Below are 72,089 nucleotides of genomic sequence, written 5' to 3'. Positions count from 1 at the left end.
TTGATGTTGTCAATGAATTTAAGTATTTAGGAGCTGTATATGACTCCACCTTAACATTCAAATATCATGTAAAAAAGATGGCAAATAAAGTTAAATTCAGTTTGCAGAATTTTAAACAAGTCAGGCCATTTCTTAACACCAAAGCAGCCAAGTTGTTCTTATATACTATGATTTTTTCACATATCGAGTATTGTTTCATAAATTGGTCATTAACTAGCATATCGAGTCTTAAAACTATTGAATCTCTATTCAAGAAAGCCATTAAATCTTTTGATAAAAAGGCATTGTCATTTCACCATTGCAATATTCTAGAGAGACATAATTTTTTAAGTTTTGACAATTTCAAACGTTTCAAGTACATTTGTCTAGTTTACAAGGTGTGAAATAATCTTGCTCCCCCTCCACTGCATGCCTTTTTTCAAAGGCTTGCAAGTGGAGGTGGTACACGGGCCTCTATAAAAGGGGACTGTATGATACCATTTAGACGTACCACCTTTGGACAAAATGTATTATCAATAATAGGTGGTAAATTTTGGAATAGCTTGCCCCTTGTGATACGCGAGTGTCCTTCATTCACCTCCTTTAAAACTCAATTGAAACAGTGGCTCTTAGATAATCAGACATGTACTCACTTTTAACTGTAACATTAGTCATGAATGCTGGGGGGGAATTGGTCGCGATTGATCGCGTCTGGAGTGGAGGTTTGTGTTTGCATGGTGTATGTGTGTGTGCTTTGTGTAGTTGTTTTGTGTATACGAATGCACACATATGCATTTATTTATTTAAGAAATTTTACATGTATATACTGTATGTACATTTATACATGGTTTTTGTTGTATATACATGTGAATAATTTATGTATGGATAGGTAAAGATCTTGAGTATGTATATGCGTGTGTGTGTATTTATGTATGCAGGATGATTGTGCATGGTGCACGCATGTGTATTATGCGGGTGCGGACTATTGTTTTAGATGCGGTTGGGGGGGGTTTAGCACTATTAGTCACTATTAGTCATACATTTTCACTGTTAATGTAGTATAGTGGTGAATGTATAATGTCATTGTTATTATGAATTTGTTGTCTTGTTTGTTTGTATTGTTGATGTATATTTTTATTTATGTGTATTGTTGTCATAGTGAATGAATGTTATATGATTGTTGGTTATTTTCTTTGTTAGTTTTTATGTTACCGGCCTAGGGACTGCAGATGAAAAATAGTATCTTTTTACTAATTCTGGCATATTTACATGGTGTATTTTCATACAACAATGTACATGAATATGCATGGTCCCTATTAAATAAACTAATAAATAAAATAAATGATGATGATGATTATTATTATTATTATGTACGCATATAAATAGATCTTTGGCTGTTGTGTTACATTTTGCTGTTTTGCAGAGTCTCACGCCATGAGCACTGTTTTTGAGACATCATATGTTGACTGAGAAGATAAGCCTTCTCCCACAAAAATGAGTTTTATGCATATACACAAAATTGTTTATGGTTCTGAGAATCAAACTTAAATTTCCTTCCTAAATTGTCTCTTGATGTGTATCTGAACCCTCAAGATACCCTTATTGAGCACAAGGACGCAAACCGCTATGGCGATTGAGTAAGTGGGACACAGGAAACAGAGCAGCCCAACTGGGGAGTGAGAAAACGGGTGGGAATAGGAGAGGGTGCAGAGAAAAAGAGGGCATACTAAAAGACACTTGAGATGAGAAAAATAATATCAGAATGGCATGCGAATGATCACCAAAGTAACTTACTTTTCTTCTTTAAGTGTTGCTTCCTCAATGTACTTGTGATGTACTTTTCCAGAAAAAGGAAAGAAGCAAACAAATAAATAAATGAACAAATGAATGAGGCTCTATATTGCAAATATAATATTACATTTACATTTATTATACATACACAGGCATATTTCTTGCAAAAAAAAAGGAATCTTAAAAACATTGCTTATCGTAAGTAGAGCACCCATATAATAATGACACATCTTGCCATCAGCCGTCTTAGTGTACAATTCTCATGTCCTTAATAGCATTTAAATATAACACATATTCATGGATACAGTTGCACCAGGCACATGTGTATGTTGTCTCCGCGAGTAATTACTCTCATTTCAGGTTTAATGCCTGGTGCTTGTTGACATGCACGCTCACCATGCACACAGATGGCATCATCTGAAAATAAAGATCAAAGACTACTGAAATCCCATTCGTTCCACTCCGAATGGAATCTGCATGCTTTGAGAGAGAGTGTGAGAGAGATTTGGTTACATGCCGAAAGAGAAAAACCGAATTCTGGACCAGTGACTCCCAGATGGTGGTAGCAGATATGAGCAGCACCTCCTCTCAAAAGAGGGCAGAATATTGTGAGAACAGAATACTCATCATGTGTACTCTCTCTCTTTAACGTTATCTTTCTTTCTCCAGTTTAACTTAATCCATGTCTATTTCAACATTACCTTACTTTTATCACCTTAATTGAGTTTTGGTCACCTACTTTTGTCACCTAATTTTATTTTATTTTTTTAATCTAGTTTTAATGTTTGTTCAAATTGTTTCCTGCTTTAATGACCCAGTATATTAGTCTTATGTGTGTGACTAATTTATTGCTTGATGTCAAATACAAAATTGTCAGGTGCTAAAAATATTTCACCCATTAACTTTTTCTCACCCTGATTTCATTCCAAACCTGTATAACTTTTATGGTGCTAAAGTATTATTAGATTAGGTCCTCATGTGATGTAAGGTTGACCCAGGATCATCAAATGATGTTGATCCAGGATCATGTCTTACTTGGCAAAATCATGGTGACTGACCAGATCATAAGTGAGTGGAACACGAGAGCCGGCTCAATCTGATTCTTAAATTAATCCGTTAGACTACTTTTGTGAACTGGATCTTCCAAATCACTGTGTTTGTCACATAAGGCAAGGCAAGCTTATTTATATGGCACATTTCATAAACATTCAATAAACAAGCAAAGAAAAAATAAAATAAAATAAACAATAACAAAAGCAAGGAATTAAATTCTAAAACGATTTAAAACATTTGATTTAAAATGAAATTTAAAAAGTTATGAATCGAAAATGAGGATACATTAAATACAGTGAAAACAGTTTGGACGTAGCACAGTGCTCATTCAGTAAATGCACAATTAAACAGATGTGTTTTGGGTCTCGATTTAAATGTAGCTACTGATTTAGCACATCTGATCTCTCCTGGAAGCTGGTTCCAAATGCGGGTGGCGCAGTAGATAAAAGCGGACTCCTCTTGTTTTGAGTGAACCCTTGGTATTCTGGCTTGATCTGAGTTGTCTGTTAGGTTTATATTCAGTCAGCATATCTGCAATGTACAATTAAAATAAAATACAAATTTACAATGTACAATTAAAATAAAATACAAATCTATTTTATAATTTAAAATAACCTAGAATATAGATATATGGACTACCTTTATGATAATTTTGCTTTATTTTTCATCCTAAATTTTAATAAATAAATAAGTTCAGCAATAAAACATAAGTTTTTAAAATGTTATAGATTTATTTATTTTCATGACTAATTTAGTGCTTGACATGAAATACAAAATTGATAGGTGTGGAACAAAGTCTTAAACAAGTATTTTGTCCTATAATTCTGTCATTTTTACTCACTCTAATTTTCATTCCAAACCTGTATTACGCTTATGGTCCCTATGACCCATGTGTCTGTAGACTGTAAATGTGCGCATGTTTAAGCCTTTATTTACTAATAATCTATGACAAGACCATAGATGAATAAGAGTTGAAATTGAGAACCAGATCAATCTGACTTGACTGCTTTTGGATCTGCCAAATCAGTGTGCTTTTTCATAATTTGAGTAATAGAGTTAAGTAATAATAAATATCTTCTTTGGTATTACGCATACAGTGCAGTAAGTTGTACAGGTTTGAAATGGAATGATAGGTATTAAATGACAGAAGAGAAATATTTTGATTTTTTTTTTTGGCACATGTATTATTCATTGGCATGAGTACATGTCACCAGTGCTTGGTTCATTAGTAACAGGTTCATATTGTTCTGAGCCCCGGTGCACTGTGGTGCTACAGGAGAGGAGTAATTGTCTCATATCAAATGAACAGGCATGAACAGCAGAAGCACACATCACCTGCATTGTCAGATGAGCACGCCGTCTGCGCCACTGATTTGAATCCACGGCGTAGCTTGTTTACAAGTCATCTAGGGCACCACCAGCGAAAGCCAGGGCATAATCAAGTGCACCTCATGTCAGTTTGAGTGTCACTCTTGCAGCATTCTATACACTAATCATAGGCATCCAGAACTTTTTCTTGTACACACACACGCACACAAAAATATTGCTGTTTTGGATAGCTTGTCCCCTACCATGCTGAATTCTGCCATGTTCACAACTAGGGTGTTTGTCAAGAATTGTATGTCAAATGAGTAGACGACTACATCAGAACCAAATAATTATTTTCAGAAGTGTGCTGAAAAAAAATGGTCTGGATTAGGAAAAAACACACACACATGGAAAAACATGTCATGATAATCGGCAGTTTTGTTTGTGCATTAATAAAGGACTGAGGAAATGAATGTTATGCATTATTTCATTTTAAACCAACAGACATATCTGAGAAGGAAATGAGATGGATGGAGTGTGAAATCCGCAATGTGGTGCGGCTTGCCTGATGCAAATGAAATGTCAACATACAGCGAAGGTAGTTAATGAGATTTCCAATGCGTAATTTCCACATTGCAGCCAAAGTGTGAAAACACAGAATAAACCCTGTCATTAAAACAAAATACCACAAACGAAGACGGAAGTGTTCTTTTCTCTTCTTGCTTTTGGTTCTTTTCCTTCTTCTTCATCTCAATCTTTGTTTTTCCTCCTCTCCGTAACCTTAAAACCGGCCTACAATCCATCTTAATGTGAAACAAAAGAAATAACTTGTGTCGCTGCCTTTTCTGGGAGATAAAATATGCTAAATAACATGCCATCATTCAAAGCATGGCAGGATATAAAAGCCCAGCATACTGTGTATGTGCCTGCTGTTTATGTTGGGATACCCTCCGTTCGGAGGTGGATAAACTCATCCTGCAAGGGAAAGCCACTCAAGTGCTTACCGTTGACCCATATTTTAATTATTCATACTGACTGACAGCTATTTATGCTGTTAGAAAGACACATTAATGTAATATTTTTATCTGCTTGCGTCCATGTTGTCTGACGCTGATAAATCACTTTAATGAGCCGTGCCAATTGACAAGTGATTTCATATTTAATTAAATACGGTACTTTTGCAGCTGACAAACTCACTTAAAGTGCCCAAAGTCTTAAAATAAAAGCCTCAGGTACACAGAACATTCTCCATCTCTAATATGTTTTATATAAATTAGCTTCATTAAGAGATCTTATATACAGTATGTAATACAGCTGGTGAATGAGTAAATAGATTTATAAGTTTGTAAGTGAGTTTCACCATCAGTAATTTCATCATCTATCCAACCACCACAAGAGAGAACCACTATAAATAATAATAGCAGCCTTACCTTCATTCTCTCTAGTCTTTGAGCATCCCTCCACCACCCCGACTCCTCACCGTCAACCCATTCCGGCTGGGAGCGTTCAGCCTTCTGGGCCGATTCTGAGCTCGGAGCCCTCTCCCTGGGCAGCACGCAAAATACACATACTATTCTTCTCACTTTAGTATCTGCAAGGCAAACTCGGGAAACCAGTGTCTGTTTCTATAAAGTGGGGCAGTTCCATTTTTGCAAGGACAGTCTGGTGCTTCTGACTCACAGTCTGTAAGTACGTTTACATATGTAAAGGATTTGCCACTGATGATTCAAACGCAAGTGTTGTACAGTGTGGAGTATAGATTGTTGTTTGTCATTTCTCTGATCACAAATGCAGACATGGTATTATTTGTCATTATAATCAGTATATATGTCCCCACTAGATGCAACAAATGCTTAATTTGTAATAGGTTTTATTGTTTTTGTCTTGTTGTGATGGGACACATGTCGTCACAGTATGGTGATAGCAACAGGCACAGATTCTTTGAAGATTACCATAACTGACCACCCTATGTGGCCTAATGAAGTGAATGGCCCTCATTATAAAGTGCAAAGTTAAGATTAAAAGTCAGTAAATGAATACAGAAATACAAGCTAATATACAGACATGCAAAAAAAAATCTATGAAGGTCTTCTACAAGAGTCTAATTTTATAAAATTTGTGTGCACAAAATAAAGCTTTGAGCTAAAATAAATTACAAACACCAATCAATTTGTTCATTCTTAAACAGAAAGTGATAAAAATGAACTTATACAACAGAGAGTGAGAGAGAGAGAGAGACCAGTGCCTCGCGGGAGAGTTTTCTGCAACTGTTTTGTTCATGTCCTGGGGTTGTGCAATCTGTTTGTCTGTTTAATATATCAATTAAAAATCAGTGTTTTTCTGGCCAGGAGCGATTCACCAAATCTGCATACTTAATATGAGCCCTGCAGCGAATACTAACATGGCAACGCATGTTTCAGACCTTCTCCAGCTACCCGACTGGATCCAATGCCTTGCCATCAATTATTCAGCCTTACAAAGTAAGGCCGATTACCTTTTGTATCTGTCCTGCTGCCCTGTCAATATTTAGAGAGTTCGGAAATAAGTGTACGTGTTCACACAAGCAGAGGCAGAACTGCATTATTAATCATAAATGTGTCACAAACTCACTTTAGTGTCACTGACATGTATATGCCTGATTGTGTTGCTTGCTGAGAGTCTGTCGTTTGATTCCTTTGAGTGACAGCCCCTTTACGCCTCCGTGCTTGTTCCTGTCCAGCTCTCGGGCAGCTGTGAGGGCCTCAGGGTCTGCCTTTGAAGGTCACAGATGACCACTGACCAACGACACTCAGAAAGTAGGAGCCAGAGAGTGAGAGTGAGTGGGCTACAAGCTCCAGCTTTCCTGTGGACTCAGAAAAACTGCATTAGTAAATGCAGGGAATGTGTGTGTGTGTCTGTGAAGGTCACGATAACAAGCCATTTCTCTCCATCAGAGCAACAAACTCCCGATCCATCATTCCATCACATAATATGAGATGCTGGTGAATCCTTTTTATATTTCAAGTGAGACCTGCAACCAGCTGTTCGCATTTAGCGCTTTCCTTAATCGCTCTTAGTTCAGAATTCACACAAGACAAGTCTGCAAGTGGGCCTGCTGGGCGCTATTGTCACCACATATTACCTTTCTGCTCGTTCGAGGACATTCAGATGTTGTGTTGTGTGAGTGTGTGGTGGTGGCTGGGTGGTGAGATGTAGCCTACCTACAGCTGACAGTGTTTTACCGTCTTGTATGATCATCGCCAGCCTATGCAACAAAAGTTGAACCCGAGCAAGGTTGCAGTGATGGGGGGGTGGTGTCCTAGTTTCTAATAAGACGTGTGGTTTTTCATCCGAAAGAATATAAGAGCTACTCTCCTTTGGGAAAACAGCATCCCCAAGGTGACAGAGCAATGTGGTCCCATGTGAAAAACACACAGACTCAAGCTCCTGATGCTGGTGCTGGAACTAGAGCTAAGAGAAGTTTGCATGTTCATGAAGATGGATGCGTTGTCTTGTCAGTCACAACTTTGCATGTTAGAATGTGTCCCAGGGGACTGTGGACAAGATCTTAAGATGATCAACACAACAGATGTTTCCAATGCATAAATCTTGTGTGTTGATGTCACAAGGTGACGATCTTTAGGGGCGGAACCAAAATTCGGGAAGTTTGGTTCCGCCCGGAAGTGTTTCCGCCCGGACCGGAAAAACAGAACACCGGAACTTCCGGTAGCGCCGTAAGAAGGAAAATCAGGGAATTCGATGCACCTGTGCCTAGTTAGGGACAGCGGTTGGTGATTGGAGGATACGCTGGACAAGGCAGTACTTAAGGCCAAGTTATTTTACAGTCTGGGAAGCTCTCTTTGGTGTGTGTGAAGCACTGGGTTGTGCCCGTCTTGGTACGCTGCTGGTAGCTGTCTAACTCTCTCTCTCCCTCAGGCTGGAATTGTATGATTGTGAAGACATCGCGAACCTTAAAGGTTGAGAAGTGAACAGATTATACGGCGAACTGAGACGACGTGAAAAAGGGGATTGGAAGTGGCATTGATGTGAGTACTAAGAGCCAGTCGAAAGTGCCCTGTATATTGACCTGGCGTTGTGTAGATCTCTCCAGGAGGAGGAGGGTGGCCCTACCCCTAATATAGTGTGGTGGGAGAGCCGAAGGAATACTTATTGAAGTAGTCGCAACGACGACATCACTAGCTAGGCCGCATATTCCATCGCCAGATCCGAACCAAGCGAAGTGAAGGAAGACGGGTGTCCTTTCCGTACACTGAGTGTGGTGGGTGAGTCTTCGTGCTGTGAAAACCTATAATTTTGACGTGGTGTTGTATATTGCTGTGGGCTGCTGTGTATTGCCGTGTGTCCTGTCAGATAAACCCCCGCCTTCACGCACTTCGGCGTGGGAGGACAAGGAGATTGCTGGTCCTGGCCTAGTTCAGTACAGTATATGTTGTGAGCGTGCTTCAGATCTCCGGAGATAGCACGGTACGCTGTGTCCAGCCCAGAGGTGAAAGCCATCCAAAGCAGAGTAACTGTGTTTCGTGTCTAAGTTGATACCTGTGGAGAGGAAAGGAAAGAGAGTGAGTAACACAAGGAGAAACAGAGGAAACCTGTACTTACAGTGCGCTGTGTTCAGCCCAGAGGTGAGAGCCATTCAAAGCAAACTAACGGTGCTATTGTGCCCAAGTTGATATCTGTGGAGAGAAAAGGAGAGAGAGGGAATAACACGAGGAGGAATAGAGCGAACCCTGTACTTACAGTACGCTGTGTCCAGCCCAGAGGTGAGAGCCATTCAAAGCAAACTAACTGTGCTATTGTGCCCAAGTTGATACCTGTGGAGAGAAAAGGAGAGAGAGTGAATAACACGAGGAGGAATAGAGCGAACCCTGTACTTACAGTACGCTGTGTCCAGCCCAGAGGTGAGAGCCATTCAAAGCAAACTAACTGTGCTATTGTGCCCAAGTTGATACCTGTGGAGAGGAAAGGAGAGAGAGAGTGAATAACACGAGGAGGAATAGAGCGAACCCTGTACTTACAGTACGCTGTGTCCAGCCCAGAGGTGAGAGCCATTCAAAGCAAACTAACTGTGCTATTGTGCCCAAGTTGATACCTGTGGAGAGAAAAGGAGAGAGAGTGGGTAACACGAGGAGAGACTGAGGGAACCTGTACTTACGCCGCTGCCTGTGGAGAAAGAGAAAGCGAGTGAGCACCCAAGGAACGAACTGTGTGAACCAGTACTTACTGTGAGCTGTAATCAGCGAAGAGGTGAGAGCAAAACCAAGCTGAACTAACTGTGCCTGTGTGTCCCAGCCGCTGCTTGTGGAGAAAGAGAAAGCGAGTGAGCACCCAAGGAACGAACTGTGTGAACCAGTACTTACTGTGAGCTGTAATCAGCGCAGAGGTGAGAGCAAAACCAAGCTGAACTAACTGTGCCTGTGTGTCCCAGCCGCTGCCTGTGGAGAAAGAGAAAGCGAGTGAGCACCCAAGGAACGAACTGTGTGAACCAGTACTTACTGTGAGCTGTAATCAGCGAAGAGGTGAGAGCAAAACCAAGCTGAACTAACTGTGCCTGTGTGTCCCAGCCGTTGCCTGTGGAGAAAGAGAAAGAGCGTGAGCACCCAAGGAACGAACTGGGTGAATCAGTACTTACTGTGAGCTGTAATCAGCGAAGAGCTGTTGCCTGTGGAGGAAGAGAAAGAGAGTGGGCACCTCGAGAACGAACTGAGTGAACCAGTACTTACCGTGAGCTGTATTCAGCGAAGAGGAGGAAGAAGGAGGGCGCTACGGATACCTAAGACTCAGGCCGGGGCCCGAGCCCCACGCCCCGGATCCCCGTGGCCCCCTTGCTCCCTGACCTCTTCCCGGCCATAGCCCATCTGGAGGGCCGAGTCAGAGTTTAGTTTTAATTGCCCTTTCCCTATTCCCTAAGCTATTTTTAAATATTTAAATAAAGATTGTTTTATCACTTACTTGTTCTCGTGTTGCTTGGCCATTGGGTCGGGTTTGGGGACCTCCTCGAGGTGGAAGTTGAGAAGGGGTGTGGCTTAGTTAAAGCATAGCCAGCCCCTGGGTGTGACATTATATCTCATTAAACACATCCAAGTTTGGGTATGTGTATGTATAAATTCACATCTACATTTAAGCAAGCGTGTGTGCTCATATGTGCATATGTTTGTGTGTGAATTAGATATATGTGCTAACTGCCTGTTTCGCTCCCCTACTAGAAGCTACATATAATTTGCAGCCAAGAATTTACCTGTAAACGGGAATCTTGCACATGCTTTACATATTTGCACACATATCATTTGCACACATATCATTGTTCTTTCTAAATAGTTTGGTCACACTTTATTTTAAGGTCCAATCCTAGCTATTAACAAACCATTAACTATGACTTTTGCTTCAGTAAACTCCTAATATACTGCTTATTAATAGTTAGTAAGGTAGTTGATAAGTTTAGGTATTGGGTATGATTAAATTAATAGGTTGTGTCTACAGTATGTCAGACATATCTAATATGAAGCCACAGCAAAAAAAAAAAAAAAAAAAAAATATATATATATATATATATATATATATAAATTGTGTTAACTTTATTATATAGCTTTCACACACATGACTCACACACACTTTCCTACGTTGGTGAGGAAAAAGTGAGGCAGGCCAAAAACAGGTGTTTGCTCATTCCAACATCTATCTATTTTTATATCATCATGAAGATTTCAAATAAATCTTTAATATTTAATCTACATTTGGATGGTCCTGAGATAGACCATCTGTCTCCCCTCCACTGCTCCTCCCGTATGGGAACACACACGTATGCACACACATACTCAAAAGTTTCCCAGTGTAGCGGCAACTGATACAAACAAGAAACACAAACTCTTATCAATGTGTGCTATGGAGAACACACACCAGCTGTGCTGTTAACGTCTGCACGAGACTTTCACACACAGGCAACAGAGAGTAGACACAAATGTACAGGTTTTTTTTTTAATTATTTTTTTTATCTGCATCCATGTAGGTGTCCTTTAATATTTAATTCACTTCCAAACAGTGGCCCCTTCATGTGCCTGATAGTTTCCTCACATCAAGGTCGGCAGATCTGCGATGACACACTTAATCACTTTGTAAAGTATGAGTGTACCACCTGGTATTACTACACCTGAGTGTGGTACATAAATCCTTATTAGCAACTTATAAAAAAAAAAACATACACCAAATGTTTATCTTCACATTTATGTGGCCTGAAAATTATGGAGATGAAAATATTCGTACTGCTTTCTTGCTATACATTGGCTGTATAAATGCAAGCAGTGGCAAAACAAAACAGATTCCCCCAGGAAAGGCAAATCACAAATGAGATCTCAATTGTTTGTCCTAGATAGTAATGAGACTAAACTGAGTCTTTTGAGACACTATTTAAGTCACATTTTCTCCTGAGAACAAAGCCTAGGAATCCCACTTGGATCTATAGGTCATTAACCCAAAAATGGGTCACAGGTGACTTCATATAGTTTAGCAGACAGCAGGTAAAAACAAATGCAAATTGTAAATCATAATCATGTAATTGTGCATTGTTAGGATTGTACAATACACATCCAGTATTATTTGAAGTCTACTCAGAGGAATTTTTTCAATACATTTTAGAAGAAAATTTGAAAGTTTGTATTTATATAACTGAAATACAACCAAGAATATCCATCAATTTTGTATTATGGTCATTTTAGATTTTTATTTATTTTTATGTTTTATGTGGTTGTTGTTTTCCCCACATAATGCAACTGGTATCTGCTGTGAAGAACATCTGAAGTAATGGTGATGAGCAGCTGGGGTTCAGTTGGCCTTTAAATATGAATGTAGTTAAAAAAAAACAAAGCACCCTGCTTGACAAAATACAGTCTTACATGAAAATGAGGGGGAAAATGTCCTCTCGATTTCTTCATAATTAAAACCTCTCTTAGGAGTTCCACAAAGCACTGTCCTATTTCCAAACACACAAAAACTCTCTTGTTTCTGTTTCTGTGTCAACACAAATCTACATCATTCCTCTTAAAAAGCTGTTTACTGTCCCCCTGAGTGACCCGTCTACCCTTTCAAACTGAGCTCAGCCAACAACGGGACTTTCCGCAATGCCACAAACTCATAACTCGATCTGAAATGCCATCTGCCCACTCCCTCTCTTTCAGATGTGGCACGTGTTTTCAGCAGCATATGTCAGTGTGCGTATGGCCACCGCTGTTTAAAAAGAATTCTGTGTGCATGTCTTCATACTCTGCCAGCCCGTCACCTCGTGAAGAAAAAGCTGCGTCCCTGTGGACCGGAACACTGCATTATTGAACAAGGGATGGTGGGAGAAGTAGAACTTTGAATGAAAGATTTACAGGAAATGGCGCAAACAATGAGATGCCCTAAAAGATCTGTGTAATTAATGGTGATGTACCAATGATGAACATTTGACTGTAGAGTATCATTGTATGAATCATCTCCCATAAAGACATCTGATGAATGCTATTTGTTAAGCTCATCAAATGTGATTGTGCATCTGGTCTCGGAACAATTCTTCTTTTGAAGATAATAGGCAGATATGAAGATCTACGATTAGCAGACAAGAACTTTTCATTCATCTTCATAAATCTCTGTTCCTAACTCACTGCATTACGGTTCTTTCTGCGTTTCTGCACCAAACCAAAGCACTTTTCTGAGTGATGCACAGATGATGCCTAATAGAGTATTGTGTAAAATACTGCTCATTATGAACAGAGCACATGCATATGGCATTAATCCTATCCTTGGAGTATTTCATCTCGTTGACTAACATAATATTTTGCTGCTTAAACTTGATGTGTCTGTTGAAAATCTCTTGAAACTGCGGAACTATCTCTCTATAAACAAGTATACAGGCAAATAAACAGTGATAATGCCTTTTCACAGCAGTGTCACTACTCTCTGTGCTTACCAAACAGAAGACTGCAGGAAAAATCATGGCTAGTTGCCCTGCAGTTTGAGAATTTGCTGCCTCTTAATTTGTCCAAATTGTTTTTCCTTAGAGAAAGGTCATAGAAAGGTCACTAGAGACTGTGCACAGTGGTGCCAAGAAAGCTCATGATGATACTGGTTCTTGGTGATTTGCTTTGTTTATTCTTTTTAAGATTTCAGCACCATCCTTGCTGCAATACGGATAAAATATGTGCAAAACAGCCAGTAAGTGATAGTGAGACATTCAGTAATATGAGTGACCAGTTGGGTAAACTTTTTTATTATTATTTTTTTTTCAACATGCAAGCCGAAGCTGTTAACTCACTCGCATGTTACTGAATGCACTCATGTTGTAGTGAATAAAGAATTGGTGTGACGTTTTGCTCCAATGCATATATAGCATTGCCAAGAACGTGCAGATGTTTGCATCCGAGAAGTCTGGTGGAGACAGACAAAATGCATATTTGACATCTGAGACATAGCCTAGAGGGTAGCGCTTGTGTTTCAATGTTTTGTTCAGTGACACTTATGTGCAGGCATCCTGGCTTCCAATCCAGCTTGTGACATTTTCTGATCTCAACTCCTCCCACTCCTCTCCCTGTTGTTTCCTGTCTCCACTCCCACCGTCTGACTAAAAATGGCAAAAATCCCAAAATGAAAATATAATAAATATCCAGTTAGCAATCTACAATAATATATTATTTGTTTTATATTTTTATTGTAATTGTCTTTGTGTGTGTGCTTGTGTGTGATCTACTACATATTCAATGAATATGGTTGTCATTTATTTATTTTTTGTGCTAAAAAATATATTTTTGTAGTTAATGTTTTAATGCAATAAAACAATATGTTTATTTATGTATTTATTTATTTTAATTAATAAAATAATAATGCAACAATATGTGTATATATATATATATATATATATATATATATATATATATATATATATATATGCAGGTGCATCTCTATTAGTAGAATTAGAATGTTGTGGAAAAGTTCATTTTAGTAATTCAACTCAAATTGTGAAACTCATGTATTAAATAAATTCAGTGCACACAGACTGAAGTAGTTTAAGTCTTTGGTTCTTTTAATTTTGATGATGTTGTCTCACATTTAACAAGAACCCATCAATTCACCATCTCAAAAAAAAAAAAAGAAAAGAAAAGAAAATGGAATATGGTGACATGCCAATCAGCTAATCAACTCAAAATACTTGCAAAGGTTTCTCTCAGTTTGGCAGAAGACGATCATTGACACCCCTCACAAGGAGGGGAAGCCACAAACATTCATTTCCAAAGAAGCTGGCTGTTAACAGAATGCTATATTCAAGCATGTTAACAGAAAGTTGAGTGGAAGGAAAAAGTGTGGAAGAAAAAGATGCACAATCAACCGAGATAGCCGCAGCCTTATTAGGACTGTCAAGGAAAATTGATTCAAGAATTTGAGTGAACTTCACAAGGAATGAACTGAGGCTGAGGTCAAGGCATCAAGAGCCACCACACAGAGACGTGTCAAGGAATTTGCTGAACCACAGACAACGTCAGTGGCGTCTTACCTGGGCTAAGTAGAAGAAGAACTGGACTGTTGCCCAGTGGTCAAAAATCCTCTTTTCAGATGAGAGCAAATTTTGTATTTAATTTGGAAACCAATGTCCCAGAGTCTGGAGGAAGGGTGGAAAAGCTCATAGCCCAAGTTGCTTGTAGTCCAGTGTTAAGTTTCCACAGTCTGTGATGATTTGGGGTGCAATGTCATCTGCTGGTGTTGGTCCATTGTGTTTTTTGAAAACCAGTCACTGCACCCGTTTACCAAAAAACTTTGTAGCACTTCCTACTTCCTTCTGCTCACCAGCTTTTTGAAGATGGTGATTTAATTTTCCAGCAGGAATTGGCACCTGCCCACACTGCCAAAATCACACACACACACACACACACACACACACACACACACACACACACACACACACACAGTACACGCCATTCACAACCACTGTACATTCTTAATATATTTATTATTTTTTTTTACATTATTTTATATTATGTATTTATTATTATAGTATGCATATATATTTTTATGTTTGTTTTTATATTTACCAACTGTGCTGTCACCATTGAATATCCAGCATTGTTTTTGACTGCGTTAAATTGACCCTCCTTGACAAATAACAATGCAAGAGTCATAATTTGCTGTTCGTGACTGAGAGTGTGCGAGAACCATGTTGACAGTTAACAAGCATTTTACTTCGCATGTTGAAATCACATCTGTGTAGGATGTCATGAAGTTTCAGGGTGAAAAGTTTATGTTCAGATCCAGTAGATCAGTGTCTGTAGCATCTACAGCTGGTCAAAATTACCTCGAGCAGCACAGTATTATTTACATTTGAGTGCAAGTAGCATTTGCCATTAAGAATGTGGATGAAATGTAATGAATTTCTATGGACTGTATTTTTTTCATGTACTACAGTTTAATGATGTCTATAATCCTGTTTAATATGAGTTATAATCAACGAGAAATTGATCAAATGCAATCTATTATCTTTTTTAAGCCCTCATTCACAAAACCTGAAGATCAAAGGTCAGACATGATGAATTACAATTTCCTACTTGAGAACAAGAGCAGGATACACATAATGACTCCTCATAGACCCTCTCATCCCTCCCTCTATTTTTCTCCTTTCACTCTCCCTCTCTTTTTTATTTCCTACCAAACACTTTGATTAGTTGAAAAGAAACCACACTTGGACAAATTTTGGCGAGAGTCTTTTGAATAATACACAAACCAGGCAAATCACTACCTACCTGCCAAGCCTGCTTCTCATCCAACAGGGCTTCATTCCCCACGTTTGATCTACAAATAAAAGCTGTAAACACTTTCAAGATGCAGAACAAGCGCTTGTTCTTTGGAGCCAGATGGTGTAGTTATGGTATCTACCACTAGGGGCTAGCCAGGCCATGCTAACCAGTCAAACCTTGACTTCTCTGTACATAAACATGCCCATAACTGTGTTTAGAGCTGATATCTAAAAGCATTGAGGCAAAAACACAAGGTGTGTCCTTCTGAATAGGTCGTATTTGTTTGCATTCAGACTAACTCTGAATAAAAAGGACAATTACCCCTCAAATCAGCTACATCGATCACCTTCACACTACAGGATTTCTCCCCATTAGCTGTTGTTGTGTTCTCAATTTCTCTTTTCATTTGTAATGTGCAGTTGACTGTGATCAGCAAGGGTTAACCGCTTCTGAATGCCGTTTGACATCCATTAACATATTCATCACGGTTAACCTTCTTTCACTGACCCTCTCACACTTTCTGACACCTAAACACACACAAACATATACCTTCACACAGAAAATCAACCCTGCCTTTACAGAAGGCTCGATCAGCCTAAAACAGAAGCACCATGGTACAGACTGCATGTTCTGTAGAGGGCAAAGGGAAAGACCGGTGATGAAATATTCAACCATGAGCTTCACTGATTTCAGTTTCACCAAGAAAAAAGGTTCAGAGCAGAGGTGTGTGTGTGTGTGTGTGTGTGTGTGTGTGGTGTGTGTGTGTGTGTGTGTGTGTGTGTGTGTGTGTGTGTGTGTGTGTGTGTGTGTGTGTTTTCAGAGGACTTGTCCCAGGATTCATACAGGAAATAAAAAGCCCCCAATTCATGTTGAAGTCATTGATTAGACATAGAAGGGGATCCCTTTTTCACTTTGTGGCTTTTAAAGCTTGAGAGGACAATGCTCAATTGTATGAATAAAAATATATATATTTTTTAATCCTTCAATATATGTATTTAAATATATATGGGCTACACAATTAATCAAATTTCTAATCGCGATTGCAATTATGGATGCCATTATTACGTAATCTTTCAAAGCGGCAATTAATCATTCAAAATCCACTTGCTATTCTGCCTGCTTAAGATGATTTTTTTTTTTCTTTCTTTCTACATGTTATCTTAAGGGTTTTGCTGAGAGTTCGATGAATTATGGGAGCTGCTTGGGGGGAAATAGCAATAATATAATCAAAGAGGAGGCTAAATATGCCGGCAGCCATATCACCCTGGAGCCCAAGACCGGTTTCCCACTGAAGCTAAGCAGGGCTGAGCCTGGTCAGTACCTGAATGGGAGACCTCCTGTGAAAACTAGGTTGCTGCTGGAAGAGGTGCTAGTGAGGCCAGCAGGGGGTGCTCACCCTGTGGTCTGTGTGGGTCCTAGCACCCCAGTGTAGTGATGGGGACACTATACTGTCAACAATACTGTCCTGACCCTCTGTGGTCAGTAAAAATCCCAGGATGTCTTTCGAAAAGAGTAGAGGTGTGACCTTGGCATCCTGGCTAAATTCGCCCATTAGCCTCTGACCATCATGGCCTCCTAACAATCCCCATATCTGCTGATTGGCTTCATCACTCTGTCTCCTCTCCACCAGTGAGCTGGTGTGTGGTGGGGGTTCTGGCGCACTATGGCTGTTGTCGCATCATCCAGGTGGATGCTGCACACTTTACACCTGACAATGTAAAGCGCTTTGAGTGCCTAGAAAAGTGCTTTATAAATGTAATGAATTATTATTAAAAATTATGATCGTGATCTTTGTTGTCTTTGTTGTCATTATTGACATCTGGGCCTTACTAAGTAAAGCACTCAAAGATAATTAGTTTCTTACTGGTTGGATGTGACTTGTAAAAAAAAAAAAAAAAATGTTTCCACAAAACCATTAACCAGAACAACAGTGGTAATAATAAGAAATATTTATTTAGCATATTATAATAATTGCTGAAGGACACTGAAGACTGAAGTAATGGCTGCTGAAAATTCAGGAATATTATATAATATTACTGTTTTTACTGTATTTTTGATCAAATAAATGCAGACATCTCAAGCATAAAAATCTCACCAAACTTTTGATCAGAAGTGCATGTTTTTCAGTTGCCTGTTTTTCACAGCTAGCTTAGTTTCACTCATTCCTTACATTGACCTTATTTCATTCATTTGTTTTATGAGTTGTAGTATTGTTGTTTACATGTCTACATCAATATTCCCCTCAGAGTCATATATGTATCTATATTCTTCACATTACGCAGGCTTACACATCCTCACTGATCTCACTAATCATGTGTAGAGCTGCACATGCAATCAGTAATTATGCTGAGTGCACATATGAACACTTCACATCCAATGCAGTGATATTAATATGCCCCTATCAGACAGTGAGCGGTCTTGATTGAAACATTTTTCTTTGTGCGTGTGATTTGTATGAGTGGTGAAGCAGTCCAGTCAATTCTTAGTCTTTCCACAGAGCTGAGTTCATACGAATCTCATCTGTCACAACAATGAAATATTAGAACTATCTGAAGATAATCGAGCATAACTGTGCTCGGCCATGTTTTATTTATCTTTCTTTTCTTCATTATCCCAGGAGGAAAACTCTCAAACACATGCACACCCAATCCGGCTGGTTTTATGAGTGCCACATCCAACAACATGTGAGTGCATTGCTGCTTTCTATTTTTGCAGTTGCGATCTATAAAAAAAAACAAAATCCAGTTTAATTTGCTTTACACATTGTTAACATTTTAATTACACATGTGCAAGTTTGAGATTATCTCACCCAGCCTTTGTTAATTACTTGATTTGTAAGGTGCCATTGTGTTAGTAACTTTTTTCTTTTCTTTTTTTCTTCCACACATAGGCCCCTCCTAACAGAAACACATGGAATGACATGACACCAATGTCCAATGAGACATCACAGATTCACAGCTGCATGACTTTGCTCTGTGGAAACAATTTGAAGTAGCAAAAATGTGAAATTTAGTAGATGTTTCCAAAGACAAGAAGCTAAAGTTTGGATTTGAGTAGATTTGGATTATTAGCATGATTTTGCTAAGGTTTTTTTTCTCTCTCTCTCTCTCTCTCTCTCTCTCTCTCTCTCTCTCTCTCTTTCTCTTTCTCACTCTCGAGTCTCGAGAGTTCTGGTTTTGTACACATAATTGATGACTTATTTGTGCTGAGTCTTGTTATAACAAGCATTAAAGTAAACATTTTCTACCAATGGAAATGGAGCAGCTAATTTTGTCCCAACACACTTCCCTCTGCCGTTTTGTCCCTTGGTCCCTTTTATTGTTTCACAATCTATCTTGTTTATCTCTCACTTCACCTCACAACTTCATCTATCCACTCTCTCTCTTTCTCCTTTTATCTCTCTTTGTTTGTCTCTGTGAAACTCTAGTCAAGGGGTTCTGAAATATCCAAACAATTAGCTGGGGGAGAATGTCATCTGGCCAACATTGACTCTAATGCAGCTGTAAGAAGAGAAGCAAATTACCCTTTCCCTCCAGTCTCGTGTCATCTAACCCCCCACCTCTCCTTTTTTTCGCTCCCCCTCAATTCCTCCCTCTTTCAATGCTGCTTGTTACTAGTTTCAATTGAACTGCTTGTGGTAAAGCTTCATTCTGATTATTGACATTGTCTTGCTTTAGCTTAACATATCTGCACTTTACATGTGTGTGTGTGTGTGTGTGTGTGTGTGTGTGTGTGTGTTGGGTGCAATGTAATAACCCAATATCCCTGAATTTCTTAAGTGCATGGCAACATAAGAAAACTATAGTAAATAATTACACTGTATGCATTCTATTCAGTAGTTAGCCCAAGTTTAATTCCCCCATTCCTTCTATCGATCTTTTTTTCTCTCCTTCTTTCACCTGATGGAAAATGGTAGCATGCTGGGAGCAGGGGAGGGGGAAATTGTAATCTAAAGCGAAAATATTTGTGTGCATTCTTCATCAAAAGAGTTTGCTGTGCGGGGAGTGGGACCTGCATCCTGACGATGGCTATCAGCGGATCTCAATAGCCTGTGAACCCATCTGAACATGGGTAACCCATGAGCAAACCCTGCTCCCAAAGTACTTCACCTTAAAAAAATTTAATTTACTGAAAATGTTACTTACTCAAATTAAAGGTGCAGTAGGAGATCTTGGAAAATGCTAACTTTAGTCTGATAGCACTGAAAGCGAACACCCTCCCTGCAATCACTGTTCAAAGCCACGCCCCCTGAATGCATTTACGCTCACAGACCAGAAAACCAGAGACAACATTACTACAATAGGATACATCAGCGATCCCCAATTTCAGTCCTCGCACACCCCTATTTAAATATTATTTATTTACAGAAGTATATTATGTCACACTTCTCACTTTTATGCTACACTTCTCAGAAAAAAAGGGTGGTACTGTCATTGGGGTGGTACTTTTTTAAAAGGTACACTTTTGCTGCTCAGGGAGTAGGGAGCAATGAACACTATGTAGGGATCATATCGATCAGAAAACAGTTAATTCATGTAGCTCACTTCTAACGAGCTGGTTTTCTGAATCAGGTGTGATATCTAAATGAGACATGCAAAATATGACGTGATATACGCAAGGACTGAAATTGGGAATGGCTGAGCTATCTATCTCAGACAAAAAGAAAGAATTACTAATTGTATTTTTAATGTAAATGACTGAATTTCATAGTTTTCAGTCATGACTGGCACAGAGACCTGGATGGAAACACATCCATAACACTGCAGCACAGGACTGTCAATTTTCCATCTGTTTCACTTGCAAACCATATACAGCCCCTGCCACAGCTTTTCAACCACTAATTACAACAGGACATTCTAAAAAACTTAATGTTTTATAAAATATTTAACATTACCTAATGCACTAAGACAGTGACTGGTGAAGCATACTAAATTGTTTTTGTTTTGTTTTTAAAGGAAACAAAAATGCTTGTTTGAAACTTTGTGTGTTGTGTTCTTATTCTGCTTGTCTTGATAAATACAGTATGGTGTATACTTAATTTGGTCCTCCAGTATCACTGTCTGAATTCATTAAGTGACATTAAGTATTTTCTTTATAGTGGTTTTCAATGGCAAGACGCTTAATGTGCAAGTTAGTTTAATATCTAAGCATCACATAGCACAAACCTGGTTAAAAAAAAAAAAGAAAAAAAACAACCCTGCTGCCCAGTTGCGGAAAGCCTTGTTTTGCCCATCAGGGTGACATACTGTACCACGTGAAACCTATGAACTGGTTAATTAAATGACTATTTACTTGGTTATTTATTTATTTATATTTTTATTTTATGTATTTTTTATTTTTTTTTGCAGTCAGATCTCATTACAGTTTTGATACAAAGCAAACAACTTTGGTCATTTATAAACATGATTTTATGCTTTGGCTATACAGTAAAGCACAATAGTTTATTCAAGGATGTTCATCAATGTGATCCCCTCAAGGACTGGAGCATAATGACAAAATTACTAAACACACTTAGCACTTGCACATGCGTAGCTTTGTTTGCTTTTACAGTATCCAAACACTTCTCAAATATTTAAAAAGTGTTTCTCACTTGTTCTTATATTAAGAAAAGTACTCAACTGTATGTTTTTTTTACATATTAATGACAAGTTGCTCCATATCCTCTTCCTCTCCAGTAACCAATTTATTTAGTTTATCTTTTTCTTCGTTCATCTTTTCTTCATGTACTTCATTTCTCATACTGCTGTTTCCACTCTGATCTTTATCTGCCAGGTTCTAAAGAAAGCAAATTCACTACTTTTTATTTAATACAGTCTTGTTTTATGTGTTTAAAAATTTCTACTATTAATATTCAAGGCTATAAAATATTTATTTGCATCATGCTGACAACAGCATGTGTTTTGACAGAAATTGTGTTGTACACTTGAAATATAGAAGCTTGAAAGTGGTTTAGTTCTGTCATGTTGGGTTGGGTTGCTTGCTTGCAGGATTTTTTTTTTTTTTATATAAAAGCATGATGCTGAAATGTAAACAAATTATAGAGCTGATGAAGTGCAGCATAATTACATACTGTTTTGTTTTTTAATTGTTATAATATAATTTTAAACAGCAAGGACAGATCAAACTGAGCAAAAATGTATCATGTTTGCACAAAAATAATAAGCAGCTCAGAACAGAACTGTCCTCAACATGATAATAATGAGAGATGTTTCTTGAGCATTATTATTTCTGAAGGATCGTGTGACACTGAAGACTGGAGTAATGGCTGCTGAAAATACAGCTTTGCCATCAAGAGGACAAATTACATTTCAAAATATATTAAAAAGCATTTATTTTAAATTGCAATAATATTTGTACAATATTACAGTTTTTTTTCTGTAGTTTTTACCAAATAACTGGGGACTTGTTGAGTATAACAGATTTATTTCAAAAACATTTAAAAGTCTTACTGGTCCAAAGTTTTCAATGATAATATTAATGTTAATATGTCAGACCCACAGTTAAAGGTACCTCCGTCTTATTTTCTTTTTTCTTTTTAAACACAATCTTGAAGGGACATCATTAATATCATTATTCATCTCATATATTATAATTCACACATATGATGTCATCAACTGATTGTTTACCAGAAACAAACTTCTAGTTTGGTGGAAAAAAAAATAAATGGAGAGAAGCTGTGTCCATTTCTCCTTTGTGAATACAACTGATGTCTAATGGTTCATATAGGCTCCATAATATTTCAGTGGATCCTCTATAAAGGTGTATATATACACTTTGGTAGAAAACTATGTGGGTGCATGTCTAGTACATGTCTGTGTTTCTGTGTGGCACTTTTCTGTTGACGTGCTGAAGTTGACAGTTTGATTTGTGCTGCACCTTAGGGCTCATTTAGAACACAATGGCAGTATCTCTCACTGCTTTTTCTAGCAGGCACTGGCAAGGTCAGCCGTCCTCCTTAATGCGTGTCCAACAAAAGAGCCAATTTAGGAGCCATCAGGCCTCAGCCAGCCCCCGACTCTCTCCGCTTAACTGTTATGAATCCCATCAGCTCTGTAATGGGAATGAGCCTCCGATTAAAACACTGCTTTTCTACATCCAAGCAGCAATAAGAGACCCATTTCCTCCCTCACGGAGAGAGACACACTTGCACAGGCACACAGACTAAAGATTCCCAGTGAAGTTCCCAGGCCAATAAAAATATATCGCTGGCCCCACATCAGATAAAGAAGCACTATTCTAAATGAAATTTTCATCTTGCAAACTCAATTTGAGCACCATCACACATACACCTCACGTGTAAATTGTGAGCATGGCAACCCACTCACTGAGCCTTGATGGAAATCTACAGCGCACACGCTTAAGCTTAACAGACATTCCCATTCAAACATGTGAGAGCTTATTGACTGCCTCGGCATATACACTGTCACTTGACATTTCACTAAGCTGCTGTCAAACACTCAAAAGGATTGTCACCTGTTGTAAACCGCAGTGTGTTGGAGTGCCACCTCTTACGCAAAAGTAAATATATCAGTTTAGATTTCACAGATGTTACTTCGTAAAGTATCTCAAAAGTGCACATTAATTCTGCCTGTCCGATCAGTCCTCATCTGAGGTGATGAAGATGCATACTGCTTGGACACTCTGACATTATCATGTCCAGAGGCTGTTGAGAAGTGTGAGAGAAACTGTGCACAAACTGAGGTTGAAGCTGTCAGGTCAGTTGATCAGATATCCACTGCAGGCAACAGGAAGCTGAATTAAAGCTGAAGGAATGAAAGATGATGAAGTCGTGGGTAATAAATATACGTATGATACGCAGAGCTCTCTAACTATCAATTTATCTTTTAAAGACCTGCTTGACAAGCACCCTTTACTTTCTTATGGTGGTGAATTCCCATTGGAATAGGAGGTTTATATGGCAGACACCGTAAGTTTGCTATCAACCAATATATATATATACCAAAATATAAACATATTCCAAAAAAATTGGGACACTATACAAATTGTGAGTAAAAAAGGAATGGAACTTATATTTCATTCACAATAGAATATAGATAACATATCAAATGTTGAAAGAGAGATTTCATGAGAGCTACACATTCCAAAAAAAGTTTGGACAGGTAGCAATAAGAAGCCAGAAAATTTAAATGAACATATAAGGAACAGCTGGAGGACCAATTTGCAACTTATTAGGTCAATTGGCAACATGATTGGGTATAAAAAGAGCCTTGGATGGGCAGAGGATCACCAATTCCCCCAATGCTGCAGCAAAAAATAGTGGAGCAATATCAGAAAGGAGTTTCTCAGAGAAACATTGCAAAGAGTTTGAAGTTATCATCATCTATAGTGCACAATATCATCAAAAGATTCAGAGAATCTGGAACAATCTCTGTGCGTAAGGGTCAAGGCTGGAAAACCATATTGGATGCCCGTGATCTTCAGGCCCTTAGACGGCACTGCATCACATACAGGAATGCTACTGTAATGGAAATCACACCATGGGCTCAGGAATACTTCCAGAAAACATTGTTGGTGAACACAATCCACCGTGCCATTCGCAGTTGCCGGCTAAAACTCTATAGGTCAAAAAAGAAGCCATATCTATACGTGATCCAGAAGCACAGGCGTTTGCTCTGGGCCAAGGCTCATTTAAAATTGACTGTGGCAAAGTGGAAAACTGTCCTGTGGTCAACTTATTAATGACACATTTTCTCAGTTTAAACGTAACTTAAAAACAAAAACAAAAAACCCAGAAAATTATATATTTGGCATATGACATTATGTAAATAAGTTTGAATATGCACCATTTATTAAACAATTCACTTTGAGAATTGACTGTATTTTTTTGGAGAGCATATCTGTGTATCATGTCCATATTTGAGACTAACAGGGAGTATGGATATACACTCCCACTCATGACTTGCCAACAGTGCTCAACGGTTGCCTCCTTTAAATAAGACCAAGGTCAAACACAAATGTTATTGAAATGAGAGATAGACTGCCATTGGCCAGAGGTGTCCTTTGACTTTGCATGTGTATTTGACATTCAAACACATGGCTGAACCACATCCTAATGGTGTGTGGTCATGGGTTTCACAGCCTAAGTAGTGTTCAAAGCCAGGTACCAGTGATTTACACTTTTAAATGATAGGGGAGAAGAAACGTGAGGAGGAAGAAAAAGGAGAAAAATTACAAAAAGATTGTTAGTCAGTCAAACCCAGCGACATGTTGTCACCTATTGTCTTTGTGTTTGTTTATTTGTCTGTTGCCGTTGTTTTGTTGCCAGTAGTGAGTTGATGATAAACAAGGGTGAGGGAAGAAGAAGCTTCACGGGCACACACTTCATCCATATACAACACCTGTGTCTTGAGTCAGTTCACACGCTCTTCATGCAGACAGAGGTGAGTCAGTGAGTGACAGAGACGAGCCTGCCCCTGTGCCTCCCTCTCCTCCTAAACACCTGTCAGTCACTCACCTCCCTACTGTCCGGCTCTCGCCTGCCATGAGCACATCCATGGAATGATGCTGGAAATTGGAATTTCACAAAGTGAATTCATTAATTTTTGTCATTTTCTGTTGTCGTTAGTGTTAGCAAAATTGATCTTGTTTACCTTTTTAAATGCACATTAATCTTATTTTTGATGATTAATATATATATATATATATATATTATGTTTGTCTTCATAATTTTTTATCAAATAAAAACGTGACTGTGCAAACACAGCAGATATCAAAGGTCTAAAGGATGTGTGTGCATGTGAGATTGTGTGTAAGCAAAGGTAGAGAACAGTGGACTTGGTGGCTCTGGTGAGTTCTGCAGATCTCCCAAAATACTTACCACTAGTATATTCACTTTATATAAAAAAAGTTAAACACCTACCCACACAAAAACACACACATACACATGCTTATATGCATACACATGCATACACATTGCATTTTTCCACCTTGCCATGGAGCATAGTTTTAAAAGCACTTCCAGAAGTTACAGTCAAGAGGGTGCTCTCTGTGTAGGCTTTGAGTGAAGTCTTTCATTTAGACTGGAATTCTGCATCCGAAAATAATGTTCTCCACTCAGAGTAAAGTAGCTTAGAGTCTCACAGGGCTGCCATCCCAGGTGTGTTGACAGATGTGTGTGTGAACAAGTGTGGATGTGTAATTGGAGCAGAACCACCAAGCAGTTTAGCTTGGGCCCCACCTGGACCAAACCTTCATTTAAAAACCATCCCACTGGAGCTCTGGAGCCATCTACAGAGAAATACCTTTAAAATACTTTCACAATTAAAAAATAAAATATATGATGGGAGCAGCCTGGCAAGATGAAATCCCTTGTATGGAGGTAATAATTTCTGACCTTATTAAATTAATTAAATGCATGTTTCCTATTATGGCGTGAGGCTAAAAAAAAAAATAATGGAGATTACAACGGCAGCCCTCGAGACAGGCACGGTGATGAGACCAGTGTAGCGAACACATACACACGTGCTAAACTCACTGACTTATTAAATTTGTGTCTCTTTCCTTGGACGGCACCATTAATTGTCATACATGCCATTAAATTCAGCCTGGTTTTGCTATGCTTCACAGATACTTGCACTGACGCACACACAAACTCTGCACATATTGAAGCACAGCCTGGGTATTTAGACAATTGGCAAGTAAATAGAAATTATTTTCCTCATTAATGTGACTCTTTGGTCACCATGTGAATCTGTCAAACCTCCATGTTTTCCCCTCATTACACGCACATCTCTTGTCAAGGAATATGAAAAGACGTCAAAGATAAAAGCATTTATAGTGTTTATGATTGAAACACTATTTGATGCTCATACTAAACATTTTACATTTCGAAGAGCGGCTTACACAACACTCAGTTAGCTCATTATAAACAGCCATGCATGTTTGCCCATTCATGTTTACATTTGTATTTGTATTTGTATAGCTAAAATTGAATATATACATATATATGTATAGCTGTCTTTTTTCAAAGGTGAACAGTGTAATTATTATTATTATTATTATTATTATTATTATTTTATTTTTTTTATTATTAATATTATTATTATTATTATTATTATTATTATTTTATTTTTTCTTAGAATACATTTAAATACTTAAATATTCCAGTTTCATGTGCAGAGACAAATATATAGAAATTCTCCAAAAGTGTAAACACTCAATCTGTGAAGCTTTCAAAACATTCTGCTGTTTGTTTAAGCTGGCTCACAACAGCAACAATTCCTAAACCAATAAGGTGAGTGTGGGGCGGGGCTTTAAGATTGTCCGACCAATGAGATGTTGTTAAGGGATACCTGTTCGCAAACAGTCACTATTTGATGCTGAAATTACACTTTTTTTTTTATTAGTATTGGTGGGTAAATAAAACCCACACACCATTTTATATATATTGAAGTATTTATATAGCCTATATATGAAGATTCATTAGTAAAAAATGTAAGTGCATTCAAATCTCCATTTTATGCAGATAACTTAAGTCAAATGTTATCTATACCAATAAATTATTCACTAAGCTCGTAAATGCAGTTCCTTTGTGACATTGGGGGTCTAATGATGGTTTCTGGTAAACAATAGTCCACAGCTCTCTCTGTGCTCCTCATCAGCGCAGAGGAATTAGAATTTTAGGTTAATTAAAAGAGTTAATTATCATGAATACAACAATAATTAATTCTAAAAGTATATTTGAATTAATTATCGATAGAATTAATTAAGAAGGGGGCTAATTAAGCTATATGCAGTGTGAGAAAGAGAGACTCGACAGAGAGGAACTCTGTGTGTGTGGGCAGAGATGCATACTGACAGCATGACGCAGAATATCCTCGGCTGTGATGACAAACAACATTGTGCACAGAATGAATGATGGGTGGGTGGGGTTGGGTGTGGTGGGGGGCAAAATGGAGTGAGCTAACGGATGAGCAAAACACACACACAGAGAGAGAGAGTTAACTCAATTAGCCAAAACAATCTGAACCTCGCTCCTGCCCTCAAAACACACCAAACGCGAACTCATCTAATGGCTGCTTTGGATGAAAAATGACACAGTGAGAGTATTTTGGGTCTGCATGGGAAAGAGTGACTGACAGATAAGGGGATACATCCAGCATCATTCCGTGCCCTGTAACAGCTGCTACACAATCTTCCCTTCTCCCTACCCAGGCTTTTTTTTGTCTTCATTCATCTCTGTCACAATTTGGCTGTGAAAAACACCACTATAATTTTGGTTGTACTCACATGCTGTCCCTTAGCATTTTCAGACACTGAAAGAGCCTACCCACTGAACGACTGCATATGTCGAAGTGAAAAGTGAATGCAGAGGAGACATCACAAACGACTTAGTGCCAGCCAGTTTCAAGCTTGCCCATGGTTACTTACATTTTTACAGCTGCTGGAGACATTTGCTTTTAGTAGTCCACCTGCCATAGAAAATGACTCCTAGATGAATGTGGGACTCTTAGAAACTTTGAGTGCTTTTTTTTTTAAGAAAAGGCTCAATAATAAAAACTGACAAATAGTGGTTTCATTTAGTAAGATGTCCTTATAAACTGCCTGTTGTCATAGGTGTATCACCGTAAATAAACAATACTCAACGAATCATAATAATAATAAAAATAAAAAAAAAAAACAGTACAATGCTTTATGCAGTGTAGTAGATACAAGCTTAAACCCGTAATGCCGGTTAAAAAAGATTTTAAAAGGTTAAAAAGATTTTTTTTTTTTATCTAAAAATTAGATTTTTTTTTGCACCCTCAGATTCCAGATTTTCAAATAGTTGTATCCCGATCCTAATGAACCATACATCAATGGAAAGCTTATTTATTCAGCTTTCAGATGATGTACAACTCTCAATTTCAAAAAGAAATTGCACTTAAGACTGATTACAAAAGCACATTTTTATAGGGAGACTTGTAAAGTTTCTGCAAAAAATTAAAAAAAACTAGCCTAACAAAACAGACATCTTTACAATATTGTAATATCAGCAACTTCTCACGTAAAAAATATTTTTGATACCATTGTTATGAGCAATACACATTTTTATGCTCATCAAGGCTACATTTATTAGATTAGTAACATTGTGAAATGTTATTACAATTCAAAACAACTGTTGTCTATATTAATATATCAGAATCAGAATCGCATTATTGCCAAGAACTGTATGTAAAAAATGTACAATAGAAATTTGTCTTGAATATTTATATTGCTATGATGGCAAAGCTGAATTTTCAGCAGTAATTATTCCAGTCTTCAGTGTCATGTGATCCTTTATAAATAATTTTAATGAATTTACTGATTTGCTTTTTAAGAAACATTTCTTATTATGTCCTTTCCTGATCCTGTTCCTTTATTTTCTTTATCAACATTTCCTGTCTCTTAAAGAAAAAAATGATGGAGATCATTTATCATTTTTGGTATAGTCTACGATTAACAGTTTTAAATTGGAAGAAGTGACCCCGCAGGAAATGTAACTGTCATGTTGCTATGGTCAGATGTACAGCAGTCAGTAGTTAGTAGTCATTATACAAAAATATTTGACCACCCAGTCCTGCAGTTGACCTGTCAGACTCAAATATTCTAGAAAGCCTTGTAATAATGCCAAATTACATAACCATTCTAATAACACGTGAAGCTAAATGTATGAACAAAGGAACTGAAATTAAAAATGCAGTTTTATTTAAAAGATGAGACTGTGTTGTAATTCACTTGGGTGCAACGATATGTGAATTACGTTGGAGCACTCTGTACAAATTAAACCATATAAGCCTAAAATGGACCTCACGGGGTATAGAAAGGGGGTGGATATGCATACTATCGCAGGTTTTGTTTTTCCGTTATGTAACTGACCACACATTAAGGTGATTCATTGTAGCTTTTTTATATATATCTGGTGGCTGTAGAAATAGATCCTACCTGCTGCTCTCATAGGGTGGATATGTTAGCCTTTTTCTGGTCTATAAGATTTGAGTGCTTTAGCCTTTATACTGATGATCAGAGCAAGATCGCTGTGCTCTGACTGCTCTGAAGGGGCTGTTATATGGCTAATTGAGTTTGAAATGTGCTCTGTTCATGGTTAGATTGGACATCCCACAGGATTCATATATTTTTCTATCTGCCATTTCATGAGTGTGCACAAGGACACCGACAGGAAGGAAGCAGGGAGATGTATGCAAATTCCTTGTAGGTGAGTAGGTGGCCTAGTTTTCACCACTCACTAGATGTTGTGAGTTTGTTATACTGCCAAAGATCATGTTCCAGGACAGTCAGATTGACTTTCAAATAGTCACTTCTCACAAATTAACTAAGAGTCGAACTTTAATCGTCAATGTTCTCGTTGTGTCTTAGACCTTTTCCAAATACAATTAATCACATTGGCAAGGTTTTTTTTTTTTTTTTTTTTTTTTCTACTTCTAGAGTTTCCAGTTAGGGAACAGAATTGCTTTATGTATAAAAAATACGAATGGGACTAAGTTTGTCATGTATTTTAGCATTTTACAGCTGTAAAGTCACAGTGTTTATTGTATTTACATCCATTTTGCATACAGTTGTCATTGTTAAAAATTGCAGATCAAAATGGGAAACAAATCTCAAATAATGAATGTGAAACACTGGGGGCGTGGTGTCAGAGCATTTGTTCCTCATTTTTCTTCTTCTTCTTCTTCTTCTTCCTCTTATTGTTATTATTATTATTATTATTATTATTATTATTATTATTATATATTTTGTTGTTGTCTTTTTTATGTCCACAGAATAAAGACATACTTCATATGTGTTTGAATATTCAGAAGCGAGTTTTCATTTTGGGGGGTGAAATATTCCTTTAATGCTAAAATGGCTCATGAGAAATACAGAAAATGTCCGTTATTATCCCAATATATATATATATATATATATATATATATATATATATATATATATATATGGTAAGATGTCAGCAGAGGAAAGAATATATATATATATTAAGAAAGTCTCCTTTATTTTCCTCTGCTGACATCTTACCATGTCTAAAATCTATTAACTCTAAATACTTTAGAAAAAAATAAACAATGATCAGTCAATTACATCAATCTGACAGCTGCTGCATCAACATGTCACAAAAACTGATTCCTCACAAAATGCTTAAATTTAGCTGCTTTAATTCAAGTAATCTTGCAAAGAAACACAGACTGAATGCTAACTGGAAGCATGTATTTATGTCAATGCCACCTGTGTGTGACGCACAGGTCAAAACTGTATTACAGTATCAGCTGTCTATCGCTGAAGTGTCTTGCTTTGAGCATTGAGATTGTGAGTGTGTTTGTGTGTGTGTGTGTTTGTGTGTGAGTGTGTTTGTGTAAAGACTTCTTGACCTACATGGAATCAGCACACATTTTCATTTATTCATACTGCTGTACGCTGTTTTTCATCACAACCTGCTTGTATGTGTGCATGTGTGGGTGTTGCATTTTGGCACTGGATGTATTTTGCATGTCAAAGAGGAGACCTAGATGGGGTGAATGTAGGTCTGTTATCATCCTCACAGTTCTGATATATTTTTCTTATTGATCACTATGGCATACTAGAATCAATAGTTGTAAAATGTAGTGTGTGGATGTAAGTGTGTGATCAAAGCAATAAGGAGAGGTTGGGTTAAACGAGCCACCTTCAAAGATCTTTTCATATATTTATGGGCTTTATGAGAAGATTCTTTTATTGAATCTTTGAAGTCCAAAACTGTTTCCAAATACCATTTGTGTTCAGGGGAATTTATTCAAGGGAAGTATATTTCTCATAAGCTTTCCTATAAAGTGAATACACTGACCTAAAACTAAAACTTCATAATTTTTTGTACGGAAACTGAAAAGAGAACGTTAATTATCATTTATATCTCACAGTTGCAACTACAGACCAATCTCAGTGTTTGCAAACAGTGATGACGCTTTTTGTGGGCGGAGCCTATCTGCAGAAAATGACTGTTTTAATGAACCAGTCTATGCAAGCCTAAAAAAAAAAAAAAAATAATATATATATATATATATATATATATATATATATATATATATATATATATATATATATATATATATATATATATATATAATATATATATATATTAGGCTTGCATAGACTGCTTCAAGTTTGAATATAAGTTACTTTCTTTAAATTCCGAGATTATATCTCACAATTCTGGTAAAAAAAAAATAAAAAAAAAAAAAAAAAATCAACTTAAACAAAAATACAAACATGTTGTCCTGGATCATTAAAAGATCATTAAATTATTTTTATGGAGCATTTACATCAGTGTGCAGACAAAACGTTTGTATTTTTGCTTTAGTTTGATTTTGTTTGTCCTGCACACCTGAGCCCTGTGTGGGTTTGTGGGATATTTGCCACTTTTTTATACTTTTATCCAAGAAAAATCAACTTGTCATTATCTCTTTTTACCTCGGCTCAGAATCATACGTTTATAATCTCACAAAGCTGGCTTTTTTTCCACAGAATTGACAGAATCTCACAATTGTTAAGTTGAATTAAATTATAAAGTTCGAACTAGGAGATAAACTTGCATTTGAAAAAAAAAAAAATATTGGAGAATATGAGATAAAATATGTTATAAATATAACATATAATAATTTTATATCAATTATTATATGAAAACATTTTTTGTCTTATTCTATGGAGTTTACCCATTTCCCTCAATTTGTTACCAGTGTTTTTCTGCCACCAAAAAAAAAAATATATATATTCAAAGGAAAAGAGATAGAGAGAGAGCAAAAGTAACACAAAAAATATTATTTAACAAAAATATTGAGCAGCACAGTTTTAAATTGTAATAATATTTCACAATATTACTGTATTACTGTAGATAATTATTTATAAATATTTTAAAAGGGGCAGGAGCAACAGCCTCAACTAATCTCTTTGAACTTAGGTTATAATACTTGTAGATGAGATATAAAACACATATATATATATATATATTTTTTTTTTTACCTTTGTTGCTATTGAATTATTAAAACATCTTTTGTGAAAGCCTGTCAAACTCTTATTTGGATCATAAACACAGACATGCAGATATCCGGGTTGAAAGTTTCATGAAACTCAACTCACAAAGGAGAAGACTTCACAAAACCCTCTAACACAACTCAAATACCAAATACCACATTACATTTTCCTCATGACTGACCACGAGCACAGATTCAGACGCACACTCACCCTCACCCAGTCTCAGAGGGACAGCTAAATTTTTAATAAGGCTTTTGGAGTGAAAACAATCCTCCTGTCAACCAGCACTCTCTGTCCCATCTCATCCTGTCACTGCAGTGTCAGTCCTGCACACATATCCATGTGTAGGCTTCAGATGAAAAGGTCTTCCGGGCCACAGACACACACCAGAGAGTTGCTCTGAGAGCAGCCAGATGTCCAGAAGGACACATAACCACACACAGGGCTGATCGACAGAACGACGCCACATATGGCCATCAGATATTAAGATGTGAGAACAGACATCTTTTGTTATCTCCGAAAACTCAATTTTCGTTTGTTTTCTTCATGTTTTCTGTGTGGGGGAAAGGGAAGCGGGATTGGAGAACTGAGGGTATTTCCTCTGATGGTCCAGATTCGAGATTCTGACATGTTGAAACTTAGTTAAAACTCAGAAGATGATTTGGTTTAAAGGTTCTGTAACTGTTCCTTGTCCATTATGCACCTAATGAGAGAATCTAATACTCGCTGTTGTCCAGACTTACCATGGCAGGTTTAAATATGGCATCCTGAACTGTAAAAACTCAACCCAAATATCATTCTAACTGATCAAAATAAGCATTAACCATGCATAAAACCCACACAAATAATATTTCACAACACTGCCATGCACAACATTGGACTGGTTCCTGGATCAACACTCTTATGAAAACAATTTTCTTCCACTAGAAATAGAAATAATTTACAGAGGAGTTTATTGATTAAAAAAAGTTCCTTACCTATTCCTAACAAAATCTGACTTGTTAACTGGAATGCTGTTATTCCACGGTGTATATTCAAGAAAAGAAAACTACCTATACTTCGCAACATTCTTAAACAGATGATGTTTGTGTGTAAACAATCAGTATTAACACATCACATTGATTACTTTGCCAAAACTGAGTTTGTGCTTGACAATTTTGGGGTCGATCCAAGAGTGAAAGTACCACCACATGTTTGTTTTTTCTCTACAAATCTTTAATTGTGCATTTTCACACAGGTAATGGAATAAATGACTTATTCTGAATCTCAAAACATCACCTCTCCCTAAATCAGCTTTGCAGGAGTGACAAAAAGAGAAAGTGAGAGAGAGAGTGCTTGGGTGCCAATCATAATGGCAGCTCTCCTCGTGCTGTTAAGGTATGCTCACATTATAATACAGGAGGGGAGATAATCTGATTCTCATATTCAAATCACTGTTTGTCCATAAATCTTGAAATATTCATGAAAACTCAAATCTATTCAATCCCTCCGGCACCTTCGTGGGAATTAAAGCATAAAGTCGAGTGAGTGCGCCAGTGGCTCGCCAGAACTTGATTTGGAAAATCTCTTTTTGGAAGCGATTCATGTTTACACTCCACTGGTGTTAAGATTCTTTCTGGCACAGCAGCGTTTCAGCCACTCCTTCAAATGAGCTTTCTTGAGGGGCCACTAAACTCAGCCATCAGTCCTTCATGGCTTTTGTGTAGTACATGTGTAGTACCGCTATAATGCGCTAGGGGGCGCTCCGACTGTTCCTTGTGTTTGCCACCGTGCATCCAGAATTATTCCGCTCAGATGAAACCGTGACATTTGGTTGCAGGGAGCAGGGGAGCAGGAATACAGCAACGGTTTTATAGAGTGTCGTTTTCATCAGTATGGGATATACGTACGGATTTAATACACTAAGACAGACAGAAAGGATTGGACGACTTCAGAAACGAATTATATTTCATCAAAAAAGATGACCCTGCTTTAATTCTACTCGAAATGCAGCAATAAATGATAATCGCTCGAAATATATTATAACAAAGTTTTAATAATAAGCCTATTTGTAATTTTCATTTGAAAAACATCTATATAATTATATAGCTATAATTATTTGATGTTTTACCACCCACAACTTTTCCAAACAGTCAGCTGGATGCCAGTGCAACGCGATAGCCTCTTTCTGTTGTTTTGACAGGCAAGCAGTTATATCAATTTAATAAGTTCTGTCAGACATTGTCTTTTATTCTGACTCGATAAAAATTGGTTATTACATTTAACAGCTGTGATATATATATATATATATATATATATATATATATATATATATATATATATATATATATATATATATATATATATATATAATAGACTTATTGACCAGTATCCAGCCTACATTTCAAATCTTAATCTTTTGAGATTTGCTTGACACTAAATGACCAAAAAAAAATAGATATCCATTAGAATGGACACTGGATCTAAACGGGTCAGTTAGGTAATAATTACTTAATACATATTAATTAATTAAACTCTAACTTATTTAATTAGAGGGATGATATGCAAGTACTTGACATTTCCACAGATTTCTATGCAATTGCCATGAGGAATCCCAGGCGCGTGACAGACAGCAGCGCAACAGATTAATGTTGGCAGCTAGGAGGCGCATGTGGCTCGCGCTTGGGAACCAGATTGGCTAAAGCTCCAAAGGCAACACATTGCAAGAAGACGGTAGAAGAGAGCCTGGTATATGTGTGCAGCCGATATATTAGATGCATTATAAGCCTGTGTAAATATTAAAATAATAATAATAATAATAATAATAATAATAATAATAATAATAATATTATATATATATATATATATATATATATATATATATATATATATATATATATATATATATATATATATATATACACACACACACACACACACATTTATCATGAATGAAAAATGCTTTGTCGAAAATGTGAGACATATAAAATGAAATGCACACATACTGATTTCCCACTTTTGAACTGTTTAACTGTACATTTCAAATCAAATTAATTTAATAATGAAGTGATGTAATTACAGAATAAAGGATACACAATTCACTTGTACATTATACAAACAATAATGATAAGTTTTTTTATATATATATTGTATATGTTTATAAATGCAATTTAAATAAATAAATAAATAAATAAACTTATAAATAATAAATAAACGTTTTAAACGTATACACATTAAAACGTTATGCATGGTCTCATGATGATATACACATGGGTTTGTTTGGTTTTTCACCATAACTTTATCGTTCTTCTCTATGACTCATACGAACTCATTAGCTATTCAACCATTATGATCAGAAATCCCGCAGCTCTGACCAGGGGGCGTGTCTATCCGCTACCAGGAGGCTGACTGGCGTAGCGCAAAGCCAATAAATGTTGAGCTCTGCTGGTGCCGGGTGCTCCCATTGGTTGGCGAGGGGAGGGTGCTGCGGGAAAACCGAACAGCTAAGCACTGATGCTTCAGTATACTGTGCCAGCGGACCTCGTAGGAGCGCACCAGATATTTTGGACCATTCAGATATCAGAGACTGTAGCTCTAATATACAAATTCATTTGTTGCATTAACTCTGTGGATTATGATATTGTATTTGATCACACGCCAACTGATATCTATTAATATCAGTGTCAGTTTAATGTTGTAATGTTGACTTGTGCCAGAAATCTTCTGCTATTCTAAAGCTTGTTCGTGGAGGGAATCGCATTGGGAAATCGGTCCTGTGTAAACCAGCGCGCAGACAGCATGGTTTTTGGCTGACAGCCCCGTTTAAGGAAACATATTACCCTACAACCAAAGCCTTACGCAAGCCTGCGCGCCTTACCTTGGAGAAGAGGGTGATGTTTTTGCTGCGTGCTCCGCGGAGATAAAATATTCCAAGTGTCCTTTCCGTAGTGGAGATGTTTGTGTTTTTGCTCCTGCTGTGTCTTGCGGATGGGGTAGTTTCGCAGATACGTTATTCTGTGCCAGAGGAAGCGGAGCATGGCACGTTTGTGGGAAATATCGCCGAGGATTTGGGACTGGACCTTACAAAACTTTCATCTCGCCGCTTTCAGGTGGTGCCCAGCTCGCGGACGCCGTACCTGGAAGTAAACTTGGAGAACGGGGTGCTTTTCGTTAACGAGAAAATCGACCGGGAGCGCATCTGTAAGCAGAGTGCCAGCTGTTTGCTTCACCTGGAGGTGTTCCTGGAGAACCCACTCGAGCTCTTTCGTGTGGAGATAGAGGTGGTGGACATCAACGACAACCCGCCGAGCTTTCCGGAGACAGAGTTCACCGTGGAAATATCAGAGAGCGCGACCCCGGGTACGCGCTTCCCGTTGGAGAGCGCCTTTGATCCGGATGTCGGTAGTAACGCATTGCGCACTTACGACATCACCAACAACAACTATTTCTACCTAGACGTGCAAACACAGACTGACGGCAACAAATTCGCAGAGCTGGTTTTAGAAAAGCCACTTGATCGAGAACAGCAAGCGTTGCACCGTTACGTCCTCACGGCCGTGGACGGCGGCCAGCCTCCTCGGACAGGTACAGCTCTGCTTGTGGTCAGAGTGCTCGACTCCAACGACAACGTCCCGGTGTTTGATCAGCCGGTATACTCGATTAACCTGGCCGAGAACGCGCCCGTGGGCACGCTCGTCATGCAGCTGAACGCGACCGACTCAGACGAGGGCCCGAACGGCGAGGTCATTTACTCGTTCAGCAACCACATCACAACCAGAGTCAAGGAACTGTTCGATATCGATGCCCGAACGGGCCGTATAGAGGTCAGAGATGAGGTGGACTTTGAGGAGAGCAGCCTGTATCAGATTTACGTGCAAGCGAAAGACATGGGACCTAATGCCGTGCCCGCGCACTGTAAAGTTTTGGTCAAAGTGACGGACGTCAACGACAACGCACCGGAGATCATCTTTAGCACCGTGACGGAGTCTGTAAGCGAAAACGCAGCCACGGGCACCGTGATCGCACTGCTCAGCGTCACCGATAAAGACTCAGAAAACAACGGCCAGACGCATGTGGAAATTCTCGGAGATGTTCCTTTTAAACTCAAAACCTCTTTCAGAAATTATTACACTATTGTGACTGACGGTCCTCTAAACCGAGAGACTGTAGAGGCGTACACAATCACCGTAGTTGCGAGAGATAAAGGGATCCCATCTCTGGCTACCAGCAAATCAATCAAAGTGCACGTGTCTGACGAGAACGACAACGCACCAGCGTTTACGCAGCCCATTTATGATGTGTATGTGACCGAAAACAACGTCCCCGGTGCTTACATCTACGCTGTCAGTGCCGTCGATCCTGATGTCGGGCAGAATGCTTATATAACTTACTCCATAGTGGAGTGTCAAATACAGGGTATGTCTGTTGGCACGTATGTGTCCATCAACTCGGAGAATGGGTATCTGTATGCCCTCAGATCGTTTGATTATGAGCAACTTAAAGACTTCAGCTTCACGGTTCAAGCCAGAGACTCAGGCAGCCCCGAGCTGTGGTCCAACGCCACAGTGAACGTCATTATAGTGGATCAGAACGATAACGCGCCGTCTGTGATTGCGCCTCTTGGAAAAAATGGCACTGCGCGGGAGCCTTTGCCGCGCTCTGCCGAGCCAGGTTACCTAGTTACTCGCATTGTCGCCATGGATGCAGATGATGGAGAGAACGCGCGTTTGTCATACAGTGTACAGAGAGGGAATGAGAATGGGATGTTCAGAATGGACTGGCGAACCGGGGAGTTGCGCACGGCCCGCCGGGTGTCAGTCAAACGAGACCCGCAACAGCTATATGAGCTGCTGATTGAGGTAAGGGATCACGGGCAGCCTCCTATGTCGTGCAGCGCTGTGGTGCAGGTGACACTCGTGGACAGTCTCGTGGAGGGCCACAGTGGAGAGCGCGGCACGGCCAAGGCCAAAGACGCGTCTCTGGACTTGACGCTCATCCTCATCATCGCGCTCGGCTCCGTTTCCTTCATCTTCCTGCTTGCTATGATTGTACTGGCCGTGCGCTGTCAGAAGGACAAAAAGCTGAACATCTACAGCACCTGCCTGGCGAGTGACTGCTGCTGCCTGGTGGGCTGCGGATCGTGCGGGTCAGGTGCCTGCTGCGGTCGCCAGGCCCGGGCCGCCCGCAAAAAGAAGAAACTGAGCAAGTCAGACATCATGCTGGTCCAAAGCACCAACACAGCCAACGTGAGCGTGGCGAGTGCCGCACAGGTGCCCGTGGAGGAGTCAGGGAGCTTCGGCTCGCTCCATCAAAGTCAGAACTACTGCTACCAGGTATGTCTGACTCCGGAATCGGCTAAAACGGACCTCATGTTCCTGAAGGCCTGCAGCCCGTCGCGCAGCAACGACACCGAGCACAATCCGTGCGGAGCCATAGTGACCGGCTATACGGACCAACAGCAGCCGGACATCATATCCAACGGCAGCCTTCTCTCCAGTGAGGTACGAGCACTGTAGGACTTACTCAAATAATATTATTAGAGGCAAAAAAAAAAAAAAAAAGATTTATTTATTTATGTTTTTAATAATGGCAATCAGAAAGCAAGTCTAGCTCTTTCATTTAGCTAACATAGCACCAGAGAGAGAAGCTTTAAATAAAATTAGATACAATTATAGAATTTAATTATTCCATATTATGTGAACATGTCAATAGTCATGATTTGAAATCGTTTTTGCTATTTTTTGAGTACATCTGAATTATAGTTATTGTTTTATATTTCAAATTAACTATACATTTAGTGACTTAAAAAAAGCTAAGCAAAATAAAGAAAAATAATCCTCCTCTCAAGTATAGTGAGCTCTGAAAACAAACAGGTTGATAACTGGTTGCTAGCATACTTACATAACCAACATTAATCTGTTCTACCTTTATTAGTAGTAGTATTATTAGTATTATTGTCTTCTATAAGGCCTATACTGTATAACTATACCTATTTACCTATAACAACCCACATTAGAGCGTAAACATAGTGTCACTGAAGTGATAGATTTGCATGTTTGTGAAAAGCTCTCCGGGTTATAGGTCATTAGATATGCCAGTCACGGTGTTGCAGAGCCTCACAAGAACAAAGATCCGTCTATAGTTGAATTCTGCTGAATAGCAGCAGAGCTTAATGATTTTGCCTGCCCATAAGGTTCCTGAAATGCTCCTAGTGAGCGAAGCTTATATATATATATATATATATATATATATATATATATATATATATATATATATATATATATATATATATATTTTTTTTTTTTTTTTTTTTTTCTTACTATTATACATTGTTGTTGGGCCTGTTTCAAATGAATAATTCTCTTGCAGACAAAACACCAGAGAGCAGAACTCAGTTATTTGGTAGACCGACCAAGGCGTGTTAACAGGTGAGTATTTAACACAACTGACCTTAAATTTATTTGCCTCCTAAAACTTTATGAAAGGAACTTTATTTTTTCCTTATATAATAAGTCTATGAACATCTGAATTAATCTGGCGTGCGCATATGAGACCATTTCAAGGCTGAGCAGTACATTTGTGGTTATATACTGTAAGAGTCATGTGGCATAGTGGTTGACTCAAACCCTCTCTCCTCCCTCAGTTCTGCTTTCCAGGAGGCAGATATCGTGAGCTCAAAAGACAGCGGCCATGGAGACAGTGAGCAGGGAGACAGCGACCATGATGCCATGCATCGTGGACATTCCTCCGGTATGGTTATACAATTAGATTTCTATTTCTCTCTCGTTTTGATGTTGATTATCAGATGAGCTGCTAGTCAGACTGAGCTTGTAGAGATATTTATCTATCTATCTATCTATCTATCTATCTATCTATCTATCTATCTATCTATCTATATATATATATATATATATATATATATATATATATATATATATATATTATTATTATTTTTTTTTTTTTGTAACTGTTGAGATAGACATGCTGGGCGAACTCACACAATCAAAACAAAACTCCTGATCAAAGCATGTCATGGCCTTTTCGGATATATGGGGATCCTAGCGGGAATATTTTAGGCAAGTGAGCCTCTGGGTATGGATGCGTGAACACACTCTGGGAACAAAAGCCGTAGTGAAGAATATAATCCAATTGTTTATGGATACTTCCCCATAATAGGGATTTACTTCAGTGCTACTATCTCGCTTTCACCCACATCTCCAAAAACGTGATGGAATTTAGATCGGTCCAGGCGGTCTGTCATCGACTCTGTGGGAATGGGACCAAATAGGTTGGGCAGCAAACAAACAAGCGATTCATTGGCTGTGTGCGACCCCCTCCACAAACTCCCTTTCCACCCTAATCCCTCTGCCCTCATTCCACTGACGGAGGAAACTACTTGTTCACACCTTCATAAGATCACATGTGGCTCTTTGGAATTGAGATTCGGATGTATGCTGCAATGGAAACGGTGCTTTGTTGCTAAATGACACTTTGCTTCAAGTGCATTGTGAAGTTGACTGTATAATGTAATTATGACATAGTTGAACACAAATGAATACAACCAAAAAGTTGCATCTTATTATCATTAATTTCTTTTTGGTTGAGCATATGTCCTCTGTTGTTATTCCAGAGCACCATATGCTGTGGCTGGACTGCTTCAGCTCTCATTTAGCTTATTTTTGCTCAGTTAAACATCAGATTAAAATCAAGACATTTTTCTATAAAAGGTCAGCTAGCCCATCTGGCTTTGTTGTCACAGCCAATCACAGAACACTTGTCTTTAAGATAGAGCTCTATAATGTAAAATAGAAAATGTATTTTTTTTTTCATTTGTGAGCATGTTGTCCCCAATATTTGTGTGCATGTTGTCCACACTAAAATGAATTGTTTTGCTGCATATTATCTTCTTTAATTAAGATAATTGAAAGAACCGCTTGGTATGCAGACTTGGAGAGCATTCAGAACCGCGCATTGTTCATTTTAATGAGAATTCACTAGAAACTGCCTTCATCCATTCAAGTTTCATTTTGTTTCTTAACCAGCTGCTGTTTTTTGGTCTTTTTGAAAATTTTAGTCAGCCAAACGCTTAGTATTACAATGCAGACGCATCCCGCATCCCTGTTTTCATCTCTGCTAGATTGAAAACAGGCAGAGATAAGCATTGCTTAATTTCTCTCTAGTGCATAAGAATGCATCCGTAATACATAGTGGATAACTTCGGAGCTTCTCTTATGCAATGACATACCTGAATCATTTCATTCCAGTTTCATTTCTTTTATCCTGAGGATCTGCCACCTTGCAACAGAATCCCTCATTTGGGGTGCAGGTCATGTTCAGAATTCAGAAACAGCTCACTGATCAGTAATTTATTTTCAGCCTGATGCATACCAATTAGCAAATGAAGGTTATTATCAGATCTGTTGCTTTTTAGCAAGGCTCCTGCTCAGCAGATGGATTTACATATATATATTAAATCCCAATGTTTTTTATCTCTCTCTCACTTTGTCATGCACAGGGTAGAGCATCATGAAAAAGTAATGTAGAATTTAAAATAACTTAAAAAACTTGTGTTCTTTTTCTAGTGAATTTGTCTGTGGTGTCTTCTGGGTTTTTTTTTGCATAGAGACCCTGTTTAAACATCGTATTAATATCTGCCTCTGCCTTTGTCCTCTGATATTTACATGCATCTCAAATGTGGCTTCTGTAAGCACTTTTGATTTTTTTTGACAACATAACAACACTCATTATGTCAGCGTGTATTTCCCAATGTCTTATGCTATTATGGTTATGGATTTTATTGTATTATGACTGTTTTGTTTCTTTAACTGTTTTGAACATTGATACTAATATATAATAATATATATTCTTGATTACATAAGCATATTAGAATTCTATATAACAGATCATGTGACACTGGAGTTATGATTGCTGAAAATTCTGCTTTTTCCATCAGAAAATACATTTCATTTTAAAATATATTTAAATATAAAACATTTTGTTGATATTTCATAATATTATTATTATTTATTTATATATTTATTTTTTTAGTGCATTTTTATCATGTAAACGAAGCCTTGATAAGCATAATACATTAAATTCTAAATTGTTAAAAAATCTAACTGATCCAACACTTTTGAATAATAGTGTAGTGTAATGACTTATTTCTTTAATAATGTTTTAATTTTAAACTTATTTGTAATGTTTTAAATATAAAATCTTTTGAACTGAATTCTTGAATAGCACCTGCTTTAACTGGCAAAGATTAAAACCTTTGTAACCCTTTATCGAATGTGGTTAAAGTGGACCAATCCCCAAAAATCCTGAACCCCATTTAAATTTGTAGTAGCACCAGGTTACCTGAAATGGAAATTAATACAAGGTATAAAAAGCATGTATTTTTCAACCAGAGAATGCAGAGCATTGCATTTTCATCAGGGTTGACTCTTTCTTGCAATGTTGAACCACAAGTCAACAATATAATTACTTTTCCAGTTTTTCAACTGAAAAAGTGTTACCGGATGAGAACAGAGAGCAATTAATTTCAGAAAATGTCAGGATATCAAGATGTCTCTGTGCGATTACACAATGAGGAAGTGTCTTATCTCACACTCTCTAAATATCAAACTCTCGCTTTCTCACCTTATTTGTATGACATATATATACACAAAGAACCATTGTTCACAGTCTCCTATAAAAACAAGACTATTGTAATGGATAGATTTCAGATTTAATGTCTAAACGTCTTCTTGTTGCCTAGTCGATCTGATACTTGGGTCTGTAATTAAGTCTTTACAGACCCAAGTCTTACCAAACCCAGGCCTAAGTAAGTTGTTTGCATGTAGCTCAGAAGGACTCTAATCCTCTTTTAAAGCAGAAATTCAAAGTCTGTGTATGCTGACCTGTCTTCTGTCTGAAGGGCTAGTCTGAGGATTAGCTAAGAACATCCCCCTCACAACACTGACTCTGCTCCATACCTTCAACATCTCCGCTTAGCGCTGCTTTGAAAATGGCACTTCATTAATCCTCCAGCTGTAATTACTGACTGTTTTAGACGTGGGTTTTTTAGACACAGGAGCTGAAAGGGGATTTAAAAATGCTCACCTCTCCCTTCTTTTTAGATGCACATAGTCAAAACGGCATGGCTTACACCTGCTGGGGTGCTGGCGAGGGTAAAAGGCGTTGTGCAACTGTCACACGCAAAAGGATTTTTTTCCCTCATGCTGGCTTTAGCTGTAACGCTCTTGTAGCGCTAGCTCCTCGGCTTTGTGATTTGTGAGGTTGTTCATCATTGGTTATTTGCACCAGGGTGCGTGAATTACATGATGCTAATCAAAATACATTTTCAAAGAGGCTCGTGCTCAACCTGATGTGGTTGGCCTGGTATGAGATTGTGAAGCTTGGTCCCCAAGGCCTGGAAAGTGGAAAAATTGTTAAATTAGATTAGATTCTTTATTGCCATTATACAAATATACAGCGAGATTATAGTGCACTCAAGGACCAAACTCAGTATATGTAAAATAAGTAAATAAAAATTCTACACATCAAACATCTTCAGAATTTTTACTATACACTACTTACATATACAGTTAACAGAATAGTTAAAAATTCATATTACAAACGAATGCAATATTGCACATTAATGAAACAAAGTGCTCCTAATGTAGTTGCACATAAAGGGGTCTTGCATGTCAAGGATGTATTGTATTCAGAGGTTGCGTTTTCGGCTCAGAGATAGCGGAGCTTAGCTCTTAAAGCCGTTTCAAATAATAGCTGGAGAATGCTGCAGAAAATGACTTTATTTGGTTAAAGCAATTTAAATTATTTTGATACAGTATATAAATTATTTTATATCAGGAATTGTATTTATTTATTTAGTTTCAAACATTTTCCCCACATATTCAAAAAACCTTTAGCACCCATTGAAGTGTGGATTTTCTTTTAAGGTGACGTAATATCTTATTCTTTTTGTTCCTTTAATTGAGACTACGAGATAGAGACAAAAGAGTAAAGGGGGTTATGAACTTTATAATATATCCCTTCATCTTGCAGCTGGGCAGAAGAGACGGAAAGAGAACAGAGGATTGGGTTTATCTGAAAGCTTGGTGTCTGAGAGAGTTTACCTTTGATGCCAAATAGAAAGGGAGGGGAAAGAGAAACCTCAAGAAGAGATTACAGCATTGACTCCATCTACTCACTGTGTGTATGTTCTCCGCACATGCTTTGATCAGGGTAATTTGTAATTTAAAAGTAACAAAGAAGGCAAAAAATGAGCAGGACACAATCTTTTCATGATTAACCCATCAAGAGCCAAAAACATTTCATGCACAGAGCTTCTAATGTTTTCAAAGGTAATGACATGTATTACATTTCATTTGGATTTTTATAATGCTTAAGGATGCAGCATAACTCATTAATTGGTTGAATTAATGCAGAATGTGATTTATGTGATAATGCAGAATGTGATGTTCATTTATCTATGAGAGGAGACATCGAGGGCACGTTATATCTTAAATGCACAGCTTACACTCGGTTTGTTTTATTTGCTTATGTTGGTCTGTCTTGCACTTGCATGCTTCCAGTGCAATTGAGAGCAGATTCTCTCTCTCATCCTCCCACATGGAAAATTAAACACAAGCTAACACATCTCTCGGTTTTCTCTCATAGGAGCAGACCTGTTCTCCAACTGCACAGAGGAGTGCAAAGCCCTTGGCCACTCAGATCGCTGCTGGATGCCAAGTTTTGTGCCCACCGAGGCACGACAGGGCGCCGATTACCGCAGCAACCTGCACGTGCCAGGCATGGATTCTGTGCCCAACTCTGAGGTATTTGAGGGCGAGACGTTGGTGGGCGATCAGTCATTCTCAACCTTTGGCAAAGAGACGCCACACCTCCCCAACCAGATGCATCAACACCAACATCAACACCATCAACATCACCTCAATGCTTCCACGCTAGAGAGAAAAGAGTTCGATGCACTTCTCAGTAACTCTCGCATGCCTTACAAAGCCGCCTGTCTCTGTGAGTATCTCAAAGATCTGACCCGAAAAAACTTTTCAAAACCAAATTCAAGGCCTCTAGCGTGAAGTGCTGCTGAATTCTCCTCTAAGAACTCTAAGCCCTCACACTTCAGCTTTCCTTCACCCATCAACATCTTTCCATCCTTCATCTGCTCTTCATCTACTGGTTCCTGATGTACACTCTTAAAAAATAAATGCTCTAAAAGAAGCAATAAGTATTGGAGAAAACAACAGAATCTTTTTAATGTCCTTCAGGTTTTTTTTTTATCTTGTAGTTTCTTAGAAAACCATCTACTGGTGCTTTAAAGCCCCTGGAGGCCTGCACATTTTAAATGGAGGAATCAATACGCTGATCTTAAGAACCTCTAATGTGGTATCAAGAACTATTTTAATCTTCAAAGAACCAAATAGAAAGAACCCTACCAAGTGAATTTTTTTTTTTTCTTGATAGAAGCATTAAAGAACCTTTATTTTTAAGAGTGTACAATTAGCTTTTTCTTCATACCTTTACTCACAGTCAAACAATGTTATCAGGGTTGTTAAAAAAATGATCTATCTATCTATCTATCTATCTATCTATCTATCTATCTATCTATCTATCTATCTATCTATCTATCTATCTATCTATCTATCTATCTATCTAACTATCTATCTATAAACCTTCTGACTTTTGAAACATTTCAAGCCAACAGATTTTAAAAATTAGTTGCATTAAATGGTTTGAAATTCATTTCACTTAATTTCTACTTCCGTAGATTCAAAGTCAAAATCAGGAATTTAAAAAGCATTCACTGTTGGGTTTAGAACGTGTCACAGCCCTGATAATTTAATTATTTCAAACATTGTGCATGCTTTGGAACATGAAAACTATGACATTGTTCAGTTGATTATAAATACAGGGAATCATAAAATCCCCTGTGTCTAGTTTTGGGATTTTAATGCGATACGATGTTAGATCAAATATTAAAACATTCTCAGATATCTGACCATAGGCAATGACCCACCAGAGACGGACAGAGATTGAAGCCTAAAATGAACTTGTAAAACACAAAGATATAAAAAAAGGCAGAGATTCCCTATTGTTTTGTACACTGGCAGCACATTAATTGTAGCAGTGTTTGAATCATGCCAAACATCAGCTCAGAAGCTTGAAACCGCAACCCTCAAAAGGCCATAGTTTATAAGGTTTAAACTGCCTACTACTGTTTGTTGTGTTAGAGAGGATGAAGGTGGTAGTAGGATTGATTGAGATATTATTGACTGCTCTTGTTATGTTAAAACCTTCAAATATCTGTCTCAGAAAGAGTGCTCCGAGGCTGTGTTGGTTGTGCATTTAACTTTGAGGAAATTGTTTATGATTGTAGGACTATAGTTCCTCATCAAAGGTCCGCCTTTGTATTGATCAGCCAAGAGTCTTTTAATAGCTAAGCACAACACTTTATGTAGTTTGCCGTCTAAAAAAAAACAAAAAAAAAAAATACTTTTAATAAGCTTCCTTTCTTTTTCCCTTTTTAGCGCGGAAAAGGATATGCTAGCTCTTTCCGAGTGGACATACCAGAGACGGCGTGATTTTGCACAACCAGTAAAACTGCTGGAAAAGCAAAAAACATCATGTTTTCAGACTCTATTTCCAGAGACGTCAGATGATCGTGCATTCCCGAAGGCTTCCAGAGCCTCTAGGACCTCAACAAACTTGATGAAAGAGTCGGACTTGCAGAGCTAGATGCAAGGCCGAGCGGCTGGACATAACGTGCTTCTCAGCAGGACTGAGACAGAGGACAAAACTAAACCGTTAAAATACACGGAGGATAGGAAGACAAGGAGAGAAACAAGAGGACAGCTATTCCTCTTGGCTTCTGCGTGTGCCTGTTTACAGCACTACTGTACATCGTAAAAAAAACAAAAATAACGGACAAAAAAAAGAAGTGAACTATGACGAGAACCACCAATGAAAAATACAAAAACTGAGATATATCCACTGAGCCCTTTAGTTGTTTATGTACACACACACACACACACACACACACCACTAATAAGCCAATTGTACAGGAAATTAATTTGTGCAATACAAATGCAAAATTGTTCTTTTAGACATGACTTTTTTTATATTCTGTGTGCGGCTGTGTGTGTGTGATAAGGTGTTTTCCCTAAATCTATTCAACTCTTTGTCAAATGAAAAAAAAAAAGCAACGGATTCCACAGGGGGATTTTTTTTTCCATCAGGGTTAAGTGTTTAACGTTGTGAGCAGGACAGCACTGGCCTAAATCTTATTCTCTCAGACAGTACGTAGGTTATATCACGTGTGAGAAGTCTTAACTGTACTCTTTTAAACTTTAAAATAAATATATCTATATCTATAATTCTATCTATTTATACTTTTTCTGAAAGTGCGGTCTTCATTTGCGCAGTTTTTTTGGTTTGTTTTATTTTTTCTCTCCAGTAGTGTGTAAAGTTTCTCAAGGGAGCTGAATCCACTTTACGGGGGTTCTTAACATGACAGAAAGCCTTATCTCCAAACTTTTCATCCACTTTTGGATATTGAGATTCATGTCTATAAATAAAAAAAGGGTTGTAATATTCTAGATTTAAATACATGGCAGTTGTGTATTACTGTTGCTAAGTAATGTTGGAAATTCGAGGCCAAATACGAAAGGGTCACATAGCGCAAAGCAAACACACAAACTGATACTGATATTTACACACTATATATGCATATTCACATATGCACACACCTTAATAACAGGAGGTGACAAATAAACTGAAAAATGTATACTTGCATCCTAGACTCCTGTGTTTTATTTTTAGACAAAGTTTAGTTCAACAACTAAGCCACATTGCTTAAAAATCAAATACTACACATAAAATTATTTTCTAATCAAATATGTAACAGAAAAAAGGGTTTTGTTGTCTGGCTTTGTTTTGTAGCTAAGGACATCTGAAAGTCTATTTTTGCACACATGGATGCAATCACTCAACTGAGCATTTAGTGCAGTTTATTTGTTCAAAACAAATGTTATTTAAGTTCCATTAACAATGATAGTTCAAATACTTTTTTGCACAAAAATTGAGGGAAATGTGGACAAAGACATTTCATCCACTTCTCATCTGCAAAGGGTCAAACGTATATATATATATATATATTCCAGCAAAGTTCAATTTAAAGCCAGTCGCACAGAACTAAACTTAATGCAGCACGAAACAAAGGACAAAAGCAATGTGATCATATCTCATTTTCCTTAAAATTGACTCCATTATTTTTGACCTCCACTCATATTAATCTCTTTCACAAACCGCAGGCTAATATCTGAATGGGAAAGCTGATGGAGGGACCTAAATACAGAAATCACTGGACTATAATAAGAATAATTAAAGAAATAAAATAAATGACTTACGATTCCCCAAACAAGTCATACATTTCCAGGAGACGTGCTTTGCTTTGGAGCAAATTTTAGTCACTCAAAGATGTTCGCTCAACTTTTTTAAGTTCTACTGAATACAAAAAGATTCTTCTAACAGGATCTTGTTTGTTTTGCGGGTAAAAAAAAAACAAAATAATAAAAAATGGAGAAGGTGGGCCTCAAATGATGATGTGAAGGTGGGTGTTGGGTGACGCTTTTAGCAGAAGCCACCACTGACAGATAGATTGAAGTTGAACAGAAAGTCTGTCCTCATAAATATGCTAACAGCCCCAGCCCCTGTCAGACACTTTTCTCTCACCTCTCTCACGCCTTTCCTCCCTTAATCTCACCCCTCTTTTCCTTCCTCCTGCACACACCTTGTCTCTTCTGACAGGTCAGCGCTCCATTTGTTCTTTCTGACTGATGACATCTATATGAAGCAAACTTTTGTTCTTATCCAAAGAGAGAGAAAAAGAAAAATAATAGCATCTTCGGAGCTTGTTTGTCAAGGTGTTCCGTGTCTGTTCTCACTTCAAAATGCCTCTCTGTAGGGAATGTTTTGAAGATCTCTGCTGTGTGCATTCATGTGTGTGTGTGTGTGGCACTGCCAGATGTCTGATGTCTGAGGTGATAGTGAGACATGGTGGAGGCTCATCGGACCCCTGGCAGTTCTCTGAGGGGCCTCGGGGGCCCCTGCCTAAGCGTCTGAAGTGACAAGGCGGCGAAAAAGCGATAAGCGGAGCAGGACAGGAATGTGAGACCAGAGAGGCCACAAATCCCAAGTGTGCTGTCTGTTACGTGGGAGCAGGAAGAGAGTCGGACAGCAGAAAAGATGACAAAAGGACGACGGAGCCAGGAGCGTGGTGGGGGAGGGGGGGACTGAATGAGAAAAGGGAAGAAAAGAGGGACAGAGAGCCCCCGTGAGTTGAGCTGTGTACACAGCTTTTTTGACATTTAGACCTCTCAACTGCTGTAGTCTCGCTATCGGAACTGTTTGCGACAGAGCCCCAGTGAGACGTCATAACAAAAAGGTTCCAAAAAGTCTTTGAAATTACAAATGTGCATCGTAGGGTGTGAATTTAACTTATCTCTAACTTTCCCTAATGGACAATGGCTTATAGGATATCAGTGGGACTGTGACTCGATTAAACAGCAGGTTATAAACTCTGAGTGAACCTAAGTGAATTTTTTTTTTTTTTTTTTTTTTTTTATTTACTGAGCATCTGAGTGAAGGGCTGCCATTCCAATTGACAGTAAGCCTATTTAGTTCAGTGAATGAACGTTAATCTGTCTTTTGTGCCTTTGGCCTATTTCCTTATTTTCCTACTTACTTTCCTTACTGTCTGCACACTTTACATTCACAGACAAATCAAAGCGCGCATATATAGATCATAGGCCAGTCATTTGGGCCCAGGCGGAAGTATGTGTTTGTGTATGATGCTGTCAGTGTAGGCCATGTGTCAAGGATAACACAAATGTATTTTTTAGATATAAGATGCTGATTTGATGCTGTGACAAAAAAATACTTTTTTTTTTTTTTAGATTAATTCAAGTATAATATAATAAATATCAATATACTTGACACCATAATATATGAACACAGTTGATCATCATCATCTTCAATCATCATAATTGAATTTATTATGAAAATGTAATGTAATAAATTATTATTATTATTGTTGTTGTTAGAATCACACTTAAAAAAAAGAAAGAAAAAACAGCTATGGACACACAGATAATGTATTTCTCTAATGCACTGAGGTCAGTGTAACCTTTCTAAATGTTTTTGAAGTTACTGGAAAGATCAGTTTTTCTTTTCACTTTTCATCTCACTGGGATCTCAGATTTTGTTTTATTAATTATTATTATTTTTTTTTTGATAATGGGTTTTGACACCCTTTTACAACTTCAAAGAGTATTTGTGAAAGAAGTGTTTATGATGCAGACACATCTCTCAATCCTTCTCTATCACAGATTTTCCAGGCAGCCTTTCATCTTGTAACCTTCATAATAGTGCAAATGTGTTGTCTGCAGATTAAAGAAACCTATCACACCCTACCCTTGCAGATATATATCCCACAGCGACAAACGTGAACTGTAAATGTTTATGACTGCTCAAAAACATTAATCAAGCGTTCAATATCAATGTAAAAAAAATAAAAATAAATAAACAAGATCCTAGTCTTGTTATTAGTAGCAGATAGATGGTTACTTTAATTAAACTCCTGTGAATAGTTTTGTTTGCTTGACCTGAGTAGGTAACTGCCGAAATTGAGGGAGTAGTGGCTTTAATCTGTGTGTGTGTGTGTGTGTGTCCGTGAGTGGACTGTAGGTGCCACCTGGGTACTAATGAGTGAGTAATTAGGCTTTGGCACATGCACAGACAGCCACACCTCACTCCTTGGGACCCCAGCCACCATATGCTGCACCATTTGGGAGCTCAACTTGCCAAGAACTCTAGAAGAAAGGGAAAAGTAAGTGAAAAGAAAGCCTCAGCTCTTTCCTTCTTCAAGCAGCACTCTTTCTAAACATTTCGGCCTAAGCCATAATGAAATTCTCAGCTAGAATCATTTCAAAATCACAAATATACCGAGTAAATACAGCAGGAGAATGTTGAAAGTAAACCCGGTAATTTACTAAGTGCCAGCTCTATTCATGCCAGTGTAGCCTGATCTCAATCACATTCAGAAAGCTAACAAAAGAAGGGGTGTGTCCTCAGGAAAGCTGGGCTGGGGTCGGTAGTCAAGGATTAAAGTGGTTTGATTTCTTTTTACAGGTGGTGAAAACTGACCCCAGCACAGCACAAACGTGGCGGAAATGTTTGTTGTTGTAGACTTAAGAGAAAATTTGGAGAGAAGACGTTCTTTCAACTGCTTTCAGGAGCGTGTCGAATCAGCAGATGCCAGCCAAATGTTGGTGGGTCTATTTGTTTGTCAGCTTCTGAAATGTTGTCCCTCCCCACTGTGAAATGCGGTAACAAAGTCCCATACAGAAGATACCATTCACAAACCCTCTGCTCTTGACAAGCGCAAGTCATTTCTGGGTCACATTCAGGCCATTTGTGGGACAGAGAGAACACACACATACACAAATTTGCTTAACCATCTGCTCTTGGTGCCTGTCGTGGTGTAACATTACCTCAAGCTCTCCAGGAAGGACAGCAAGGGAGTCTATAGCCATTTGGTGATTCTGCTGTTGTGATGTTATTAATGGTGTTTACTTGAGTTAATGTACAAATTCCTAAAAAAAAAAAAAAGTAACTTGAGTAAAAGTAGAATACACCTATTTAATGCACACAAGCCACATAAGTAGGTACTGATCAGGAGACCATAGTTTATGGATTTATTTATGGCTTGTAATTTCATTTGAACTTACTGCACAAAATATCTATTTTAAGAGAGAGGGGTCTAATGTTCTAGACACAGATTCAGGATTTTGAGCTCAGTCTGACATTATTCTGAATTATCATAAATTGTCAGCTAGTCTTAAGTAGTCAAGCAGTTAATACCATAAACTAAACTGATCACACTTCTTCAAGCAGATTTAGTTCTCAAACAGCATCCGCATCATACAACACACTTATATAGCACACTTGAGCTCTGCGGAACAAATTACTTATTGTCCGTGTCTCATTTTTGATTTGGAACAGTTCAGTAATTTCAGTAACTGGAGACTCGAGATCTCTTTTTTTTTAAATGTAGTGAAGTTAAAGTTTCCAAAAAGTAAAAAAATACTAATAAGATAATAAAATACAGGTACTACAAAACTGTATAAGTAATGTAACAAAGGAAAAAAAAATCTTGCTTATAATACTGCAGAAATACAATATAAATGGAGCAAACAGATATAAGCTTGAACCCAGAGGACCACAAGATCCTGGTTCAGGGCAGTATTGACAGACTGATTTGGTGGCATTATTCTTATACGTATAGGCATGCTTTCCTTCTCAGATGAAAGTGCTATTATTTGTTAAGGGCTTTTTGGCAATTTCTTTCTCTCTCTCTCTCTCTCTCTCTCTCTCTCTCTCTCTCTCTCTCTCAGGCAGCACTGATCTCAGTGTTAGCAGGTAAATCAATGTTATCGGCCACAGAAGGTCTCAAGCTCTGTGTCCCAGTCATTAGCTATACTGATTTGTGTAACACGTTAAACGTTGTTAAAGATAGTCTCTGTAGACATCTCTACACATCCCTTTCACAGCATAATCTCAAAGGGAACATCCATTCATCTTCAGCCTGGTCCCTGTCCTCTTGCTAAAAGGGGTAGCAATATTTCTGCCTGCGTCCAAGAGGGTGAAACTGTGTTGTGTTTTTGTTTGTTTGTTTGTTTTTGTGGCTCTGTCTGATAAGGTGGGTTAGTACAGGGTGGTAGAAATCATAAAAATGTTATTTTTAATTATGTTTAATAATGCTCTATGGTCTGTAGGACAGTGGTAATTTAATCACAGTCAATATTTCAAAGGGTGTATTTTTGAAAATAAATTTCTGTACATGCATGTGTCTTTAAATCTTGAAAATAAATAAATAAATAAATAAATAACCAAGCAAAGATTTAATAAAAACAATAGCAGATTTTCACACTATATGGGATAAGTTGTTGCAGTGGAGCCTACCAGTAAACAGCTTATTGACGTTTCAACGAAACAATTAAGGAAAGTATAAAATATAAAACAAATCAAGAATCAGCAACAATGTAAAAGGTAATGTGCAGACATATTTTTTATTTTATTTTTGTTTGCGAACAAATATTGTAATAAAATAAAATATAATATTTTTAAAACAGATGTTTTAGCTTATGAAAAACAGTGAAACCATATTTCAGCCTTGCAGTTAATATTTACAAATAGTTTAGTGCCTAACTTTATGTCAGTGTGCTTTTGAAGTACAGAATAAACATAAAAATAAATTATTATAAATAAATAAATAAAATTCCCTCCTCTCCCTCGTCGGACCCTTGGAATCGTCCTAACCTTCCTCTCTGTTACAGTGCCCCTGCCTGTGAAATAAACTGCCTCTTAAGTTCTTTTTATTATTAATTGCAGCCTCAACCTTAATGCAGCATAAGTGTAAAAGCAAGCCAATTAAAGCTTTTAGTACATCCACAGAGACTGTTCAGTAAAGAGAATGGAAGGCAACCCAACACATCTGAGTGTAAAAACTCTGATTGCTTTTAGTCTTTGGAGCTCTAATTTTAGCATTGACTTCTTCATCCACAACATTTGCATTGACTCTTCAAAGTCCAACTCTGGCATCGGATTTTAACAGACCACCATTCCACTTATCAAGTTGACAGACGGTGCATCCCTATCATGAAGAATACATAAACTGACTCTTTTGTGGAGCAGGATAAGATGGAGCTGAACAGAACCAAATGGTGGAACAGGAGGAGAGAACAGTGTAGCCCCCGGGAGTTAACAGTAGCTGCCACAGTGGATGAGATACTGATCTAAATGAAAACAAACAGAGATAAGAGGGAGACTGGAATCACACTGGCAAAGCTCTGGAGTCCCTGCGTGTGTTTGCGCAGAAGCCCGTGTGTAAAGCCTCCACGCCTGCCCCATGGTAGCGACCACCCATCAGATAGATATCAGCTTGAGCAATTAGAGCAATGCCTCCGCTCTCACTAGATTAAGATTTTCAGTAGCCTAGTGCAGGGTTTAATTTTGGGGCACTTGATTGTTTATGAGGTATCAATGTTGAATCTTGAGTAGGAGATTTGCGTGTGTGCTTTTTATGTCGCTCGAGGAACATCAATCCACATATCAGTGAGAACAGATGAAGAACTCAGTCAGTTGTGGCTGAAAGCGTGTCTCCAAGACACAGAGGTAATAGTTCTGCTCTGAAGTCAGATGTAACAGAGATTCTGGTTTGGGGCCCAAAACCCCATTGGACATCACTCCCACAGCTTTTGCAGTTAATCTGGTTGATGCTCCCACGAAGGCACTCATATTTTGTGATCACACACCAAGGAGCAAGAACTGATCCAGTAATCTTATTTGATATCTCTATCAAATACTCAGAATATATGCCACAAGGGAAATTAGGACAGTTTGGTACTTGCATTTCCGTAGGTCAGATTGATAGCGCAAAAAACAACCTTTTCTGCATTTGTCTTAGCCCTTGAGTACTTGCTTCAGTCTGAATTACCACAAACACAACTTGAACGACATATATATATATATATAGTGAACTGAATTTTATCAAAGCAGGTCATTCTAAAAAAAAAGTTAATTTAAATAGTTAAACAGGTCCTGATTAGTTGAGCTATTGCTTTCTGAAAAGGCCTGTCCTGATTCCATAATTAAATTTCCAGTAGTTTACCATGAAAGAGTAGTAGCTTTACTTTATGTTAGAAATTAAGGATAAAACATGACTGCATGATTATATTCAGTAAGCCTGGCTGCAAACATATTTAGAAACATTTGTGTGCTTATTTTAGTGGCAACAACATTTGTAACAACTCCTTAACCACTCTTTCTATTAAGAGACTGCCAAGTCTTGAGTGTTAGATTGGAGTCTAATATTCATTCCGCATCTTTTATGGAGACATGTATGCACTCATATAAAAAGAGTCTGATGGTCTGATTAATCCACTTCAGGAGAAACCATTATCACAAGAACAATTGGTGTGTCTATCCTTGTGGAGTGGTCATCCATCAGTGTCACCGCTCCTTATTATTCGCCTTTGCCTCAGGAGGTCCACATTTAGCCACTATGGGAACTCTTACTGTCATAATTCAGGTTCGCCCTATGATTCTGGCTTGCATTCAAGGGATTTTTTTTTCTTTCAGGGATTCACTATAATAAACCAAAACTATTTTCTACAAGTTGTTATATGCAGATCAGAGTGTTTTGGTAGTATGCGTCAGAGTGTGCTTTTTAAAACCCTCACAGATGGATGTCAATGCCTGTATTTTAAGTGAGTTTTTGGTGGTTCGCAGTTTCATAATTCTGCGGTCATCAGGCAGTGATTGCTGCCTACATGTGAAGTGACCGTCTGTATAAATGAGTCATCATTCACACTGAACACTGACAGTGCGGAGAACTCAGTGTTCTTCACAAATTCAAGGAAGACATCAAAGTTAAACTTTTAAAATGTTTGCCAACAGTAAACAAAATGGAGTTTTGGAATGCTTGTTCATCTAGCCCTGTCAATGACACAAACACATATAAGTGCACCTCACTCCTGTGACATTTCTACAGCATCCCTCCACCTTCATTTTTAATTTTAACCATTTTAATTTAAGTAAGCTTGAGCTCAGTGTCATACTCCCTCCCTCATTGGATGGACATGCAAACTAGTGAAACACAATACATATAGTATATGCTCACACAGCAGCAGCTGGCATTCAGGTTTTAGAATGCTAAATAAGGGTACAGTACATTCATTCAAAGTTTTTGAATGACAGGGACTTGACTTTTTGATAACCAGATGACTCTTTATTGTGACTTTGTGCAGGACACATCATTAGAACAGTAGATGACAACAAGTGATTGTTGTGCGTCATTACATCATTTGCTGCATCCCAATATGTTTTCCTGGTTACTATATAGTATGTGAAAAACAGTGCATGAATAGAGTAGTAAGTCCGAATTCAGAGTAACAGTAGACAAAAAGTACCTGGATTACCTACTACTTCCTCAGACATTACAAATTTAATTCATACCACTCATATTCATATTATTATTTAATGATTTGTAAAAAAAAAAAAAAAAAAGAACCAAAGAGATGAGTCTTTGAATCATTCACTCACTGATTTGTTCAACAACACTGATTCATTCAGTTCAGAAACTAAACAGAAGTGACTGTCTGTGAGTGAGTCATTTAATAATTGATTTGTTCAGAAATGTAAAATCACTGTTGTGTTGTTCAGATAGCAACAGTTGATTTTGCTTTGACTGAAACTATTTCTGTTGGCAGAACAAAAATACAGAAACCATCTGTGTATAAAATTAAATTGAATCAAAATTCTTGTTTACTGAACTGTTACATAAAATCTGTACCCCTCTCTCAGACCACCGTGCTGTTGGTTGGAAAACCAGCAAAGCTGTATTTCTCTTATTAATCTGAAAAACAACACTTTTGCTTAATTGTTGCTGTCACTGTGGTTACAGGTGTTACTCATGAAAGATTATGCATGGCATTGCTTCAAAAAAAGTTTTGTAAGTAAGTTTTGAACTGGACAATTTAAGTGAAACATTTTTTCTAAATGTCAGATATATTTCAGCAGATGATGTTTGAGAAATCTCAAATTGGAAAATTCGAGTATGGTAAAATTCTGTATAAAATGTATATACTCTCTATGCTTTTCACTGACTTGACTTGGTGAACTCAATCAGTGACAGTATTTTTAGTCTTTTCAATGGCATTCACAGACTTCGAGTGGTTGTGATTACATTATGAGGTGTTAAAATAAAGTAGCACTCATTTTTGTTAGTGATGGGCATGCATTGTTATATGGGCCCTCTGAAAACCCACAAACCTTGACACTCCTAGCTCAGTATTGTCTCACACTGTATTCAAGTCCATGTTTTTATTCTACCGCTGGGGTCAACACACCAGGCTACATGCTCGTAATCAGCATTCATCTCCTTCATGAATATGAGCGTTTTTTGTGGCTTTAATTTCACATGAACTCATTATGTTCAAGGTGAATCAACAAAGCATGGCATTCCACTGCTGTTCCCTGTTAATCTTTAATAAGCTGAATGCTGTATCAGTCCTGACAAGTTGATGGTGCATATGCAAGCACACGGTCATCCGTGTGAATTATCTTGTTATATTAGTGTAATTGTGTATCTGTTTATGTTTTTGATTAAAGTCTTGTGCACACCTAGAATTAAAATGTGAATGAATAAGACATTGAATTGCGTAAGCATAAATACATTCCTATCAATACACCAATGACAAACATGTTTTTTTTTCCTAGAGAATGATTTTATACATATATACTGATGATCTCATCAAGTTCAAGAAGCATGAAAATACATAATGGTACAAGCGGGTCAAAAAAGGTGATATTGTGATATAAAATAGGGATGTGTGTATATTTTATTTAGCATACTGTATTTTTATACACTAACCACCTAGTACCCTTTTATTATAACAGCTATACTATTAATCCTAACAGCACACCTCAGATGTGAGAAAGCTGTGGTTCATGGAGTGAGGCTTCATTTGAAGGACCATCCATAAATCACGGATCATAACAATCTATCAAACACTAACCGCACCACAGTCGCAAAGAATAAAGATGTTGACATTAGTTCTCAGTGGATGAAGCGGAGACTAAACAGAGGCTGTTTTCAGAGTCATTTATCAGATGAATAAACATTCACACTTTTGATGTATAACCTTGTGCCGTCCTGTAATGGAAAAGTGATCATCAAGCAGAGAGTGTGTGAGCGAGCACTACTTTGACTTTAATTCTTTTTCTGTTTCCTGTACCCCTTCTAGAGTTCTCCCTCCTATCTCTTCTTTAAGAGGTTTCCTGCCAGAGGCTTGAAGTAGATGATGAAGAGGCTGAGCAGGGGGCCTGGCAGCACTGCATCCCACACAGACGCCTCTCTTGTGGGCATACCGAGAGGAACATGGCCCCCCGGATGGAAGGTTGCTTGCAGTCTGGAGCTGAAACTGCAGAGGGAAAAGGCTCATTCATTAATCTACCTTACCACCTTCTATGTACCTGTCTGTTTTCTCCCCTCCCCAACCCCTTCTTTAATCTTAATGTGTTTCTTAAAAGGGTAGTTCACTGAAAAATAAAAATTCAGTCTTAATTTGCCTTTATGTTGCTCCAAACCTGTATGAATTAATATTTTCCACAAAAGAAAGCATTTTGAAGAATGCACTGATTTTTTTATTTTGTATTATAATTTTTTTTTTATTATTATTATTATTATTATTATTTATTTATTTTATTTTTTGTCTTGCCCTTTTTTTAAGGGAATGGAGCTTTTTAAGGTTCTAAAAGGAGTCCACGTGAGTGTAAATGCTATATTGCTAGCCATAAAACAGCTTTGTGTGAGAAACAGAACTGAAAATTGTACTGATATTCTCTGAAATAACTGACATACATTTCACAGGAGTTCATGAGAGTAGCAGTATTACCCAATTTGCAAAATTATTCATCTGAATTGGTTATTTTTGGTTGATCTGGTTCACTAAACAGGGCTGAATGATTCATTCACAAAGCAGACTGATCCAGTTCACAAACTTAACTCAATGGCTCAAAGATCTAAAATTGCATGGGAAAAAAAATGATGAATGGTTTTGGAATTACATGAGGGGAAGTAAATGATGACACTATTTCATTCATGGGTGAACTATCCCTTTCAAGTCCAATTTTTAAGGCTTTTGCTATGAAGTCACACATCATTTTTTTTTCAAAGTCATTCTTAGCTAGTAAATCTCTCCTTCTCTGGCTTTCTCACCTCCTTGCTCTACCACCAACCCTATTTGCTCTTTCTCCGTGTGAGGGTGTGCTGACAGATCCTGGGCTGAATGGAAACAAGCGTGTCCATCCATCCTCACCTTTCTCACTCCTTCCCTCATCTTGTGTCTTCTTCCTTCTCTCTCTTTTTTCAGGTGTGCTGGGTTTTTTTGGCATTTCCTCTTTCTTATCGCAGGAGGCAGGAGTCATGGGCAAACAACACGCATCATTACCTTTGTGAGGAGTAAAGTGGTTGGGTCCTGGCACCTTCAACCGGTGCAGAATATCTATTTTACTAATGCCTGGAACCTTACAATACGGGTTTGGGCTCACACATCGTGGATAGCTCAGATAACCGGGCATTTACTTGCCCTCATGACTCCAAAACATACAACCCCTTACCTATGCATTAATTTCAAGGATGACTCTATAGACAAAAAATAAAGTAAAATAAATCAATAAATAAATCACATATGTTTCTGTAATTAATTCTGATGAATCACATATTAATATATTTATATTGTAATAAATTCACACTCTCCAAATTAATGTAGAAACAAAGTAAAGATGGTTTATTTTTAGGCCAGTATCATTGCTGCCAATACTGCTACTGATGTGCCTATTAAAAAAACATTTTCTACCCTCAGTTTTAGATATAAATCATAGCCATTCAACATTTCTCATCGAATGATTTCTCATTTTTCTTTTGTTGTTTGATTTACCTTAATGACACAGACTACAGCAGGTTTTGATTTAAAAGCGGTGCTGTCTCTTTAAAACCTGATGCACTTGAAGAGAATGTAACAAACATCAGATTTTCTCCCAACTCTTTATGGTCATTTAAGACTTTTTAACCCATTTAAAAGGTCACTCGCCAAAAACTGGCAAAAATCTTTTGTGAGATAAATACATACTACATAACAGAACATTCATTATACATCCTACAGAACATTCTACACTTGCACTATAGACGGTTTCAACGGCAACAACATAAACAAACGTTACTTTGCATGCGCGCTATTGTGGACCTAACTTAACTTCCGGTAGACTTCCAAATAGAATCAATAACAACAGCCAAGTCCCTCTAGAGTAGATATTTTTTGATAACAAAACATGTTTGCCGCGTGGATCAGGCGGACTTAATGAAAATGCAAATTCATTCTTTGCCAGCAGGAGATGTTTTAAAGCATAGACATAAAGCGCGAGAAATAGAGGTTTCCCCAGTAACCGCTGTAAACAAAGCAGAGCTGGTACGCTCACACGCTGCTTTATCAGACATATAACATGCAAGTCTTCCTTCAGAAATACAGCGATATAAAAACACCTGTGCCTCGTTTTGATATTTAAATATATAAATGTAAGGAATTATTATTATTAAACGTGCAGTACGTAACATTACTCATGTTTATTCAACGAAGCGTTTTTGAAAATCGATCAGTTTTAAAATTGTGGCGAGTCTCCAAAAATAAATAAATGTATGGGAAACACATCCCGCAGTACAACCACCTGACCCCAACTTCAGTCTACTCATCACATTGACTTTAACTGCGTTTGCAGAAGGCACCGCAGCCAGACCGATATACACAACACAGACCGGAAGTTAACTTAGGTCCAGGCGCGTGCGCCCGATGAAACCGTCTATAGAGAGCATCCTGAGGGGCTGCATCACTGCCTGGTTCGGAAACAGCACCGCTGGCAACCGCAAAGCTCTGAAAAGGGTCGTGCGTACTGCCAGTCACATTGTTGGGGGTGAGCTTCCCTCCCTCCATCCCTCCAGGACTACACCAGGCAGTGTATAAGGAAATCCCGGAGGATCATCAGTGACTCCAGCCACCCGTCCCACAGACTGCTCTCTCTGCTGCCCTCAGGAAGACGTCTCCGCAGCATCTGATCCCGCATTAGCCGACTGAGGGATAGCTTTTTACCTCAGGCTGTCAGACTGATGAACAGTCAGAACTAATACACCCTACAGCATACTTCCACAATATGGTATGCCACACACTGCACTTTAACTTTAACAGTTCCACAGTGGACTATACATACACACTGCATTTGATACAATAACCTACTTGTTACCACTGGATACCATCCAAAGCACATCCATGACATTTCTGTATCCAGTTCATGTACACTCTGTTGCACCTTAGCATATTTTTATTCATATATGTGTAATGTAGAATGTGTAGATTATGTGTATAGCGCCTCTGTGTATAGTGTAAAGTGTATAGTGTGTAGTGCTAACTGTAGGTATGTACATACTGCGTATAATGTGTAGTGTTAACTGTGTAAAGTATGTCTAATAGTACACTGTGTGTATTGACTATGTATGTGCATATTTCACATTTTCACCTCTTGGAGCCTGTATGGTAATATGTTAACTGTTTCTGCAATTTCTGGAGCAAGCTCCCAAGAATTTCACTCACCAAGGCACATGTGATGTGGTGATGTGACAATAAAAGTGACTTGACTTGACTTAATATGTGTAAGCCCCCCCCCCCCACCCCCTACTTGCTACTTTCATTTTAAGAGCTGTTTTCTTTTTACACAAAATAGAATTAAAAATTGCAACATTTCCAAATTGTAATTTGCAGTATTAGGGTGTAAAAGGACAAATCTGAAATTTAGAGCCACTAGCTCACATGTATTTTTCATTCAAGGTGCAATACACCTACTTTCAAATGCCAGTAACTCAATCATTTAGAAAATAGACACAGGACCATGATCTCATGCAGTGTTCTCAAGCAGACATGCTACTAATTACAGAGCTAACGACACAACACACAGAGCATCCTCACAGGTGTGGCTTCTAGTTTACCTCATCCCCACACAGATATACACCTAGAGGAACAAACAATTTTGTGCAGAGATTGTGCTCAGCTTATTATTATTATTATTATTATTATTATTATTATTATTATTTTCCCCCAAATATCTACTTTTATTGAAGATGATTCTCCTTCATTCCTTATAAACAATAGACACAATTATAGACATATACTAAGAGTAGAGTATATTTAGTGCAAAACGTGACTTTTGCTGAACAAAGTGACACATTCCTTGTGTGTGTGAACACACTTGGCAATAAAGCTCATTCTGATTCTGATCTTCATAACTGCAAAGCTGACATTTCTGTAGGTCGATGCAGTCAGAGGTTTTAGAAGTTTCTTGAATGCAAGTTTCCTTGTGTTGCAGTACTTGGATATGTGTTGCAGATTATACTTAGCTTATTCTGATTATTCTGTGTCTGCATCTCTGCAAATGGGCACCCATGCCAAACAGAGGATTAAGGAGTAACTGAGAGTGAAGCTGAGCAGAAAGAGTTGTGGTTGCCTGATGGGGAGCTTTAATTGCCTGCCCTTTTTTTTTACTATCTGTCTGTAACCTTTCATAGCTCTAATAAGTCAACAGGTTCAAGTTCAACTCTTAAAACCTGTCACTGCCCACTCTTTTAACACTGTGATGTAACATACAGAAAGTTAGAAAGTGGACAAGGGGCTACATGTTATGTGTGTTGGTGTGTGTGTGGGTAAATCTAGCCAAATTTAGACTGACCAAAATACTGACCAACCAAGAGTATAAAAAGTTTATGCTGTAACTATAAATTGTCTGTAGATTATGATGTGCTCCTCATTTGCGATGAGCAAATTGATTGGCTGACTCTGCTGTAGGTTCAGCTCATTGGCTCAAAGTCATGCTCCACTGGCTGACACCCCCAGGGGCATCGTCAGTATTGCAAATTATCTAATTCGTTAACTGAGAGAGACCTATAGATTAAACATTTAGATTTAACACAAGTTAATATTAATCCTTTAATATTTAATGAAGCCTAGCATAACGATGTCAAATTTAAAAGAGCAATTCATAATCTTTTGTCTTGATCAGCATTTATCCTCAAATAATTAAGTATGTATTTATGCACATATGTTTATGTATGCATACATTACTGAGTGACCAGATTGGTGCATAATCATGTTTGTGCAACTGAAGTAAACACTTGCGATTTGTTGCGTCAGCTTATGTGTGTGTGTGTATGGAGAGGGATCAGCTGGCAGTATCTTGCATTATAAACAGGAGGTCACATGGCGTTGGGTGGGTATCAGGTAGAGGCTTTCCCTTAGGACATCATTAAGACAACACGGCCTAAACCAGCAGCCTGAGCAAATCTCCTAGTGACTTCCAGGAAACCCTTTCTAGAGCAGCATGGATATAGCAGGCCAAAAGTACTCCAGAGTACCTCTGGGATGTTCCTCTAGGAAATCAGCACGTCTGCTGGACATTGTGCTGGACAACTTTCATATTTTGCAACCATATTCTGTGATGACTCAGAAAAATCTGTTCGAGCAGGGGATTTATTTTATTTATTTTTTGGGGGCTAAATTAATAGTTAGTCTTGCATAGCTGTGAACTGCAGGTAAGTGATTAGCTTATGTTCAACAATATAGGAATAAAACTAAAACTATATAGACTTCCAAATGACTTATATAAGTAATTATATATATATATATATATATATATATATATATATATAGTAATAAGGGGCACGGTGATAACAGTCGTTCTTCTCCCTCTGCCCGTTACATAACAGATCGGAAAGGCTTTATTTTATTTTATTTTCAATAAAAAAGAATCAAATATGCAAAAAGTGGTAATAATGTGCTTCATGGGTATTTAATAATAAAATGTGTGTATGGTTGGGAGTTGTAGAGAGGGCTTTATTGTCCCAATAAGCAGGAATCCATTTATTAATTTTAATAAATATTTACAGCATAATTGTATATGGTTTTATAATGTACTATAAAACTGAGGTGCAAATAGCTGCCAATGTTTGCACTAAGTATAAATACCATCTAACAACTATTTACATGTATTGTATACAGAAAATATGCCTACTGCTATGTGTGTATATATATATATATATATATATATATATATATATATATATATATATATATATATACACACACACATGGTGTGTGTGTGTGTATATACATATATATATATATATATATATATATATATATATATATATATACACACACACACACACACACACACACACATTACAAATAAATTAAAAGTAACAATAAATGAAACGTTACATTTTGAATTAGAAAATAGTAAAATGTATTCCAATAATCTATTTTTTTTCTTTGAAAAATAATTTAACGTTGTGTTATTTTGTAATAATTCATTGATGATACAGTGATTAAGACAATCAAAATTAGCTTCACTGCCATCCTTCTTGATAGAGGGAGTGTAAGTGTGTATGCTAAGACGAGATGGATCACCACTCTGTGATTCTGCAAGTGTGACATTAAGTTGGAACATCTGACTCAGGGTTGGATGATAATTGGCCCACACTTTTCCCACCATGGTTGTCATCACATACACTAGAGATTTTCAACCTCCTAAGACTATGGAGTCAGTCTGTCCAAAATGAACAGAAGTTTTAGTGAAGTTACATGCAGGCTGGGTGAGAACATCTCACAGTTTGATCAAAGCAAGCTGTAGTGCGTGGGGAACAGCAAATGAGAATTCATCTTCCTACTAACTCTTGTGCATCACCCAGGTTCATCCAATAACTTGTTTTGTGGACAGTCCCGTCATCTGCCTCAGTTGACATAGTTTACTTGAGTAAATTAAGTCCAAACTACGCAAATAGAATGCAACACAATGCCAGTGTAAATGGGTCACTGCAAGTCATTTCCATTAGTTATTTACGTAAACTTGACTAATCAGGTTTTATAGAGCAGAGGGTGTGGGCTGTAGTCTTTTTTTTTGTCCTTGAAAAAGAGAGACTGTACATTTGAGAAGACAGAGATGTGATTTTATTTAGGGTTGAGAGTGCAAAGAGAGTTTAATGTGTTGTGTTGGGATGTCCTCATCCTGGTATACCTGTGTGCGGAAGCATGTTTGCACAAGAGTCTATATGTTTGGACAGGTCTGGGTTGAGTTCACACAAACACACATGCAAAAATATTTGTGTGCTTTGATTCATCTTGCCTCCTCTCATCAGCTGTTGCCAGCTTTAAAACACACCTGAGAGTGAGAGTCAAAATGGCTGCAGTCATAACAATAACAGCGTCAACGCAACAGCTCACAACGGCAACTCTGTTTGGCTTCTGTTACAGAAAATTACATCAGCAATACCACGCCATTACCTGAGCTCTTACCAGCACATAACAACAGCCAGTAGGGAACTTGTGTTCGTGTGTGTGTCTCTTCCATCCCCCAGACACCTGCCACTCTGGCTCACAATCATAGCTTGCTACTGAAACTGCTGTTCTCAGTCATAGATAGAGCAAGTAAACCATTTCCACAGTATGTGGAAGAGCTTGCTAGCGTTCATCTAGACCAGTGATCCTCAAATCTAGCCCAAGAGATCCACTGTCCTGAAGAGTTTAGCTCTAACACCAATCAAACAATCTAATCAATGTCTTCAGGATCATTAGAAAATCACAGGTATTTTTTTTTTATTCGGGTTGGAGCTAAACTTTGCAGGAAAGTATATCTCGCGAGCCATATTTGAGGATTACTGATCTAGACCATGTACATTCAATAAGCAAAAATAGCATAACTTGTTTTCCTTTCACACATGCATAAGTGCATGCCCGCTAATCTCCTCATGCCCTTGTTCTACGTCCACTCCATCACTACAGGGACAAAATGAAGAAAAAACCCTGATGAGGGACGTAAAAAAAAAAAAAGACAGAAAAAAAAATCTCATATTGTTTGCTGCTTCAGTACACAGCCTTTTTTTCTTATTTTTTTATTTTCTTTTTTTCTACACCTTAACAAAGTCAGCACCAACGACTTCATCATACTAAACGTCTCAGGTTACGAATGTAACCATGGTTCCCTGAGAGGGAACGAGACACTGCGTCCTCTAGGGGCCGCTTTGGGGAACACCTCGTCGTGACCCGTGTCTGAAGCATACTTTGAAAAACGCCAACGTGTTGGCCGGCGACAGCCTCTGACGTCACTACCGGCGCGACTATAAATACGCGCCCGTAGGACCCGTCACTTATCTTCTTCGTGAAGCTTGCGTCTGAAGCATGGCAGGGATCTAGAGGACGCAGTGTCTCGTTCCCTCTCAGGGAACCATGGTTACATTCGTAACCTGAGACGTTCCCTGTAAAGGGAACTTCGAACTGCGTAGTCTAGGGGTCGCTTTGGGGAACAGTATACCCATGCCGCCACGCTGAGGAGAGTGCAGGCCAGAATCATGGCAAACACTAAGTACCAACTCTACCATTTCACTGCCAGTCGCCCCTGGGACGGTTAGACGGCTGTCCATGACATTATCCCTTACGGCCAAAGGCCTAAGCTACATACCCAACTTACCTGTAGGGCCTTGGTCCGGTGTAGAGCTGAAGGCTTGGAATCACGAAAGATTCCTTTAAAGGGATACGGCTAAGAACCTAGGATGTTCTTTACCAAGTCTTGCCTGTCACACAGGGGCTACCGCTAGCTTTCGCAAAAACTTGCCGAAAGAGCTGTCTCAACAGTTCTCTAGTAGCAACGCCCTGATCTAGATAGGTATCAGAAGATACCTGGGTGGAGTGGCGCCCAAGATGAACAGGGCTTAAACCGACTCAAGAAAGGGCACGAAGTAACCGCGCGAAGCCCTCACCATATAGGATTTTAGAAAGAACGCAGAGTACTAGCGTGCGAACTTACCACAGTGTGGATTTCAGAAAGTGTGCAAAGACTTCACATGCACATTTACCATAGCATGGATTAACAAATACTGTTCTAAGGAGGGGCTCTCGTGGCACTCTGATAGAGCAGCTAATAGATGGAATGGCCCGGGAGCAGAGCAATTGGAGGAAGAAATGTACAGATGAAGCCTCGGCCACGCCTGTACCATGGCGTCCAGCCCCAGTGGAGCTGGATGAGTCATATAGGGGATAGTGCGATGCTCTCTCAAGTCGCAAACCGATCCACCCAAGTCTGGCCAACCTCTCCAACTCTGCTCCATCACCTTGGTGCGAAGGCGCCATTCCCCGAGCCTCAGCCCCTGCCTCAACAGGATGTCTGCTCTCACAGTGCATCTCAAAAACAGTATGTAGTACTGGAGCGCTCTGGTGAAAAAACCTAGAATTCAGTCTCATATGAGAGGAGGACTCCGAGCTCAGAGTAGCACGCTTATAGGTGACCCTTTTTCTTTTGGAAAAGGGGAGCGCTGCTTAACTACCATATGAATTGCCCAAACAGCCCCTCATGTTGAGGGAAGCGATGCTTGAGGTGTATAACAAATACACATTGGCTGAATGAAGCCCAAGAAACCCAGGGCTAATCATCTTAAGAAAGGGAACGAAGCGGAGCGCATAACCCCTACCATACAGGATTTCAGAAAGTGCGCAGAGTCTTGCGTGCACACTTACCACTTACGTGGATTTCAGAAAGTGTGCAGAGTCTTGCGTGCACACTTACCACTTTGGTCGTTTCTCAGATGCACGCTTCAAACAAAACAGTCAATGAAGACGAAGAAGATAAGTGACGGGTCCTACGGGCGCGTATTTATAGTCGCGCCGGTAGTGACGTCAGAGGCTGTCGCCGGCCAACACGTTGGCGTTTTTCAAAGTATGCTTCAGACACGGGTCACAACGAGGTGTTCCCCAAAGCGACCCCTAGAGGACGCAGTTCGAAGTTCCCTTGACAGGGAAGCATAGACCTCAACAAGACAAAGTCAAGCTGAAGAACGTCCTTCATGTAAAGTCAAAGCAAACTGTACTTTCTACAAGTTCTAGAAGTACAGCTAGTGAATTATCTGGTTTAAATATAGTCAGTAGTCTCTGCTCAGAAAAAAAGGCTTCTTATTACAAGAAAAACAAAAAACAAAAACAAATTACAAGTGAGAGGATTAAGTGTAAGCCAAAAAATAAATATCTCATTTGTATATATATATATATATATATATATATATATATAATTTTTATTTTATTTATTTATTTGCTTAATTTACTATGATTTATAAATTGTTTTCCTCACTGTTTCAATAGAAAAAATGTCCCCACAAGGACAAGGTTTTCAGATATTGCCATCTTTTTGGGGACATTTTGTCCCCATAATGCAGTTTACACATGAACCACACACACTATATAAATAGGTGAATTAATTGATTTTTTCACTTTACAACAATACCAATATTTTACTAAATGTTTTGAACACACACACACACAATATTGTATTCGTAATAGTAATTATTATTATTTTTTCAATAATGATTTTGGTCAATAAAGAGCACTGTAAGCCAAAGAACTGGAGGTCACTCATGTTGACTAGATTGATGAACAAGCTATTCATCACTTCACCTTTGACCCCCTTAATGAGCTAACACGGTACAGAAGCCAGACACACCCAGACCAACTGGGAATACAATCCAGTCTGGCTCTGCAGTCTTGACAGAATACACTGGTAAAAATGCTATTAGTGAAACCTCTACAGAACAAATGATTGCTGATGGTGGGTGTGGACGACTACTTCATGTACCAAATGTACCAAAAAACATATCAATCATTTTCACAGATTTCAGCATGCATTTTCAGTCTCCTTAAAAGTCAATTTGTCAGAGTGAGTGAATAAAACAGAGAAATTTTACATCTGAAACTTTGCTTAAAATTATAATGGCGGCCCACTTATCAAGTGTAAATGGAGGCTATATTTAAAAAGCATTAGCAGAAGAAAAACTGCCACTTTTATAAGACTTCATAAAATCTAAGATTTAAGATTACCAATAATATGTAGAAGATTATGTCGTCCTGAAATGGCTTGTATACATCTGAATATATAACTTTACTGAATTATTAATTGATTGGGTGTAGCTTGTCCGTTGTTAAAACAGATGTAAGAAAGGGTCCCTTTTTACAATTAGTTACAAAAAGTCTCATCTGTTTTCTTTTACACCATATGGTAATTATTGCTTAATATTCAAAATCTCAGGAGGTCAAATGTAAAAATTATGTCAGCTTGAAAGCCACTCTTTTAAAGGGAAAGGTATTGCAGATATATATATTAAAAAATGCTTTTAATGCTTATTTATTATTTTTCATTCTAAAAAAAAAAGCATGAAAAGTTCCAGTGTGATATTAAATAAAGTGGCTTGTAATGATCATTTGTAATGATGTGCTTTGGTATGAGAAATCTGTAAATGCTTATTTTAAACTTTTTGAATATGGAACAAAGTGTGTTAATAGCATTACTAAGCTCAAGAAAAGGTTTTTTTGTTTTTTTTCGATGGTATGTGTGGCTCGCATTTGTGAGTGTAAAAAGGACAGATTAATTCCTCACAACTGCATACAGCTATTCAGCAGAATAGTATAAAAAAGAGAGAGAAAGGGAAAAAGCAGCAGTAAATTAATTCTACCGCTGCCAAAGAGCACCAGTCAACATCACTCACTGACTCAACAATGCTATATCAAGCCTGTTCTCTAACTCCACAAAAAGACTTAACTCACAACTTGGTGAAACTTTCTGTAGTGCAAATGGAACTAAAGCTTTAAGTCTGAGAGCATCCACTCAGGTTCATTAATGGACGAGTAATCCACCTTCTTAAAGCAGACATACGGATGCCATGAGCTATGATTGAGTTTTACAGATCAAGGCACTGAATGACTCTCTGTAATCAGAAAATCAATGTTAATGTACTTCGGAGCATTGCTCTGTATTTACGGTGACCTCCTTTTGCTTTTCATTTATACAATTTTTACATTTTTTGCTTATGTTTCTGAGCAATGCTGTCAGAGGAAAGGTTATTATTTGACAGCCTTCAACCGGTTCAAGTCTCTTATGCAAAACCATTAATCATAAGAAAAGAAACGACTGAAGAGTTGAAAGTAACACTCTCTGAGAACTCGAAATTAAGAGTCAAGCAATTTAAAAATCAGTTTGAAGAGAACATTTTTTTTTCTTTTTCCACTCTCATGCGCATGTCGAGAATATTTTTTCTCCCTCTGTTCCAATTGTGTGCCATCTAATATTAGTATTTTTATTAATTAGCTTAAATTAACTGCCAAAATGGTTAATTAGCATAATTAATGTGGTGTGGCCAAGAAGCTGAGTGGTATTTGAAAAATGTAAAAGAAGCTGAGAGTGACTCAATAGTGTGTTGTCCAAAATACATAATTAGAGCAATGAATTAAATTCAGGCCCTGACTTTTTTTTTTTTTTAAATGTATTTAATTATTTTTTTTTTTATAAGGTGATTGAGAAAGTTAAGGGTAGGCTTTTTGCTCTGTTTTTGAAGATCTTCGATTCACAGTTACAGGCTTTAAAGAGAGCCTATATGTGCTGAATAGTTGTTTTGCAGTTATCTTCTTTGCAACACTGAGCTACCCTTGTTTAATGATTTCAGCAACCTGTAAATGGTCTTGGCAAGTGCATATGTGTTTGTGGTGGGGTTTCACTAATAAGTGTTTACTCCTCTCCCTGAGTATTATATGTCCCATGGGATCAAAGAGGCAGTAAAAGCTTTAAGCCTCTGTGATAAGCTCTGTTCACATTGGAATAGAATGGAGAAAAACTTGGAAGTGAGCCGCATGAACGAGAAGGGGAGAGAAATGGAAAAAAACAACCAATGAAAAACAAATCAATTTTTTCCTTAGAGACTAAAAAGGGAATTATAAACTTCTTCAATCACATCTCAGACAGAGTTAAGGCATCTGAAACAGGGGAATTCAAACATCATTATTTAATCTGAGAAGTCCAGAGATGGTGGTTCAGGGAGGTCTGAACTGCTTAAACCATAAAATCAAGAGTTTAATTTCAACAGTATTGATTTTAAACCTCTAGGAAGGAATTGGTTCACAGGGTCTGATTCTAATAAGGAAAGTAGTGATGATTGTGAAGGGGAAGATGAAGATAACAACATCATTGATGATAGTGTTATATATTAGAGCACCTCATTGTATGTTCATGCTTATGTATTTATGGCTCTGTTTAATAACACTCCTAACACTCCCACTCGGGATGTCCAATCCAAAACGTTCTCACTCCCAACAGAAGCCATACAATATTTTTATTTGAAGAACAGAGTAAATCATAAGGTTTTAGTCGCTGAAAATGATTCCGCTCTTTTACTTAAAACACTTCAGATTACATTTCTAATTAATTTGAAATTTAATCCCAGATTTTCTGTGATCCCACTGAAATCAGGTACACTCCCTTCAATGAAATCCAATCACAGGTGTAAACTTAGAAACATATGAGATAAATAGATGTTAATACCAAGTGTAAACCGGGCCTATGTATGTTTGTGTGAGTTTCGGATCACTCTTTTGTTCTTTAAACAGTTACTGCATTTCAGTAATTAATGGCAATTCAAGTGTGTCAATGAGTCTGACAAGGCATGTACAAACATTTACTGGATATACATACACAAGTGTGCAAACA

General features: G+C 38.0%; 1 protein-coding gene across 2 annotated transcripts; it reads left to right on the top strand.

The window, feature by feature from the left end:
• The first annotated feature begins 36,364 nt into the window (after positions 1–36,364).
• On the top strand, positions 36,365–48,650 carry LOC132113746 (protocadherin-10-like). 2 transcript variants are annotated; one of them, XM_059521715.1, is made up of 5 exons: positions 36,365–39,355; positions 40,224–40,282; positions 40,498–40,604; positions 45,519–45,676; positions 47,387–48,650. In XM_059521715.1, the coding sequence occupies exons 1-5, from the start codon at positions 36,809–36,811 to the stop codon at positions 47,438–47,440; spliced, it is 2,925 nt and encodes a 974-aa protein (XP_059377698.1). In that variant the 5' UTR covers positions 36,365–36,808; the 3' UTR covers positions 47,441–48,650. The 2 variants fall into 2 exon arrangements, with proteins under 2 accessions (XP_059377698.1, XP_059377697.1); XM_059521714.1 differs by having other exon boundaries at positions 36,366–39,355; positions 45,519–45,872.
• The last annotated feature ends 23,439 nt before the right edge of the window (positions 48,651–72,089 follow it).

This window comes from Carassius carassius, chromosome 33 (assembly GCF_963082965.1).
Source record: "Carassius carassius chromosome 33, fCarCar2.1, whole genome shotgun sequence".
Lineage (NCBI taxonomy): Eukaryota > Metazoa > Chordata > Actinopteri > Cypriniformes > Cyprinidae > Carassius > Carassius carassius.
The sequence above is the reverse complement of the archived record's forward strand: the minus strand, read 5'-3'. Positions and strand labels throughout refer to the sequence as shown.

Excerpts from the sequence above, each read along its gene's own strand:
- LOC132113746 (XM_059521714.1), top strand. The coding sequence starts at position 36,809 with ATGTTTGTGTTTTTGCTCCTGCTGTGTCTTGCGGATGGGGTAGTTTCG. Across the intron at positions 39,356-40,223 it reads GCAGCCTTCTCTCCAGTGAG|ACAAAACACCAGAGAGCAGA; the intron begins GTACGAGCACTG and ends ATTCTCTTGCAG. Across the intron at positions 40,283-40,497 it reads CGACCAAGGCGTGTTAACAG|TTCTGCTTTCCAGGAGGCAG; the intron begins GTGAGTATTTAA and ends CTCCTCCCTCAG.